Source organism: Rutilus rutilus, assembly GCF_951802725.1.
Source record: "Rutilus rutilus genome assembly, chromosome: 18".
Classification (NCBI taxonomy): domain Eukaryota; kingdom Metazoa; phylum Chordata; class Actinopteri; order Cypriniformes; family Leuciscidae; genus Rutilus; species Rutilus rutilus.
Window position 1 is genome coordinate 8,096,450 of NC_140231.1, and position 60,948 is coordinate 8,157,397.

The window sequence follows — 60,948 nt, forward strand, 5'->3', positions numbered from 1 at the left end:
GTCAAGTTTTTAATGTCAGGCTGTCTGTGTCTGTTGTGTCTAAGGTTTCGCCGGCGCATAATTGTGGCAAATGTCGACGTAGAATGACGTAAAAGTCGCATCAAATCCGCCTTGGTTGTTCACACTGCGGTCGCATTGAAAAAAATCAGATATGGTTCTGATTCAGTACCACATATGTATGTGGTCTAAATCTGATTTGAAAAAATCAGATCTGGGCTAGATTTGAGTGTTCACACTACCTATGAAGAAGTCTGACCTGGTCACTTGCCCAAAAAAATCAGATTTGGGCCACTTTTGCCTGCAGTGTGAACGGGGCCTTAGGCGCACAGAGCACTCAACTGGGTCTTTTGTTTCTTTTCTGTTTGTATGTTTCTATAGAGGCTACAGCAATTAGATTGTCGGCTGCTGTTCTCTTGAGTGTTTGAATGTGTATGTATGTGCAGGTGCTGCTTCTTAGACACTTTTTCGTTTTGATTTATTTATTTTTTTCTTTTTGTTTACCACTAGCCGGCGGGCTGTAAGAGATTTGTGTTAGTGAACTGATTGTGGCCACCGGCTAGCGGTTTCTTCTTTTTGTTTGTCTTTCCCCATTCCCTATTAATAGCCTCGGTGTGGATTGGGCCCATAGGATGGATTAGCCCACCTGGTTCTAGTTTGGTTTCCTTAGAGTGTTTCACCCATTTGGAACTGATGTGTGTAGTGTAATGCTGTGAAGTGTGCATCTGTTGTAATAGCTCAAAGAGCAATGTTGCCATGGTGTGTAAGCTGAGTTTGTAGTGTTTGTTCTACTCTAAAGTGGTGTGCCTTAGCTCACGTGTGGTATCGAAACCTAGGCCTGGTTAAGCTTATATTCTGGTGGCTCATCCAACTATGGCTTATCCCTATGTTAAATGATGGATGTGTGTGTTATTTATTGACAACCTAAAGCGACTCATTTTTAACTAAGATAAAATAAAGATTGTATCTTTTTACTTTGCTAAACCAAGCCTGTGCGTGTTTCTTTATAAAATAGAGTCCCCTTGCTCTCACTAGTCTTGTCCAAGGGGTGGCATAGTTAGCATTGCCATCGCCCCACCAGGGGGGCAACATAAAAGATAATTATGAAAGTCAAGAAAGTCGCAGTTTGTCATAAAACAGAAGAGTAACATTTAGTTTTATGTGAAAATCGCTCAATGAACTACATCTCTCGTCTCGCACTATGTACGTCACAAGATCCGTTGCTCGTATGTGTGCAGTCTGGTACAAAACACTCAGGCATGACAGCGTAACGTTACGATTATAACATAAGACTATAGAAAAAAATGACAGACAAAGTTAGCTTCATTCATTGAGAGAAAAGGTATGACGTCACACGTGCGCCTTTTGGGTTTGTAGTCTCTGTAATTACGTATTTTCACAGTCTTATACCTCAACAGTTTTACATCAAACTGCGACTTTCTTGACTTTAAAATGTATCTTTTAAATTGACAAAAATCATATGTGTAATTCAGGGCACAATTCAAACGAGATCAAAATATTTGTTGTCCTGCGCCATTGACTACCATACAATATTTTTCCGAAGTAAGGTCCCAAGGTACGTACTTACAAAAGTCCAAAAAGCGAATTTTACCAGCTAGACCACATTTTATTCAGCACAAAGTGGTGGACTTCTGTCAAAAACTGTCGTGCATACAATACCTGCAACGTCGGTTCTGACCATAAAATTGTGTGCGCCAAGTTCGAGCTCTCCTTACGAAAATCGAAAATTAAACCGGACAAGAGATGTGCTTTCAATGTAAAAAACTGAAAGACCCAGAATTGAAAAACGCATTCAATGTGGAGGTTCGGAATCGATTTGAAGTACTCTTCGATGAAATAGCATGCTTAGACCCACCGGAATCCATAAAACAGCGAACCAACGCATTAGACTCTGCTCTTATCGGAGCCTGTGAGAAAATTCTGGAGAAAAGGACGAAATCCAAACAACCAAGCTGGATTAGCCCCAACACCATCAAGCTAATCAACGAAGAAGGAGATCTCAAGGCAAGATACAAGCGCACACAAAATTTAAAAGACAAAGAAGAATGGCGTGAAAAGCAAAAAAAGGTTTCGAAAGCATTCGATATGGACAACGAGGCACATATCAACGCTAAACTCGATGCCCTAGAGCGAGCAGTCAACAAACACGAACATCACAAAGTTTGGAAATTTATCCATGACATCAGTGAAAAGTCCAAAGATGCCTCCTCTAGCAAAATCAGAATGCTCAATGGTGACATCCCAAGTTCAAGCGAAGATCTTTTAAAAGAATGGGCCAACTACTTCTCAACACTCCTGAACAACAAGAGTTCCAAAATCAATCCGAATAACCGCCCACTTCCAACACCGGACATCCCATGTATAAAATTGGGTAAAATAACAAGAGCAGAAATTGACGACGCCATCACTACACTCAACCGTAACAAAGCACCCGGTCCAGATTATGCCATGACAGCTGAAGTATTGAAAGACGGAGGTGAATTCGTGGTAAATCAACTTCACAACATCTGTCAGTTGGTCTACGAACATCTCACAGCACCAACACAATGGACATCAAGCTTGATAAAGCCAATACCGAAGAAAGGTAACCCACAGCTCATGACCAACTATCGAGGAATCAGCCTAATGTCCATAGCAGCCAAAGTCTACAACAGAGTAATTCTCAATCGCATAAGAGGCCCGGTCGACAAACTGCTCAGAAGCAACCAAGCAGGTTTCAGAACAGGCCGGGGATGTGCTCAACAGATTCACATCCTCCGTAGGATCATGGATGGAGCACGCGCACAAGACATCCCAATGTATACTACCTTTATCGACTTTAAGAAAGCGTTTGACTCAATTGACCGAGAGATGATGTTTGCCATCCTACGTCATTACGGAATTCCATCGGAAATTGTAAACGCAATCAGAATTATGTATGACAAGTCGACAAGCCAAGTATACGTTGGAGGAGAGCGTTCGAAGTCCTTTGCAATCACAACTGGAGTTCTACAGGGAGACGTCCTCGCACCGTACCTATTCATAATTGTCATTGACTATGTTTCAAAGCAATCAGTAGGCGATTTCGGCTACCTAACACACAAGGGTACCCCAGCATGATCGGAAAACGCACGGCCACAACGATCTTGTGCCAAAAAGAGAAAAGAGATAACAACCGAACGAAAACTCAACGACCTCGCATTTGCAGACGACATAGCGCTTCTCGAGAACGATCCAACCCAAGCACAACAGCAGCTAACAGTAATGCAGCAAAATGCCTCTACCTTCGGCCTTGAGATAAACATTGAAAAAACCATTCAAGTCCAATTAAATGATAAATCCCAAATAAAGACCAATCTGTCAATTGATGGAAAGCCGATTGCAATCGCGGACGAGTTTAAGTACTTGGGATCATACATAGTGTCGACAAAAAAAGATGTCAACAACCGTATAGCTTTAGCTTGGGTCGCATTTACGAAACTCAAGACCATCTTGAGATCACCCAAGCCGCATGGAATGTTCAAGATGCGCCTATTCAATGCATCGTGCATATCAGTGCTTCTTTACGGATGCGAATCATGGGCGCTCACTCAATCCCTTGAAGAAAAGCTAAACATCTTTGCTAGAAAGTGCTACCGAATCATGTTGGGAATCAACCAAGCAGAATCTCACATGACAAATGAACAACTATACAGTACAACAGGTCAACAGCCAATTAGTGATACCATCAGGAGAAGGCAGCACCAGTTCATCGGACACTGCCTTCGCATGGGAAACAATGAACCAGCGCAGATATATGTTCTTTACAAGTCGGAAGTCGCATCGAACCGGCGGGGTAGACCAAGAATATCATACAGGGACTACGTTTATCAGTACTACGAACATCTAGACCTAAATAAGGAACGACTGCACGAAGAGCTGACCAGCATGTCAAAAGAAAGAGGACTGTGGAGAAATATCGTCGTACCTAAAAAGCCCGCCCGATGATGATGATGATGATGAAGGTCCCATGGTGGTCAACCAGAAGGGGAGGGACTTAGGCTCTCTATACCCGTTTATATACTGTCAGGCGCTCTCTTACTGGATATTTCATTTTCCCCCTATTTTTTCGTTGTTTTGGATTAAAAAGTGGGATGCATTTTGAAGAGTGGACCCTTACATTGTAATGTATGCTGTTGTTTCTTGGATTCGTCCGAACTGATCTGAACCATACGAGATGAAAGATAAGTATAGCGGTTCATTTTTAAAAATTCATGTACCCTTATAATCTTTAATCAAATACATTACCCTTCCCTCCCCCCTCGAAACGACCTCTCTTCTCTTTCGGTCACGTGCCGTGGCGAAAGGGTGCGGCCAGAGTCGATGAGGGTGCGGCTATCGGTGTCTGTCTCTGGAGGGTAACGGTTGTTTGCAACGCCCAACCTCCAACGATCCAATCAATTCCCGAAGGAAGAAAGCAAGCCCCGCCCTACATTTTTTTTCTAATTTCAGAAGCCGTTTCACTCGGATATACGTCACAACAAGGAAAAAGTGACAATCTCAACTTCCGTTTCATGCCGACTTTAAAAAAAGTAATAAAAGTATAGCCACGCCCTCGACGGCCCGCCCACGGGCCGATGCTAGCTAACCGGTTTTAAAGTACTTTTTCCAACTATTAACAACATACGTTAAACATATCAAAATTAACATAAACATTTACAGTACATAAAATAAGAAAAAAATGATGTAGAGTTTTATTCAGCTGAGACCCTGGTGTGCTGCTGGACTGGGATGGGCTGCCACAATAGAGACCCTGGTAAGGCCTCCTGCTGGTGGGACATCATCTGGGATGGTCTCCAGAGTGTTTGAGTGCATATTTACACTATCCACTAAGTTGTCTACCAACAGGTTTGCAGGACTGACTCAATCGACGGCTCCCATGTCACTGAGGGTTTTTAATAAGTACTTTTAATAACTACTAATACTGCATTGGGGAAAAACTACTAAAACCTTAGTTAAGCAAAATGATCTTGCATACTCTAATGTACTTAAAGTATCAAGAGTAAAACTAGAGTTATGTATTCTGCAGGGGAAAAAAAGTCCTTGTCAGGGTTTTTATGATAGTTTTGTATTTATATTATGCTACTACTGCATTTTACTTCTGAATATTTTCAAGGTTGTTACATTATATACTTTTGTGTAGTTTAATGTAAAATCATATGTGAAGGAAAAAAAGTACTTCAGTAAGTTACTTCACATTTGTACGTGAATACTTAACGAAATATGCAGTTCCGAAAATTAAAGTAACAAAATGTAGGTCTATTGTCACAATATTAACAAATTGTTGCTAACTACAGCTGCGTCCCATATCAAAGGGCGCATCTGACGCGCTCGGACCGGTCTAGCCTACGGAGGATTGTTCTTGTCGCCTGGCAACTGTGACAGCTGCCGATGACGAGCGCGAGAAATACTGGACTTTTTTATATTCAATTGGGATTTATATTCAAACAGGGCTAAACCGAAAATACATGACCTGGCAGCGCGGGGGCTGAAACATCCTCACCATGTCCTCCAGTAAAATATAAAACATAAAAATGACAATAGCCAATTCTGGCTCCATAGCTGTTTACTTAATTATATCAAATGAATTATCAGGATGGCAGCATACTCTCGCACCGTTGCTTGGCGCCAGGAGCGGTGATCAAAAACACCTGGTTGCGCAATTAGGAAATCCTACGAAGGCTACATGGTGCGTCCTTCGAAGGACGCATAGGCTGCATCCTTGAAGTCTGCAGTCCTTCGAAGGATGCAGCCTTCACATTGGGACACAGCTATAGAGTGCACAGCTAAACATAATGAGTAACCAAGACAACAAACGACTAACTCAGGCAAAAGGTGGATAGACACAAAAAGTCCAAACTAACAGAACCGTGACAGCTGTGGCAAAAAGTATTGGCAGTGACATACATTTTGTGTTTCACAAAGTTTGTAGAAACTTTTGTTTGTCAGTATTTGTAGTGATGGGAAACCGAGGCTTTCTAATGCGTTTGAGGCTTCAAATTGTGCCGAAAAATGGTTCATTACTCGAAGCTTTTAACACAATGTGTATTGGCAACATCTGGTGGTCAGACATGTTTTCTCCACCATATCTGTCACGATCTCAGCCTGTGTTCATGTCTTGTGAGGACTTTTGTGTTTCCTGTCTTGTGCCATGTTTTGTAGTTTTTCTTGTTGATTAGTCTCTCCAGGTGTGTCTTGTTAGTTCCCTTGGTTACCCTCTTGTGTTCCCATGATAATCAACTACACCCCTTTTTACCTTGTTAGCCAGTGTATAAATTGCCCTCGTGTTTCTCTTGTGGGTTTTCAGTCGTTGTTTGCTGTATCATGTTCCTGTCCTGAGTTTCTTTGTTTGCCCTGGATTACCTGTAAAACGTCATCAATCACGTGGTATTGTCATTTCGATACAAGCATCGGTACAGTGCGTGATACAATAGTGCTTTGAAAACTGCGTCGGAGCATCGAAGCCCCAGTATCAACTGTCCCATCACTAAGTATTTGCAGATTATTTTTTCACATGTTTCTGTGGTATAATAGAAAACAATGATACGCATTTCACAAGTTTTAAAGGCTTTTACTAGCAAAAAAAACAAACATTTAATTTGCAAAAAGTCAATATTTACAGCATTGACCCTTCTTCATAACCTCTGCAGTTCACTCTGGCATGCTGTCTGTCAGCTTCTGGGCCAAATCCTGACTGATATGATCCATTCGTGTCTTCGTGCTCTTGATCACAATTTGTCGGCTTCTGTTTATCCACTCGCCTTTTGAGGATTGACCACAGGTTCACTATTGAATTCATATCTGGGGAGTTGCCCAGCCACGGATCCAAAATTTCAGTGTAATGATCTCTGAGCCACTTCATTATCACTCTTGCCTTGTGACATGGTGCTTCATCATGCTGGAAAATACATAGCTAAGCCTACTCCCTAAATGAACAGCAACCCTACAAATGGTTTGTCTCAGGATGCTTCACTGGACTCGTGGTAGCATTCAACTTCTCCAGGCAATAGATTTTCCAGATGTTCCAAACAGTCAGAAGGGGGCTTATCAGAGAAAATAACTTTGCACTAGTCTTCTGCTGTCCAATCCTTGCACTTCATGCAGAATGTCAGTATGTCCTAGCCTAGAAATCTAGACGCACCCTAGCGGCAGCAAAATGTATTTTGCAGCCAGGGCAGTCTAGCAACTCTCCATTGACTTTCGAGCTGCAAAAACCTAAATTGGGTCAGGCCAATCACGTCGTGTATAGAGTAGGCGGGGCGGGCTTAACATAATGACGACAGAGTTGCGACGGTTACCTGCCACTTGAAAACAAAGAATGACGGCTGCTGCTGGAGAACAGTCTTTCGAATCGGCTTTGGCCGCGACTCTGGACGACTTGGAGTTAAGTTTTTCTTTGAGAAAAGAGCATAGAACGGCACTTAAGTCATTCTTAAAAAAAGGAAGATGTGGTCGTAGTTTTGCCGGCCAGATATGGCAAAAGTTGAATCTATCAACTAGCTCCGCTGTTGGGAAAACGCTCTGGTTGGTTGAAGCGCTGCCCTATTGCATGCAGAGGGAATTTGAAGGACAGCCATTTATCCCGCCCCTCGGATTGAGCCATGTCTATGGTGAGTTGTCAGACCCAACATCTTGATGTAGGTCTAGCTTGCCAGGCTAAGTATGTCCTTGATTTTTGTTTTTCTTAGAGAGAAGTGGCTGCCCCCTTATGAAAAGAAAATATATTTCCCTATATATGAATGATCAATATATTAAATGATTTAACAGTATATTACAATATATACAATATATTACAATATATTTAATAATACATAAGGGAATCCTGCTTTTCGTATATTGAAAAATATGTGACAATATATTTACTAATAAAATGTAATGTGGGAAATGAATGCCTTAAATTGGATGTTTTACTCAAAGTTGTAAACTTCTACTATAAAAACATACTAAAGAGTGTCAGGACAATGATAGACGTTGAGCATTATATTGTATTTATTAAACAGAAACTTAACTGAACAAATAAAAAACACATCAACATAAAGTTAATAAATGACTGCAATAGACTGCATACGTTTAATTTATAAAGTCAAGAGTCAAACTGAATTTATATTATATTTTCAATAAATTATTTTATATAAAAATTTATATAATTTTCAATACATCATCAACATCTAAACCTCTGTTAATTTTCAATAAGAACCTCTGTAGACATATGACAGAACTAAATGTAGCGGTGATGTAAACACATGCTATCAATGCCACCGAAACAAAATGTAAATAATCAGCCGCGGTCAATTTCTTCTGGTTATATAAAAACGGCTACTCATACCTGTGAGGCGTGGGCAGCCAGCACACAGCAGACGAGGAAGCCAGCTTACAGTCCAAGCCTGCGGCAACCATGGATGACGTCACAAGGCCGATACCAAGACGCATGCCATGTGGCAAACACACATCCCTTATATCAACCAGGAAAGGGGCGGGGGCTTAAATTAAGCACAGGTGAATGAAATCCTCATTAGTGGATTCAGTCACTCTGCTACATTCCACCCCCACATTATGAATCGTCGACCCGACGATTAGTCCCCAGCCCCAAGAGACTCACCTCTGCTGTGGGACCTAGCAAACACTGAGGAAGACCCTTATTACAGGTCTTCTCTAAATATACATACCCACGTCTTCACCCAACACACCCAAAAAAAGGGAACTATCCTGCCGGCTACGCCAGTTTGTAGCGGTACGGCGGTGCAAGGGTAATAAAGTTGAGAAAGGTTTACCACACTTTTAACAGAAATGGCAATATATGATCGACTACGCCACCCCGGAAAACCAGGGAAATAGCCCTAAGGGCACACAGGTTCGTCTTGAGTGGATGGGTGAGAGGACACGAGTCATATACATAGAAAAATAGAAAAGTTTTATTTTCTTTGTCAATGTTGAATAAATAGTTGGAAATTCAAAGTTAAAACTCTTACACTGGCATTATAATATGATGAACACCATCAATTAGCATCTACTCATACACACACACACACTTTAAATAAACACAATTTAAAGAAACTCAGCAATCAAGAGCAGAGGTATCTGGAGGTCCGGGCCGGCTGCCAAATTGGAAAACAAACCCGCCCAAATAATCCACTACAAATGCCCGCACACACACACACACACGTGAAGGGTTAAATGCCAGAAGACACACAGCACTAAGTGTGAACACACCACACAAATGGCAGCTTCGCCTTCGCCCTCCAGAAACCCCCAGCTCCTGCAACAAAGACAACAATGAGAAACACACAACAAACATAAATACAACTCAGGAAGATAAGATGTCAAATACTTCAAGGATCTAAACCACTTGACATAATTAGGACTCAGTACCACATAAAAACAAGTTGACATTGAAAAACCAAATAATCAAACATACATTACCCACAGTTAAACACTGTTAGACTTTTCAAGGGGTTTTTACAGTAACTTACTGGCAACACTGTTGCAAAGAGTTACAGTACCAAACCGTATTTCAGTTTTGTGTAATACAGTGCATTACTGTAAAAACGAAGCTAATCAGTACAGTGCATTACTGTAAAAACTAAGCTAATCAGTACACTACTGTAATTATTTAGATTTGATCATTTTGATATATGATCAATTTTATTTTTATCCTACATAAGTACTACTTTCATACAAACCAATTAGACAAAGTTATCACAAAATACCATTTTTTTTTTATTTAAAACATTTCATATATATCACAAAATAAACATGCCAATGCTGGAAATGATGTGTGAAATTTTTACACATTAATGGGTGAGTTTAGAGACAACATTTTTTGTGTTAATTTTAACTCATTCATTGTGTTAATGATTTTAACAAAGTAAATATGTCAGAGAGGTTAGCACAAAGATGTGTAAACGTGTTAAATTAACACATTATGTGCTGTCCTTCACTGCAAACATTTTTGAGAACATACATAAAACCATAAACAAAACATTAGCATTTGACTAAATGAATGTAGAGTCATTGGTTGTTTAGCTTACAAGTATTATAATGAAATATCAACCATTACATTCATAAAACTGCAGAATATAAATACATTTTTAAGCATTCAAAAAGGAAATGTCCAAAACAGGACAAAACACAGTTCTTTTCACAATACAAGACACATAACCCCACCTTAAAAATAATTTCACTTATTTCCAAAAATGTGTTGGATTCATGTACACTGGAGGCCAAAAGAAGTATTTAAGTGTCGTAATGTTTTTGAAAGAAGTCTCTTTGATGCTCAAGAAACATTTCTTATTATTATCAATGTCTGACTGTCTACTCCATCTTTTCTACAGCATAGGAGTAAAAGTCATCATCAAAATAATCTTTAAAAAGCCAACACAATGTTTTTGTCCACCTTTGTGAATAAATGAACTTCTCCAAAGATTGGTTCCTGTTCAGAACTTGATTGACAACATCAGAGTGTTCCCTGGTCTGCATGCGTGCCCACAAACACAAATGTACTCAGTCCTTCAGAGGAGATCCCGGTTCCAAAACTATGAGAGAGAGAGAGAGTGAGAGAGAGTGAGAGTGAGAGTGAGAGTGAAAATATTAGTGTCACATTATTTTTAACCTCCTTTTTTGTTAATTTTTATTATTATTTTCACAAAAACTTAAGAATATATATTTGTAAACAGCTTTTGTCAATAAATAGCATACAAAAGAACTAAATTAAATTATGCCAGATTAAATTTTAATACTTACAAATCCTAAATTCTGTCCAAAAATGCTGAGATCCATAGAAAGAACGACTGAAATAGATGATTTTAGCCCATTTCAGCTTGTCTGCAGTGAAGGAGTACCTGTTTGAGACAAATACACAGTAAGACACATGCAAGAAATCACTGTGTGATGATCGTTCTCCTTCCTACAGTAGTTAACCCACCTGTGCGCTGATATTAGGACCTTCCTAGTCAGGTGGGACTGCAATGGTAGAGTCTTCTGGCTAATAAAATATAAAAATAATGCAAAAATATAAACTTAAGTTGTTTAGAATGCTAGATTTGGTCTGAATGAATTAGTGAGAGTTTTACTGCAGTGCTTACCTGGATACATTAAATCTGGTGAGACTGAACAAAGACAATGGTCCATCTTCTGATTGGTTCATTTGCTGTGTAATAAAGTTAGACATAATGCAAAGGTCACTTATTTGATATAAAGTTAGCCAATTTTATAGAGATTTTATAAGATATTGTAAGCTACCTAGTCTGCACCAGTGGCTCAAAAGCAATTTTCATATAGCGTATGCTAATCATTTCAGCAAACTTATCTCAAAATATATCACAAATGGGCTGGCCTACCTCTGGAATCTTGCTAAGTCACTGGCGCGAATTGGCGCTTTGTTGCAGTTGCCTTTAAACACAAAAATGGAAGTAAATATTAAATTCCATTAAAAAAAAACTATAATATGGTATAGTTTGCAAACTAATGCTAAAACTATAAAGGTTCTCATCAGTAGGCAAACATTAGGCTATAAACAGAATTTCACATTAGTTTATTCACATTTATTGTTAATGTAAACGCGTTGCTCGTTGGCATATTTTAACTCGACAATTCAATAATCTAACAAGGTGTGTAAAATGAAACGTTAGCTCAGTTTACCATGGTAAAGTTCGTTACCGCCGTGTTGACGACGAGTAACGTTTAGGCTAGCGTTAACGTTATAACATACGTTAAACTGGTCACAATCCTGTCAACAGCCAGTCTATGGTCAACATACACAGAATGTTTTTTTTTTACCTTGCTTGCTGATCCCTCTCTCGGTGAAGTGAATTCCGTCTCTTCCCCGGGCCAGACACGAACGTCGCGATCCAACAAAAGACAGACCCCATTACCTACACTGGATGTCTGTCTGACGCGACACGACAAATCCCAGACAGTGTAGTGATGCGCCGCGGCCGTTATATTTCAGACGTAGTCCGATACGAGTCCAAGCACTCGCGCTAGTTCTTACAAGGGATAAACAGGTTTGCATTTAAAGGTCCGGTCGCTTCAATGTGTCCAATATAGACAGCCTCTGGCTATTATAGCGTTGTAGACACGCGGTGTAAGGCAAAAATTAGGAAATAAAAAGCACGGTAGAATGGTGCCAGCCAGAGAGGCAGTTACGTCAAATACAGTAGTATACAGCAAATTTAAAAAATACAGTAAGTCTCTGTATGTGGTGTTAGACGTCACAGAAAATTCCCATGATGCAATTGGAATCACAGTTATTTACTGTAAAGAGAAATAGCAGTATAATACTGGGGGATTTAAAGTAAATAACTGTAGAAATTACAGAAAAGTCTAACAGTGAACATACATACATACATACAAGATGCTTCAAACCAATGGAATTCAATAGAAGGTGGCCAGAGGAGACAACCAACCAGCTCGCACAGTCAGAGGAATACACAGTACTCAATAGCAACGTGCGACAAAGTCACAGCAGTTAATAGTTGCTATTGTGATGAACGTCGAGGCAAAACAGCGACGCAGTCGCAATTATACGCGATCACAGTTCAGCATTGATACATGATTCTCACGAATAGCCCAAGAGACCCTCAGTTATGCAGGGGGGGCCTGCCGAGCAGAAAGATAATGTTAAAACCAAAAACAAATTATTAACACACAAAACTATAATCTTACATACTGCAGAATGATCCCGGCGCACAAACTGCTTTGCAGTCGCACACCATATTGCAGTACAGCAGCTCGGTCAGGAACACATGCTATCAATGACATGCTATCAATGCCACCGAAACAAAATGTAAATAATCAGCCACGGTCTATTTCTTCTGGTTATATAAAAACAGCTACTCATACCTGTGAGGCGTGGGCAGCCAGCACACAGCAGATGAGGAAGCCAGCTTACAGTCCAAGCCTGCGGCAACCATGGATGACGTCACAAGGCCGATACCAAGACGCATGCCATGTGGCAAACACACATCCCTTATATCAACCAGGAAAGGGGCGGGGGCTTAAATTAAGCACAGGTGAATGAAATCCCCATTAGTGGATTCAGTCACTCTGCTACATAAAGTCAAACTTGTTAGTAATAAGTGAAGCTGGTAATGCTGTTTTGTTGTTTAACCCTCCTCTGCTGAGATCTTGAGAGATCTGTTAGTGTTTAATGTTCTGTTGGGATTTAAAGGGTTTCTGTTGTCTGAGTTTTGTGGGTCACCATTGTGCTGAAGAGTAGAGCCTGTGCTTCAGTCCAGGAGAAGACCCAGAAACATTGAGAATATGCTGCATGTTGCTTTATTTAATAGGCAGTAATCGATTGCAATTTTTTTTTTTTATTCTTTTTTCAGTTAAGTTTCAGACATGCAGTATTTGCAGTTTAATAAATACAAATAAATGCACAGTCTATCATTGTCCTAACAATCTTATGTCTTTGTTTAGCAGCTTACAACTTTGAGTAAAACCTCCTTATTCCACATGTTTTTGAAGTATGCTCAACTAGTGACATGTCACAGTGTGAATATATTGTAAATGTATTTTTCAATATATGAAAAGCGGCAATTTCTTATGTATTATTAAATACAATGTAATATATAGCACAATATATTAATGCAATATATTTATTTCATACATTTTCATAAATATATGGAAATATATTTTAGTTCCATAAGAATATATCCATTGCTGCCCTTCTTGACAGTTGTCCATAGATCTTCACCCTCACTGTGCGTGCAGATGCATCACACCTACCGCGGCCAGTATTGAGCAAGTTCTGCACGGGTGGTAGGGCTGGGCGATATATCGAATATTAGCGATAATCTCGCAATAAATTTGACGACGATGTAAAATTAGAAAATATCGTGAATATTGAATATTTCAAATTCAGGCATACTTATCCAAAGAATGCGCCGAACTTCCAATATTACATCCCCTTTTCGTCTTGTCACGTATTACCGCCCAAGAGACGTGAAGTGGGGGAGGGTCTGCAAGAAGATAATAGCTACAAAGGGTGGGAACACCACTAAACTCTTTCATCACCTCAATCCTGTGCAGTACAAGTAATGCATGAAACTCCGTGAGGCGAGAAATAGTAAAAAGTGAGAAGAAATTACATCGACGGTCACATTACACATAGCCAAAGATATGATAGCCTACTGTCAGTAGGCTACCATGGAAAAACAATTGAAATTTGTCTTGCCGTAAATACTTTGCCCAGGATACGCTCCCTAAACTGTATTTTAAAGTTGGCGAACAGCTGTCACAGAAGCTTTCTCAGATAACGCACTTCGCGACCTCTTCCGATCTATGGACGAGCCGAACCTGTGAACCCTACATCAGTCTTACCATTCATTTTATTGATGTTGGGAGCTGAAATCCACATGTCCGCAAGCCAGTTACTTTCCAAATAAACACACCAGGGAGATCATCGCAGAATGCACTCTCTGTACTTGTTTTGCTCTACTTCAGTTACATTTACATGTGCTCATTTAACAAAAAGCAGGAAGTGATCACAGATTTTTTTTTTTTTTTTTACTGCTCAAATTTGCACAAAACATTTTCTATTTACTTTGTAACAGTATCTGTTCTATCTAAATTGTTTTTGTTGTTTTTTAATGGGGGCAAAAAAAATCATGTTTTTTTATTATTTAAGAGAAAATGCAAACATATCTGTAGAAACTCAATGTCCTCACTGTTTTGTGTGTTTGAACTTGAAGCTTTAATAAACTCTCAGTGATATCATCACAGGTAACTTTTTGCATTCACTCAGCTCCTGCAGTAGCAACTAACTCAGACCATACAAAACCACAACATGACTTCCTCAGTCCCTTAAAGGGATACTACCAAATTCTAACAACACTACATCCCTCCCTTTCTTTCAAATGAAATGTCCTCCCTTGGTTTTAGCTTTACTTAAGTCTGACAGGACTTGGATTAACAAACATAAAATGCTTTTCCCAAAATGGAAGTAGTTACGATTCAGTCCTTTGTCATTAATTCAAAATCAAATATATAACATTAAACAAATAACTGAGAATAATATCTCTAAGCAATTCTGAAACATGTTACAGTACAGTCGTTGAATCAGCAACATAAACATCACTGTGATGAGAGGCTGTAGTGGGAACTTATCAATACTTCATCACTCTTCATAGCCTTCGCTACAGTTCAGTCACAAGTCTTTGAGGAGGTCGTCTGTTTACCCTCACAGGGTATCTCCTCCTGGCTTCAGGGTTAACATGTTCAGGATTACCTGTGTGTTCGCTAACACTGTGTTGTCTTCTGTTGTGAATGGGACTTCCGGTTTGTGTTTCAGAAGTTTGAAGTGTGATCTGTGCCTTGTGATTTTGTGTTCATGTCTCTGTGCAGTGACCATTGTTCCTTTCACTGTGAGGACTTTGTATGGGTTAGGGTTGAATGGTGTTACAAGTTTTCCTGTTTTCCTCTGTTGTATTAGGACAACATCCCCCTCCTTGAGTTCAGAGTGTGATGCATTCCTCCTTTTGTCTGCATAATGTTTCATCCTGTCTTTTTTTTAATCTGTCTGTTAGACGGAGAGCTTCATCGTCGGGAGTATGAGAGATGGATGGTAGCTTTATTGCTATGGGTCGACCGTAAAACACTTCAGCTGGAGGCCGGTTGGTGGTGTGATGAGGTGTTGCACGGTAGTTCCTGAGGAACTTATACAGCTCCTGTTTCCACGGCTTGCCTTCCAGCGCAGCTGTGTGTATTGCTTTGGTCAGAGTCCTGTTGAATCTTCCAACTTCAGCGTTGGCCTGTGGCCAGTAGGGGGTGATCTTCCTGTGGTGGAAACCGAGATACCCTGCAAAATCTGAAAAGTCGTTGCTTGAAAATGGCGGGCCGTTATCACTTTTCACCACCTCTGGTATGCCCACAGTTGAAAAGATTTTGTCCATGATAGGGATGAGTTTGCATGCTGATGTGGATTTCATAATCTCGACAAAAGGAAATCTTGAGTATTCATCCAGAATGACCAACAGGTAGTCACCTGAAGGGAAGGGTCCACAGAAATCCACTGAAACAGTTTTCCAAGGTCCATGTGGGAGTTCTGACATTTGTAGTGGCTGATGCGCAGTTTTGGGTGTGGACGATTGACAAGGAAGGCAGCGGGATATCAATTCTTTGGCTTGTTTGTCTATTCCCGGAAACCAGACTTTCTCTCGGAGCAGCTGCTTAGTTTTGACGATGCCTTGATGCCCTTCATGAGCAAGTGCAAGTGCTCTGGGTTGCAGGGTCCGCGGCATAACAAGTCTGTTGCCCCTGAGAACGAGGCTGCCTCCTTCCAGAGTTGTAAGCTCTTCTCTGATGTTGTAAAATGTTCTCAGGATTGACAGATCAAATTGTGTGACATTGTCATGCAGGCTGTTCCAGTTATCTGAGTGAATCACTTTGACAAGATGTTGTATCTCCAGCAGTGGATCTCCTAAAGTCTCTCTCTTTACTTCTTCAAGAGTCATTGCTTTGGGTACTGCATGTGCTGCAATGAAGGAGACATGCATTTCTGTGTCAACATCGTCTGTGATGCTGGGTGTGTGAAGTGTTTGTGGATGGCGAGACATGTAGTCTGCCGGGTTCGATTTTCCAGCTTTGTGGACCACTTTGAACTTGTAAGGTTGCAGTCTGAGGGCCCACCTTTCTATCCGTGCAGGAGGCTTGGACTTTGGGTTGTTGAAGATGAGCTCTAGCGGTTTGTGGTCCGTGATCATGGTGAATTCAGCTCCATATAGATACAGATGAAAGTGCTCGCAGCTCCAAACGATAGCCAGCACCTCTCGTTCCGTTTGGGAGTATCGCTGTTCTACTGGGGTCAGAGCCCTGCTTGCGTAAGCTACAATGTATGTCTTGTTTTCCACTTTATCAGTCTGCGCCAGGATGGCACCAAGACCAACTGGACTCGCGTCCACGATGACATTTGTCTTTCTCTCAGGGTGAAAGTAGCTCATGACTGGATTACTGACCAGCCTGTCTTTCAGTTGGTTGAGGGCCTCTGTGTGTTCCACTTTCCATGACCACTCTGTATCTTTCTTTGTGAGCTCGCGTAGTGGCTGGGTAATTGAGGAGAAGTCCGGGATGAAACGAGCGCTGTAGTTGGCCATTCCCAGTAGGCTGCGGACTTCACTTGGATTCTGTGGGAGTGACATGGCTTGTATTTTCTTAGGGTCAGCTGAGACACCGTCCTTGGAGAAGACGTAGCCATAGAACTCCAGAGACGTTTTGTGGAACTCACATTTGTCCCTGTTGATTGTGAGATTGTGGTCGTGGAGTCGTTTGAAAACTTCTTCCAGGGAACGGTCATGCTCTGCAGGGGTGGTACCAAAAACAATGATGTCATCACTGAAGTTCCTGACTCCCTGTATTCCATGGAGCACATTTTGGATTGCGTGTTGGAAAACCTCTGCTGCGGAAGAAATTCCAAAGATGAGTCGTGTGTATCGTCTCAGTCCAATATGTGTTGAGAATGTAGTGATGTATCTGGATTCAGGTGCTAGTTCTAGTTGGTGATATCCTGCGTTGAGGTCCAGTTTTGAGAACATGGTCGCACCGTTGAGATCATGCACGATGTCATCCACAGTAGGTGATATGTGTCTCTCTCTTTGCACAGCTGTATTAGGCAGGCGCATGTCTATGCAGAGGCGTATTTTCTCTGGGTTTTTTGGTTTTGGTGATGCCACGATGGGTGACACCCATGGTGTTGGACCCTCTACTTTTTCAATAATGCCTTGGTCCTCCAACCGTTGTATCTCCTCCTCTACTTTCTTCCTCATGTGAAAAGGAATGCGACGGTGGGGCTGGACAATTGGACGCACACTTTGATCAATGTGCAGTTTGACTTGGAAGGTTTTCAGCTTCCCTATGCCTGAGGTGAGACTTGGATATTGCAGCAGCAGCTGGTCTGCTTTAGACAGGTTCTGTGGAATTGGCTGAGTGCAGTGCACCACATGTATGAGTCCCAGTGCAGTTGCAGTGGCATGGCCCAGCAGTGAGCCGTAGTTTCCTTCAACGATGTAGAATGCTGCCTGAGCTGCTCGTCCATTAGCAGAGACCGTTGTGGTGGCTTTGCCATGAAGGGAGAGGGTTTTTTTTGCACCATAAGGATAAATTATTTTGCTTGACTGTTCAAGTTTGAGTTTGGTTTTCAATACGCTGTAGGCTTTTCCATCCAGGAGGTTAGCTGAGGCTCCTGAATCAACAAGAACATCAATGCTTTCACCAGCTATCGTGACTGACCTTACTGGCGGTTCCCTGCCCTCTGCATCTTTTGTGACGAAGACGTACTCCTCATCTGTGCTTGAGTCAGTAGCAGCTAGATGACTGATGGGGGCGGTTTCAGCATCATTAGTAAGAATGGTTTTAACTTGTCTACGTCGGTTAGGCCATGTCGTCTTTTGTGTGCTCTGTGTTGGTTTCATTTTCTGTCCATGTTGATTTTGTTTTACCTGTTTGTCGGGATTAGAGAGACAGCAGCGGACGTAGTGGTTGGATTTCCCACATGCTCGACACTGGACACCTTTCGCTGGACATGCCGACTGACCACCCTGATGAGGAAACAGACCTCCACAATTCCTGCATTTCATCTTTGGCTGATTTTGCTGTTCCACGTTCGCCGTTTGGGGCCCAGAAGTGATCCATCTTTTGTTTCTTGTGTTGGGCATGGCTGCAATTTGTCCCGTTTCATGTTTGTTTTCCATGCCAGAGGCCTGAAGTTCTGAGGTTTCAAAAGCTCTGGCGAGATCCAAAAGTCCTTTAAGAGTCATGTCTGGGTCCCTCAGTGCCCTTCTCCTGAGACGTGATGATGTGCAGCTGAGTATTATCTGAGACTTTATTTCTTTGTCCACATTAGTGAATTCACAATTCTGAGCTAACTGTCTCAGTCTGGTATGAAATGTATCAGCAGTTTCACCTGGGTTTTGTTTTGATTGTCGAAATTTGTAGATTTCATATTCTACATTGTGACTTGGACTGAAGCATTCGGTGAGTAACTGTACTGCCTTACCAAAATCATCTGGTTGTCCTTTTTCAGGAAAAGTCTCAAAGATATCCTGCACTTGTTCTCCAGCATAATACAGAAGCATAGCCCTTTTTCTTGTTGTATCAGTTATGGCAGCTGCAGTGAGAAACGTTTCAAATCTCTTTATCCACTTTTTCCATTTCAGGGAAAGGGACACTGGTTCTGCGTTTACATCAAAGAGGGGGAATGAGGGTAATTCAGCCACGCCAGCCATTGTTGTTGTAGTTTTGTTTCTCAGTGTTTTTTTTTTGTTGTTGTTTTTTTAGCGTTACTGTCCAGTTATGTCCATGTGCGTCTTGTTGCTAGTCCTTTGTTTTGTTTCTAGCATTAGCACGTCTCTCTTGACTGTGGTGTTGAGTGATGCTAACTAGCGGAGCTGGCAAGATGGGAGTTTAGTCCGCAAGATATCTTTGCTCCGGAGGTCTTTCTGGATTTATTTATTTATTTTCCACTCGGCCGTTTACTCACGAGTCCGTTAGCGACACTGTGGCTCTCCTGTGCTTCAGCAGGCAAGGCGGTCGTGTGCTGGAAGTAACTCCGTTGGGTGGATTCCTTCGCAACAATTGCGCAGCATCCCCGTCGCCATTGTAGAAACTCAATGTCCTCACTGTTTCGGGTGTTTGAACTTGAAGCTTTAATAAACTCTAAGTGATATCATCACAGGTAACTTTTTGCATTCACTCAGCTCGTGCAGTAGCAACTAACTCAGACCGTACAAAACCACAACATGACTTCCTCAGTCCCTTAAAGGGATACTACCAAATTCTAACAACACTACAATATCGAGATATATATCAAATATCTTAAAAATTGTGACAATATTGAGATTTTTTTATATATATATATATCGCCCAGCCCTAACGGGTGGTGACGTGAAACTGTAGCTGACTTTTCAGGAGCAGAAAGTCCTGCTTGCTGGACACTCTGGGACATCCTGAAGCCTTCTTCGCTGAAATTGAACCTCTCATCTTGAAGTTCTTGATGATCAGGTAAATGGTTCTTTCGGTGCAATATTCTTTGCAGCAATTTCCTTGAATGTGAGGCTATTTTGATGCAAAAAGATGATGGCTGCACACCTATCTTTGGAGGTAACTATTGCTAATACAAGAACACACTGATTGGAAGCTTCCCTCCATTTATAGTAATCAGTCTCTTTTTATAATCCAATCAGAATGATAGAGTGATTTTACCTGACTAGTACTTGTTCACATTTTCCTATGTGCTGATGATATGAACATTTTGGTTTTTGTTCATTTTTTAGCAAATAAAGATTTTTGCAATTATTTAAAATGCATCTGATCACTCTAGAAACAATGTGAATCAACAACACAACAACTGAGGCAGTAAGCTTTGCAAAACACAAAATTGTAGTCAAGTCAAGTCACATTTATTTATATAGCGCTTTTTACAATAGGCTACAAATAGTTTCAAAGCAGCTTTACAGAGATAACAGAAAATAATGCAAAAAAAGTTTGTTTCCAGAAGAAAATAGTGTCACAGTCCAGCTTAAGTAAGTTCAGTGATGTTTAATTTTTGTTTGTAAAAAAAAGTTATTAATTTAGTTAATTTATATATATATATATATATATATATATATATATATATATATATATATATATATATATATATATAGCCGCTCTGGAGTAAACTGTGATGTCATCGTCCAGCTCAGTTCAGTTCTTATATAATAGTGTCAATGTAGGCAGATCTTTGTTGAATATTAAATGTTAAATTTAATGTCCCAAACTGAGCAAGCCAAGCCAATGCCAACAAAGGTGGAAAAAGGAACCAAAACTCCTTCAGGTGGCAGAATGGAGAAAAAAACCTTGCGAGAACCCAGGCTCAGTAACTGCCAATACTTTTGGCCATGGCTGTGGATGTTGACATGTCTACAGGGTTTGACTCAGAAACAAGCAGAACTGAGCTTTTCTTAGCACACTAGAGGCAAAGCAGTGGAGCTGAAAGTGCCATAACTGCCAAAGCCCCTGAGCAAGATGGCAAGACCTGCTGAAATATTTATCAGTGACAGCCACATTCACAGTTTAATGTGGCACATCATATATAGCAAACAGAAGCTCAGTCGTGAATGCTTGTCTTGAGAGAACAATCTTCCAGAAGCTCAAATGTGCTTGCTTGAAGAACACACAAGCACACACATTTGAGCTTCTGTTTACCATATTTGATGTGCTCTATGTATGTGTTGAACAGTTATAAGTGTAAATAAAAGTCTAAATTAAATATAAATTAAATTAATCTGTTGTGTTCAAATAAAGTGATTGTCTTTTCAGAACTCTTGAATTCAAATGGATTACTTTGACATGTTTTTATATGCTTTTTGAAGCTTGAAAATTTTGGTTGGGTGTATTTGTAATCAGTAGACAAAAATTATGAGAGAATGTTAAAGAGAATATTGTCATTGTGTCCCATAGATTCAATTCCATTTCAATTCGCAAATATTTGTATAACACTTTTACAATACATATTGTTTCAAAGCAGCTTTACAGAAAAAATGCCAAGTCAAGTCACCTTCATTTATGTAGCACTTTTAACAATATGGACTGTTTCAAAGCAGCTTTACAGTGATAATTGGAAATTAAAGTAACAGTTTTGGCTTTATAGCAGCTCTAGAATAAAGTTATTGTCCAGCTAAAGTTAGTTTTGGTTGATTCACTTCCGTCTCAACATGACCGTTTTAACAGAAAACTCTTAAGTTCTTTCTGCGCAAACTTTCGAAAACGCGAACCTGAGAGAACGCTGATGGCGTGCACATGCGTATTACGAGTTCAGTCTATAGGTATGTGTGTTTGAATATATGTGCGCAGACGTGTAGTCCTTCCCTACAAATCAACCCTCAACAAACTACTTGTCTGGCCTTAAAATTTATAATACAGAATTTTTATCACTTCCACGTAGCCACGCAAACCGGAATTATCCCGACAACGCTTTATCTGTAGAGAGGTAAAGGGAGGGGAGGGAGGCCTTCACAGGGGAGAGACTAGTTGACACTTCAGGACTGCGTTGTCGTTGCGTCCAGACAAGGCCTAACAGTGGCTTAATTAACGAAAACTAAAGCTTCAACCCCAGATGTTTCCAAACAGCACAGCAGTAATGACTTTATGAACTTCTTTACTTACAAAATTTATAATATCAGGAAGAAAATTATAACTATGCAACCGTCTACTACAGTATTGCATCAGACAGTGCATTGTAGTCTCCCTGTGGAAAAAAATGATTCATTCATTACTATAGGAGAGGAAGAATTTTCTAAACTTGTTAAATCATCTAAATCGACAACATGTATGTTAGACCCTATACCGACTAAGCTATTGAAAGAGATGCTTCCAGAGGTCATATATCCTCTTCTGAATATCATTCAGTCATCTTTGTCATTAGGATACGTACCAAAAACTTTTAAGCTGGCTATGATTAAACCGCTTGTTAAAAAAATGCAACTTGATCCTACAGAATTAGTCAATTACAGGCCGATCTCGAATCTGCCTTTTCTGTCAAAGATACTAGAAAGACAGTATCCTCACAACTATGTTCCTTTTTAGAAAGAAATGGTATATGCGATGCGTACCATAGTACTGATACAGCTCTCATTAGAGTCACAAATGATTTGCTCTTATCATCCAATCGTGGTTGTATCTCTCTGGTAGTTACTCGATCTTAGTGCTGCATTTGACACTATCGACCACAACATTCTTTTAAATAGACTCGAAAATTATGTTGGCATTAGTGGCATTGCATTACCATGGTTTAAATATACTTATCTGACCGTTATCAGTTTGTAGCAGTAAATGAAGAGATGTCTCATCGATCACAAGTTCAGTATGGCGTACCACAAGGCTCAGTACTAGGACCATTGCTTTTCACTCTGTACATGCTACCCTTGGGAGATATCATTAGGAAGCATGGCATTAGTTTTCACTGTTATGCTGATGATACTCAGCTCTATATTTCTTCATGCCCTGACGAAACGTACCAATTTACAAAATTAACGGAATGCATAGCTGATATAAAAAATTGGATGACTAGTAATTTCAGAGTTAAGTAGTAACTTAACTCTGAAAAAACAGAGATTCTAATTATTGGAAAAAAACGTCCTCATGTAAAAACCTAGAAAACTGTCTAACACTTGATGGCTGCTCTGTCAAACCTTTGTCGTCGGTTAGGAACCTGGGTGTGCTCTTTGATACCAATCTTTCATTTGAAAGTTAAATTTCTAGTATCTGTAAAACCGCATTCTACCATCTTAAAACTATATCTAAATGACGTCATATGCTCTCAATGACAAATGCTGAACAATTAGTTCATGCGTTCATGACATCATGGCTAGATTATTGTAATGCTCTACTGGGTGGTTTCCCTGCACGCGTGATAAATAAACTACAGCTGGTCCAAAATGCAGCAGCTAGAGTTCTTACCAGAACCAGGAGGTATGACCATATTAGCCCAGTTCTGTCAAAACTGCACTGGCTCCCTATTAAACATCGTATACATTTTTAAATATTGCTGATTACTTACAAAGCACTAAATGGTTTAGCTACCCAGTACTTGAGCGAGCTCTTAACGCATTATAGTCCTTCACGTCTATTGCAATCTCAAAATTCCGGCCAGTTGAGATAACCTAGAATATCAAAATCGACTGCTGGCAGTAGTTCCTTTTCCTATTTAGCAGCAAAACTTTGGAACAGTCTTCCTAACATTGTCCGGGAAGCAGACACACTCTGTCAGTTCAAATCTAGACTAAAAACACATATCTTTGGCCTAGTATACACATAACACATTATAGACTTCTATAATTCAATGTTAGGTTGCATAGATTAGGTCAGCCGGAACCGGGAACACTTCCCATAAATCCTGATGTACTTGTTACATCATAAGAAAGATGGCATCTACGCTATTATTAGCCTCTCTGTTTATCCCGAGGTTTACCACAGTTCGCCGGATCCAGGCCGTATCCAGGTCTGATGAAGGACCTGGACACGACGACAACGCAGTCCTGAAGTGTCAACTAGTCTCTCCCCTGTGAAGGCCTCCTTCCCTTCCCTTTACCTCTGTACAGATAAAACGTTGTCGTTTTATCTGTACAGAGTCACCACGTGGCAACGCGGACGTGATAAATAATTCTGTATTATACATTTTTAAGGTCAGACAAGTAGTTTGTTGAGGGTTGATTTGTAAAGAAGGACTACACACCAGCGCACATATATATTAAAATGCATACCTATGGACTGAACACGTGATGCGCAATAACTTTATCCTAGAGCTGCTGTAAAGTCAAAACAATCTCTGTTACTGTAATTTCCTATTATCACTGTAAAGCTGCTTTTAAACAATTCATATTGTTAATAGCGCTATATAAATGAAGGTGACTTGACTTGACATCCATCTTTGTAAATAACATTTGTTTTGAATTGTTTTCCTTGAATCATGTTTTGTTATTGCAGAAGGCAATGATAACAACAGCATGAAAAAAAAAAAAAAAACAATAGGACAAATACAAAAAGAAAGATGCAAATGAAATAAACTGCTTAAAATTTTCCAGGTATAATAGGTATACCTTAAAGCAGCATTCAAGTAAGAAATTGCATTATCAAATGAAAAAATAAAACTGCTTATTCTTCACTGTAGGAATAAAATGTATACTGTTTCTACTGATTGTTACATTAGGCTGCTGTTGTCACGATCACCGAGCATTAAGTCCACATAAGAAGGTCAGATGAAGAAGAGTTCAAAAAATGTAAGTATTAAATTAAAACATATTTAGATCATCCACAGGTAACGTAACTGTGTTCTTTTACAAACTCCAAACACAAGTAATAACCGAAAACTCAGGCAGAGAAATTAGGAACTTAAATATACACAGATAATGAACTAAAACAACTAGCAGGTGGGATGATTAAATGAATTACCATAGTAACAAATGAGAGAGGGAAACATAAACAAAGAACACAGGAAATAAAAAATGTCAAACTAAAAGTCCATGATGGTGAAACTTAATGAACAAAAGACTGAATGTCTCTGACAGCTGTCACTTGATGTTCAAAGCGTTCCTAAGGATGCTGATTTTAGACTTAGGTAGACTGAGATGGCAAACGGGAACATGGTTTGTGTAACATTAGCAACACATTATTAGCTGTTTGAGTAAGGTTGAGCGAGTGGATCTCTGAGTTGGTTTGAGTGAGCAGAGGCGGGGCTAATTTGCATACGCATGGCTCTGCTTATACTAATTGAAGCAAGGGTATAGATTTACAAATTTTAAATATGTAATTTTGGTGATCAAAGATGAGTTTTAAGGGATACAATTATTGACTACATGGGGACCCTACAAGGGGCCCTTGGCTGTTTTCAACAAACTGTCATTGATTCAAAGAGCTGATGAGAAAGGAAACTGAGAACTTATGCTTACTATCTGTACACAGTTTACAATGTGACTTTGTAAATGTATAAATTTGAGGAAATTAAAAACAAATTATAAATGCATGATATATTAGGTAGTTATAGCAATTATAAAACATTTTTACCTTTTTGAATTTTTATTGATGGGAGGGGAGAGGGTCAAATCCGAGACCAGAAGAAGGTCTGAACATTTCAGACATTGTAAATATGCTTTCCTCTGGGGTGAACAAAGCCTGGTTTCTGAGTTGAATCAGTTGTGTTAAATGAGGTAGACATCCAAAATGTTCAGTGGTAGGGGGTCTCCAGGATCATGTTAAAAAAGCTTACTGAGAAGACTTATTGGCTCAAGTCAAAAGAGCCCACTCCAATGCTGTGTCTGAAACCATTCACTATTCCCTATATAATGCATTGTTTTTCTTGCAACCAAATCCTTACTATCTTGTGAGTTGACCATGATGTCCGTGAATCAGTGAATTAGTGTGCGACATTAAAGGCACAGTATGTAAGTTTCGTTTCTAGAGATCGCTTATTCAAACAATAACGAAGGCATAACCTGATGACGCTGTGAATGAGCATGGAATTATGGGATTCCATCACAGTGATGGAAAGCAATCTGACGGGACTTTGGCAGAAATCGTGTTCATGGATGAACTAATGAATTAAAGTTTTATTAACGTTACTGTGAAGCAGGCGGGGCCGAGAGCCTGGGACATTTTACGTTGCTGTTTTTATTATGCTTATATGCTGCAGTCGGCCACTCCTTTCGTTTAGTTGTTTATTTATATTTTACGATTAAAGTTATGTTTAATGTCTGCCTCATTCTTCCCTGAACTTGAACTTTGTTACAGTAACATTTGATCACTTAAATTCACATAGTTTTAGTTCATTTTAATAAAACATACAGGTCACTTTATCTGATGAGTTGAAAATGTGGGGTAATGTTGCACTGTTTTACAATCATACTAAAAAATACATTTCAGTGTGTTGAAAGTTATGTTGTTACGTTGCACATTGCAGTAAACTATATTGATATTAGAATATCCTATAAATAAAATCTGGATGACTTGTGTTGCTAAATGGCATGCAATTCATTTAAAAATATATTTTCTTGGAGAAAATGGTGTATTACTGTTACTACAAATAAAGCTCTGTCTGATTATGCTATTACCCACTTGACAAAATAGCATTGTCTCTGAGACATGGTACAAACATGTTACTCGTGGTAAATCAAGAAAACAAGAGATTCACAGACTAATCGTGTTGAGCTATATAACAATGTTTAGTTTTCTGTCGAAAAAGGTAACATTTGCTCAGATGTCTAATAAAACACATAATACATTAAAGCGTCTTTGGTGTTTCCATTGTTTCTACAGAAGTAAACCTGGAAATCAAGGGTAGCAATATGACGTCATTGACAGGCCAATGACACAGGCCGTTATTCTGGTTAAAATTGTGTATTTCTCTGGATTTAAACATTGTTGGAAACATTTGGGATAATATAAGTACACAAGTCAACAAAATATATAACATTGTTTTAGTGTTTTTTGATATTTTAATCAAAAAATCTTACATATTGTGCCTTTGATGATTTTTTCCAAACATGTAAACACTCCTGTCCCATCTGCCATTGGTCTGTCAACAAACTTATGCCATTTGAGCTATTGTTGCTGTGTTGTGCTAGTCAGGATACTCTAACTCTGTGAAAACATTGTTCTGTTTGTTTGAGTTTGCACTTTACAGAAAGTCAACCTTATTACAGCTGTGTCTGCGTATTGAGCTGGGAAAAGAAAATGTAACAACATCCTATAATTAACGTACATCAGCTTTAAAAAAAGAGTGAGACAGATTTTATACTTCTAGATGAAACACAAGAGCCAAACCACCAGCATATTTGGTCGTGTGGTGACAGTATGAGCTCTGTCCTGCCTGTTTTGGAGGTGTTAATTAAACACTGTTTGCCTCTGGGACGTCATTGTCCACTACCCCATTGGCCCCTCTGCCATAAATATATCCAAGGGCCCAAGGTCCCCTAGGCATCTCATCAAACAGAATGCCCTCCAAACACTTATAAATTCTACCCCCTTCACTTCACCCCCACACCCCACACACACCATTTCAGATTTATAGAGGCTTCAGGTTTACAGGCAACTTGCCTTCACACTAAATAAATGGCAGTTTTCTGCCAGGAGTAATAACCACTATGCTGATGCACAAGGAGGGGGAAGTGTCTTCGCTCTCTTCATCAGTCTCAAAGCACAGCCTTAATATTACCTGCTTGCTTCCAGTCCCAGGATGAGTGCTTTTACACACATACAAGTCATTCTAGTGGAGTGTAAGGCCTTGCCATAATACAAAATGGTATGACTTTACGGTCCACTATACATAGCAATAAATATAGGACATTTATTCTAAATGAGCATTTGCACTTCCAGATGTTAGACAATATATAGCAGCCTGGTTCAATGCCTGAGATTTCATTTCTCAAGGACAAAAATGATGTAAAAGTATGGTGAAGGTGTCTGATAATGGCACTGCAGAAGAGCCATGTCTATAAACCACTGTAACTGTAAGAGCAATATGAGATTGCTTCAGACTGGCATTAATGTTGCATCAAAACACAGCTCGCTTTCAAAGAATAAATAGTATTAAAAAGTCATAAGCTTATAGATCGAAGATGCATTATTCTCAACCCCTTTTCCCCCCTCAATTTTTTATTTTGAATAAAGAAACTACACTCACGACTGCTTGGTAAATGAGCATGTATTCCAGCCTTGAGTGACTTACTGGTTTTATACGACATAAATATTTGACACAAAATTGTATCATCATTATTATAGATTTCTAGAATATTTCCACTAGAAGATATAGTGTCTGATCTATGAACTAAGGTTAACAGTTCTCTAGTTCGCTCTGTGTGCAGTGCAGTGATGTTTTCCTCATAGTAACTAAATAAAATGTATTTTACTGACCAGTCAACATCTAGAATCGTAAGTATCCATTTTGCAATATGGTATGGAACATAACACTTTATGATTCCCTCATAGCAAGAAGAATTGATAGATTGGTGTTTATTATAACTGCACACCTCAATATTGTTAATAGCATGCATGCCAAATAAATTGTATACACTGCTAGTACTCTGTCTGTCTGCTTGACCAGTTTCACAATCTAAAGAGATTAAAGACTGTTCAATAAAAACGGTCTGCAGTTCAACATGGACACAAGTGCCACCTAGTGACAAGAAATAAAACATGAATCCATTGGGGTTTTCAGTTAGATTCATATTTTATCATACAAAGTGTTTTTTATAGTACGCTACTGGTTTTATATTAAAACATTTAGGTAAGATTAGTCAGCACCAGTGTGTCTTATCTTGTTGATAAGGGAAAAAGATATGACAGATAAAGTGTAGGACAGGACTGCAGTTAAAAAATAAATAAATGAACTCTTAACCAGTTTCAGGTCTTTCAAACTGTCAGCTTAAATGTTAATTTTAGTATTTCATCTAGAAAAGCTCTTTATCACACCTTTTCTATTCATGGTCTAAGTGCCAGGCTGTTCGACCAGGGAGCTGCTTGACATTCACAGAAACATTCAGTCTAGACTGAAAATCTGCATGTAAATGATGAAAAATGTTTATAGCTGTTTGCGAGTGTGTCCCGTGCAAAGTATTTCAGAGTGTATGGTGTTATAGTTTTGATTTCCAAGCACACATTCCAAACTGAATTTAGTTAATGAAGAGAAAAGTGAGAAAAGAAACATACAACAGATAAGCCACTCTATATTCCATGCAGGTATTTACATTGTCATTTCAAAATGGCATGTTTATACATTCAGAGATTTACAGCTTAAGAAAAAGCATCAGTGAAAAAATATCCATCACTATCGCTCTTATAGAACAATTATGATTACCATTGAAATCAAATAGATCATAAAAAGCAAAAAATTAACAGCCAATAACCTTTTTAAGAACGTGCATTTTGTCATTGTTTGTTCAGTGCATACATACATCAACAAAAGATACCAGCTTGTAAAACATATGTGTCTGTGTGTGTTTATACACATGACAATAAGCAGAAGCTGATGGATGAGTTAAAACATTACAAAAGAGTGTAAAGAGTGGCAGACAGCACTAAGAGGGTTCATAATTCAAATATTTGGCTGGAAGCACTGAGACAGTACTAATTATGCACTGAGATCACATAATGTGGAAGTACAGATATCCTGTCTTTGCTCTCCCAGTGATTTCCGATCCAAGAGGGGCAGTAGGGCAGAAAAGCCAACGCTTTCAGTGGAAAAACAAAGGAATGAAAAAAAGAATGAGGCTTTTAAGGATTTTGCTAAAACTCTCATTGCTTCCTATCATTCGCTTTATAATGCAGCCAGTTCTTGTGTCAGTTGCTCCTTCTCTTTCTGGAGTTTGATGATACTTTGTTTATTCTGTTCCAGTCGATCTTCCAGCCACTGCAGCAGCGGGCCGCTTATGGCCGACATCTGACTGCACAGGTTTTTAGTGAACACTGAGAAGCACACATACATACAAATTACAAAAGCACAACTGTAAAAAAATAAAATAATTGGTTCTAAATTCTTCCAATTTATGAAAATAAATAAGGTTAGTCCCACACCATACCCAAAAATACTTTTATAATAATGATTTATAATTAATAAATTGACAAATTATCTTTTATTAAAAAAATATTTTGCATGAACAGATTTATACCAGTGGTTCCCAAACTTTTGACAGTGGCGTACCCCCTGAGGCATTTAACATCCTTCTGTGGACCTTTTCTCTTCCACTAATGCCGAGGTCACAATTAGCGATTTCAGCCCTGATTTTCACTCACCAACAGGTTTTGCGAAATCGTTAACAAATGCCCGAAACCGGAGGAAAATCGGTGCTCATTCACGCGAGTGACAAACACGCAGTGTGCATTATCAAAGACACGATCTGAGAGAATCGACAACGCGCCACCTATGCCCATGAGATATATAGAATCCTAAATATCTGTACCTGTCTGGGATTCAAAATTATGCTGTGTGAAATGTGTTCTGATTGAAAATTACATCAGTGATGACCTACAGCTCTCGGCGACCGGTAAAAAATGCAGCGCGCTCAGTGCTTCAGCGTGAAAAAGATGCTCAGCGCCTAGTTACACTCATGCCATTTTAAAAACACAACAGTCTAACTGTCAACCTAAAACTTTAACCCCCGGTTTCACAGACAAGGCTTAAGCCTAATTCCAGACTAAAATGCATGTTTGAGCTGTTTTAACTGAAAGAAATAATGTCAGTGCCATTAAAATATGTCAGTGCCATTGTTTTGTCTCAAGATGCACACCAGTAATGTTTTTTTCTAAGGCACGTTTATGTAAGACTGAAAATACTGGTTGAGGCCTGGTCTGAGACAAAAGGGCCCTGCTGGCTAATTAACATTCAACCTCCCCATACAACCTCACTTCCTCCCAGCAACAACTAAGAACACACACAAGAACATGGTTTAATGTGAATGTTTATCATTGACTTATGTTTTTGGTGTCATTTGAAATGTCTCAAAGTGAGTGGTACAGATATCTCATATCCAGATAGATCAAATAAAAGGAAATAAGGTTTATAGAAGTTTAGAGAAAACTGGTTCAGAGATAAGGCCAGATAAGGCAAACCCCTTTTGCTGGATAGAAGTCTATCTCAGGTACAAGCTGGGTAAGATTATTTGGTGTAACCAATGTATAACCATGTTCTAGATATTTTAATTGATTGTGGAATTGATCTCTGATATCTGAAATATTAAATTGTAACGTGATTATTCTAACTGATTTTGACATTGTTCATTTAATGGTTAAAAGGAATAGTCAAACATTCGCTCACTTTTAGTGAGGCACAGATATTATTAAAACCTTTCATTTATGGAGTCAGATGAAATAACAAGTAAATATACATGATTAATGTATTGCAAATTTAACCAACCAATACTTTGCATGAGTGAGGACAGAACACGTGATAATGGGGATATTGGACCAATATATCGGGCCTTACATTTATAAAAACTACTTTACTGTCCTAATTGAACTAAGGCCTAATCCTGGCTTTCTGTGAAACCAGGCCTAACAGTATTAAATCGCTGCCGTGAAAGCACTGCTAATTCCTTCATGAAATACAAACTAGATTTTATAATTGCATTACCTGATCCATTATGTATCTTTGTGATTGGATCCAGATGAGTTAAACTGAAAAAAAAGGAAATTGGGAGGGAAAAAATACATAGTAAATGGTTGCTTATGACCTCATGCAAAATGTAAAATAATCTAAAATATAGCTACAGGGAAATATATCCATGAAATTTATAAATGAATTAAAGTAACCTATAAACGAGCAAATGGATAACTCTGGTAATGGCCTATACCTATGAATCCTTCTGTACGTATCCTGTTCTTCTTGACAGAGGATTCTGGGCAGTTCCACGGCAGACTCCAGACATACTTTTCCAATGGCTTCATGTGGGACTACATGGATTGGGATCTCAATCCGCTCATACCTTGTCATAAGAGAGGAATGTCATTTCTATATTTATGATCAAAAACACTGCACAAAATACTTTTTCTTTCACACTACAAAAGGCAATAGCACTGACTTGGCTTTACCATGTTTGTGAACCTGTTAAACAATGAATCAAACATTTAGAGTTATATTAAAACAAACAACTAATCAGATGTGGACTGGTTTTGGTTTACAGAAAATTAAGCTAATAATTTAAAGGCTTATATTTAAATGCCTTAAACTAGTTTAAAATATGCATGATGCATAAATCGAAGTTGCAAAATAAACCTGTAAAACATATTATTATTAATTCATGAATGTGTTTTTTAAAATAAAAAGCAGTTTAATTACTCTGAGCCTTTCTGGGCCTGTACTGACTGGAAACAGGTGTACAGAACTCTACCGGTCTGCAAGAGAAACAGAAAGAGCAGCCAAGGTTTAAAAAAAATTAAATAGAAATCTGAATTTTATTATTTCCAGTCAAGATGGTTTGCGTAACATACCTTTGTGTTTTTATCTTCTATAAAGCATGAGAAGATGAGTCCAACAAATCCCTGATCCATCATCTGATACATTGCTTGAGTCCTAACATCTGTATAATCCAAAGATCAAGTCAAATGAAAAGAAATAAAGGGAATATAATAATGCATTAATAAAAATGAAGAAAAAAAAAACATTATAAATTAAAAACCACACAAAATAACAATACAAATATATAAAAGATGATACTAACCAACATGTGATGGCCACACAGTGATGTGTGGATGAGAGTGGTACCAACCCACAACCCTCATGGGACGTCCTGTCATCTCAGCCAACCTGTGCTTCATTTTAAGAAAATATGCTAAAACAGTATCTGGTCAGGAGGATTACACTTTATAATAAATTTCATTGAGAAGTCATGTTTTAAACACTGTACAGTATAGTGCTTAAAGGGATAGTTCACCCAAAAATGAAAATTCTGTCATCATTTACTGACCCTTAAATTGTTCCAAACCTGTATGATTTTTTCTTCTGCTGAACACAAAAGATATTTTGAAGAATGTTGGGAAACCAAACAGTTAATGGGACCCATTGACTTCCATAGTATGGAAAAAAATACTATGGAAGTCACTGGGGTACATCAACTGTTTGGTTACTAACATTCTTCAAAATATCTTCTTTTGTGTTCAGCAGAATAAAGAAATTCATATATTTCCAGCATATCAATTTGAGTGATAAGCTGTACATGAATTTCAGAAGATCTTGTAATGAATTTGGTATGTCCTCCTTTCGCCTCAGCAGCAGCACACAAGTTTATACAAAACCTCATGATCTGTGTTATTCAGGATGATCTGAGAATGACCCATAAATGTCACAAATTTGCTTGATTGTTGACACAACTTCATCATTGACGCACAACTGAGCGCTCAAAGGTACTTTCAAATATTAGCCCATTTATTCTAAGTTGGTGCAAGCAGTTCTTAAAAAGTATTAATGTAAATACACTCTCTTTTTTTCTCTCTGGTGATTTGTGTTATCATTGTACGCCCGAGTGCATCCAAAAACATGGCAGCGACTACCTAGAATGGAAAGTGCATTCAATGCTTTAAATGCTCAAGCTCTTTTTTTTTTTTTTTATCATTCATCATCCTTGAAAGAATCATTCTGAAAGTGATTCCAACTAGCCTATATCATTTCTCTGTGCCGTTATCTTTATAGTTGTGGTGGTAATGATTTTTAGAACTATATCTTTATCATTTATATTTATAGTTATTGTCATTTGTGTGAACGGACCTTTACCCAGTACAGTATACAGATATCTCCTTAAAAAAAAAATATATATATATATATATATATATATATATATATATATATATATATTATATACAGTGGTTAAATTGGGCCGGGGCTCTCCGGGGCTCAGCCCCGGCACATAAGCCTGCTCGTTTGCAGTCAGTTGCCTATAGGAAATTATGTCACATAAAATTTGATAAAAGTGATGCTTTTGAAAACATATTTCTGATTATAAATGAAAGATTTTGACATGGCATGTCTATTTTGTCTCGGCGGAGCTGAGATGAGAACAATCGGAACACGGCCGTACTCTTGTTCAGCTGCTTAATCTCGTTGTCAGTCGACCATGATCGCGCACCGCTCGCGCATGCCATGCGCATCTAGGTAGGCTCAGAACTCCGACATGGATAAATGTACGCAGCAATAATGAATGTTCCTGGGAGATCCGTAGTTGCGCGGGATGTGGAAGCGCGCAAAAGTTCCAGAACCTTCTACTGCCTTGAAAAAAAAAAAAAAAAAAAAAAAACCCGAGCTGCTGGCCGCCGCTGCAGCAACAGATCAGTTTTGTCAAGTTCAGCACAACGTTGGTTGTACAAAAAGTGCCCTGGCCTTGAATAACAAGGTAAGGAAAAAATGTTTGGCACATTGTATGGGTCACTATATCATAACAAGGTAATACAATGTGTAATCAAGCGTTTTATATTTAATATGAGGGAAATAGGCTACACATGCCGTGGACGTGACACAAAAAATCTTTAACTTTTAGGTGGCAAAATATTTTTTTGTAATTCTGTGAATTACACTGCAAACCAAAGTACTACCCACCGGATGAAGAAGGGTTGGCTCTCCACAGAACATAACATATTCATTTTATTTTATTTTTCGCATTTATGAGGAAAAAAACATGTTACGGACGGGACCGCTCTGAATGTGGCACTAAAAGACTGTTTAAAACTTTCACTGAGACCTCAAACAGAAAGCACAAAGCCTTTCTTTAAAATTAATTTCGTTTTGTATTAATTGTATCTTAATTTTAATCAATGTTTCATTTCAAAAATAAGAAGTAAATATAGTATATAGACAATAGATAGGCTAATCACGACACGGACGCGCCGGCGAGTGAACTGGACTCTCGTCTCATAAATGAACCGAAACTCAGCGTATAAGGGAGCCTACTTGCCTGACAGACCTGATAAATATATCTATAGAAAGCTTGGAAGGTCTTCTTTTCAAAACGAAAGAAAACAGACCGCTGCTTGTGTAGCCTAATCCGTATGAAATGTGCATTTCTCTCTGGCGAGTTTACTACTGCGAAGATTGCATCGTCAACTTCATCTATGCAGGGCACTGACACAGAAAACACTTGTTTATTAATAAACAATTAAAATGTCTCCTTGCTATATTTTACATATTCATAATCATTACTTTTGATGGTTCTTTGTGACAGCTTTTAGGTGCTTTATTGGCAGCGCCACCCTTACATGAACGCGTCACCACCGCATCAGCACCGAAAACAGGACATTTTTTTCAATCCCTGTTTTGGCAGGGGGAAAACTGATCAGAAAATGTAACGAAACGTTGTAGAAATGTAGTGGAGTAGAAAGTATAATAATTGCTGCAAAATGTAACGAAGTAAAAGTCAAACGTATGCACTATTGATTCTACTTAAGTAAAGCCTACAGAAACGAAGTATTTGTACTTCGTTACATTCCACCACTGCTGATTAACAGTAATGTAAATGCTAAATGTCCTAATACCTGTTGATACTACAACAATGCAAATATGCTCTTAACCTTGCAGTTTTTCACATATCATGTAAGACTCAATTTCTCCATTTCTTTGCACAAAACTCTCCAGAAAATGCCATTTAATAGTTTATTTTTCAAAAAAAATTTCAGGGGGGGCATACCCCCGGACCCCCCTAGGGAGAGCCCCCCCACATAATAAATCCCAATTTAACCCCTGATTATATATATATATATATATATATATATATATTCATGGCAGTGTTTAATGTATGCCACGGTATTGAATGTATTTACATTGTTCTCCAGACTGAGAAATACCATGGTACTTGCCAAAACAACACGTTGCCACCATAGCGCATTTGCAGACTTTTTTGTTAGTGCAATGTTTGTATTGCAGAATGGGGCAAAAAATAAATAAATAGACCTATATAACCCCCCAAAAAATCCCCTTACACAGATAAAATGCATATCTGATAAGTATATATCGTTTGTGAAAGGATATCTCCGCTTCAGTGGATGCTGCTGAAAGCTGCTCTGGGGAAATCTCCACTCTGTCTTTCCTCTTGTCTGATCGACGCAGAATGATGACAGAATGAATGTGCACAATGCGGTTTGTGTCCACCTGATGGAGATAAGTCGTTTACACAGTTAGCCTACAAAGTTTCATAAACACACCAGCTGCAGTTTGACACATTTATACAAAACAACACATGATAAACGCCAGATAATCAAACCTCGCCAATGCAGAGCCCCATTACTTCCTCCTTCTCCGTACTCAGAGCATGATTCATACATACTAGAAATGCGTCTGACTCTAAATGTACCGCGTTTACTGCCATGATAAGTATTACAATCTAATAGTTAATCTTTTGGTCTGATTTATTTGTTTGTTTATCACTGTTCAACACTTCCACATCAGTAAAGCGCATGCGCTACATTCAACTCCTCCTCCTCCTTCTTCTTCTTGGTTTTTAATGGCGGCTGGCTACCTGCGTAATAGGTGCATTTACCGCCATCTTCTGCTCCGGACTGTGGAACACAGTTGTAGACGTATCAGCCTTGTCTCCCTAATAAAATCAAAGAAAGCTTTACTATTTATTTTACTTGACCATTTTATTAAAACCTTAACATTTAATTCTTGAATTCCATTTTTCTTAATTTCTTCTATCATATTGTTCCTTTATTGTTCATATTCCATACAGTCAAGAATCGCATGAGGTATTGTTTCTTCAACATGGCATTATTCACATAACCCATTTGGATGTTTCCCTATCATTCAACTCCTTCCGACAGCAAACTGGATTGAAAATCACAAGGCAGTCAGTTTATTTACGGTGACTGGGAAAGGAAATGTTAGATTCACTTATTATTTTTGTTGTGTTTGACAAGCTGATTTTTTCATATCAGCAATTCAGTTTTTACCAGTTACAATGATAATTTTTTAAATCAGTAATGGAATTTCTACTAGTAACAATGGTAATTCTTGATATCAGGAATTTTCACGAGTAAAAACACAAATAGCCTAATCTCTCACAGAATTCTTGATAACAAAAACAGAATTTTTACTATTAGTAAAAGTGTCATTCTTTATAGGCCTATCTGTAACTAGGTAAATATCACAATAATATTCTATTCAAACACAATTACAGATATAATAATTTCTTAAACTGGAATTATTTGACATATCAGTAAATCACTCTTACTTGTAAAGATAAAACATAATTGTTCATATCAATAATTAGGCCTATGATGTTGATTTGACAAACATTTAATTGTGGAATAATAACAATTATCAATCTTCTATGACAATTGGGTTAAACAAAATAAAAAATGTATTGTTATCACAATTGATAAATATGATGAAGGCTATGTATTTACATATACGATAGCATTGTATTCAGCTTAATACCACCAAGATTTTTGAGACTATGCAAGGCAACAAAGCAGTAAACGGTTAAAAATATAACCCCAAACTTTTTGTAAAATGCAATAAAATCAAGAATTTTTTTTTTTATCAAAGATATGTTCATTCTCTTTAACCTTTATTTAACTGGCAAAAGTAAAAAGAAAAGATTTTCAAAGTTTTCACTGACCAACTTGTAATTTGTAAATATAAACAAATTTTGACTTTTTTGAAAAAAAGTTGTGGGACGGAGGCATGTTTACCATGTGTCCCATCACCTTTCCTTTTAATTACACTTTTTAAATGTTTGGGAATTATATTGGAAATATTAATTGTTGAAGATTTTCTCGCCTGATAAAAGACATCTGCTCAGCAGCCTGTGGTCGTCGTTGTCTGATTCTCCTTTTCGTGATGGGCCATACGTTTTCAATAGGAGACAAATCTGGACTGTAGACAGGCAGATAAGCACATGGTGTAGAGTGTATAGAAATCACGCTGTTTTAGCATGTGCAGAATGCGGCCAGGAATTGTCTTTCTTCCCAGGAAAGATGTCATGTTGATGCCATTAAATGTCTCTGTACAATCACAATATATGCCTCCACGTCAGTGATACCTTCACAAATTTGCAAGTCACCCATGCCGTTTGCACTGATGCACCCCAATACCAGGACAGATGTTTGCTTTTGCACCTGTCGCTGATGAAAGTCTGAATGGTCCTTTTCATCTTTGGGACTGAGAACTTGAGGTTAGTTTTTCCTAAAAAACACGCTGAAACATGGACTCATCTGACCACAGCACACATCTCCACTGTCTTTTAGACCATCTGAGATGAGCTCAGGCCAGAGAACTCGCCGGCATCTCCACATAGAACTGATGTGTAGCTTTCTCCCTACCTAACAGAGATTCGAGTGGCATTTCTTGATGCAGCGTCAGACTGTGTTAAGTGAGAATGGTTTTACTCCTGAGCACATGTGGCTGTTTTTAACAGAGTAGCATGATGGTTTATCATGCAGTGCCGCCTGAGGACTCAAAGGTCACGCACATTCAACAGAGTTCTCCTGCCTTGCCCTACACAGACTGAGAAATCTCTGGATTCTTTTGACAGTATAATGGTAGAAGGTGAAAGACTTGCAAAAACTATTTGCAATCTTGCATTTCGAAATAAAATTTTTGAATTGTTTGACAATTCTCTCATGACATTTGGCACAACGTGATGAGCCATGACCCATCTTTGCTTTTACACTCGATCACGATCCCCTCACCTATATTAATCAATTCACCTGCTTATTGTGGACTGTTTCAAAAGAGTTTAACTTGGATAGATCATCTTTTCACTTTTATTTTGCCTCTGTCTCAACTTTTTTGGAGTGTGTTGCAGCCATTAAAATCTAAATTTGCTTATATTTACAAAATACATTTAAGATGGTCAGTGAAAACTTTGAAAATCCTTGTACCGGTAGTTTTGTCAGTTAAATAAAGGTTAAAGAGAATAAACATATCACAGATTCATGATTTTATTGCATTTTACAAAATGTCCCAACTTTTCTGGATTTGGGGTTGTATGTTTTGTTAAATGGTGTTTAATATAAACAAATAATAATAGATATTTTTAGAGGTTTGACTCATTGTCCTTAAACTTTTTATAATAAACACCACTGAAATAACCATTTTGAGAATATTAATTGGGAACTGTGTTAACAACAACAACAAAGTTAGTGATCCTATAAGGATTGCTAATGTGACGTCATCATGACATATTCCCAGTGGTGAACGCAAAGCATTTTGGGAATCCGCGGCACAAACATAAGGCGCCAAACTTCATTGCATGGAGGGAAGAACGCAGTGTTCAAGATGCCTGCATTTTGTAGGATTATATTCTGTTTTTCACGCTAATTTTTCATTATTTTCATGCCAGAACACTTGCCTGCTATGCCAGCCTGGCCAAACATACCCATAATTCTTTGCGTTCTGAAGAGGTTGCCGCCCATTTGGTCACATGTCTTAGCGATCTCTATAAAACTGATCTTTCTGAACCCTGTGCATTCTGTAATATTTGTGTGGAAAAGAGACTGTCATTCCACGTCACATTAATACACCAAGCATTATTCTCCTGGTTAGACAAGGATGTCCAGTTTTCCCATACCCATTCCTAATTGCAACACAGTTCCTTAGCACAGTGGTTCCCAATTCCAGTCCTCGTGACCCACTGCTCTGCACATTTTGTATGTCTCCCTTATTTAACACACCTGAACCAGATCATCAGCTCATTAGGAGAGACTCCATGAACGGAACTGAGTGTGTCAGATAAGAGAGACCTACAAAATGTGCAGAGCAGTGGGTCACGAGGACTGGAATTGGGAACCACTGCCTTAGCACACATATCAATAGTAGTCCTTTAAAGGGTATCACAATTGGCAACACTAAAATAAAAATTAAACTATAATTGACTATAAAAAGTCAATTAGCGGACGATACAGCTTTATTCTTAAATGATTCATCACAAATTCCAGTGGCTTTTGGGTATTCTTCAGTCCTTTTCTGAAGCCTCTGGATTAAATATACATTTTAATAAATGTGAACTGCTACCAATAAAAAACTGCTCTCTTACTTACTTTGAGGATATGTTAAAAATAGGGTAACATATCTAGGTATACGAATTACTAAAGATGAATAGGTGTTCAGCAAACTTCAAACCTATTATTACCAAAACACACAAAAAATGCAATTGCTGGTTACAAAGGGATCTGTCCTTAAAAGGCAGGCATGTCTCATTTGGCCTATGCAGATCAGTCTCTTTTTGTGGATAAGCCCACTTCTAAGTTAATTAATTAATGAGGTTTTAATAAATAAATAAAAATTATGGAAAAATAAGTCTCATTATACGAGAAAATCAGTCATATTAAACTTTTATAGTAATGGTGAATTGATTTTGATTCCCTCAACAATACATTTAAAATTAATTGGCTGAATCAATACCTAGCCAAACCATCTTCTACTTGGAATGCTTTTCCTCAACTTGTTTTTTCACAACTTGGTGGCATTCATTTTCTCTTAATGTGTAATTATGATATATCCATGCTCCCTATCAAACTCTCCAACTTTCATCATCAGGTTCTCTTATAGCATGGGCTCTAATTTACACTTTTTTAACACAGAGATATTTGGAACAATAAGAACATCTTAATCAAGAATAAATCTCTGTTTTATGATAATTGGTTCAGTAATGGTTAATTTTTGGTGGAGCAGTTGTTTAATTGGAGCAGCAAGGTCTTTTGTTCAGATACTCAGAATTTCTTTCCAAATACCAAATACCAATAACCCCAAAATATTTTTTCCATTCCTTCTGGTTTATGTATGCTTGTTAAAAACTGTAAATACTCCTCAGTACTGCATCCTTTCCTAAACCTTGTGATACTCCTGTTGGTCAAATCTGTTTTTCTGAGTCGAAAGCTAAAAACGATCAAATAAGATCTTTATTTCTTAAGAATTTGATTTCTGTTCCAGCTGTAATTTCCTTTTGGAATAATTTGTTTGTTAACCTTAATTGGAAAAAAATCACAGCAGAAATTGAAATTAGTGAAAGAAAGAAATGACCTTTAAGCTCACTATCCTGTTAAGAAATGTATACAAAGATAAAGCTGACATTGAGCTAACATGCTCTTTTTGTTTAAATTCTGATTAAATAGTGGTTCACTTATTTTGGTCATGTCACTACACTCTTAGAAGCTTTGGAATGATATTGGTGTATTTGTCAAGTTTGAGATTTTGGCAGGCTTTTCAATACAAATGAGAAACATTATATTTGGGTATTTTGATTCAGACCCTACAAACGAACATATCTGTTTTGTTATTAATTTAAAAAAAATTCCTAAGCAAATTTTACATTCACAAATACAAATTTTCAAACTGTAAACCGGTCTTCTTAAAAGAAATGGAAAATTATTTCAATGTGATTTCAGTAGGCTACTAATAAGAAAGCTATAAGGACTGTTAGGATTTGCTTGCCTTTGACCTCTTCATGTGAACATTTGTATGTGATGTAGCCCAATGGATAGCTCTCTCTTTTGGATTTATTTATTTATTTTTATTTTATTTTTGCTGTTGTCTCCTTTATTATTGCTTTGGATGTATGCTTTATTCTTTTGTATGTTCTCAATCTCTGCAATAATAATAATAAAAAAGCATTATTCTCCTGACGTCTGAAGATGAGAACATGGACGTGAAGGAAATTTTACAGCTCATTCAGTCAAACTGACGGATAATGATTATTTGTAGCGCAACCTTATGATTTGAAATTAATTTGATCCTTTTTGAGTGGTATTTCCCCAAACCGGAAGTGCCACCCATAATCTAAAACGCAGTTGGCTCGTTAGAAAAAAAGTTCGATAGACTCAGGGCTTTGATAGGCTCTTGTTTTCCAACCGGAAGAAATACAGTTGCAAAGTCAGCGGTACGTCGGTGACGTCATTGTGTATGTGTTTACTAGTGTTTGACGGATTTAACTGGAATTATTCCTCAAAACTGGAGCTTGGTTGTTCATATCCTAAAATAAGATGTCACAGAAAGATCCTTGTCAAAAACAGGCTTGTGCCATACAGAAATGTTTACAAGGTAGCAATGTTAGTTAACCTTGCTATGCATGCATATCGCATGCTGTTGATTTGAAGCATTTAAGTTAACTATTTTGTGACTTGTATTTTTAACAGCCAACAAATACATTGAAAGGCGTTGTGAGGATGTGATTCGAGACATGAGGAAGTGTTGCGAAGTCCATGAAAACTCTGTCTGCTGCTCTGGATTTGCCAAGGAACACAAATCAAAAGACACAAAGACATTAATTCAATAGAAGGATATTAAGCACGTGTGTATATTTGCTGCAAGAGATCAATGTAGACTTTCAAGGACATGTGAAATACATAATTATCAGACTATGTAACTTTGTGGATCTAACAGTCATTCTTCTCCTGTCTCTAATGTATTACAAATTTAAACTTTCATTTAATCAGTGAGCTGCCTTTGGCTGTCACTATTTATTCAACCTAGTAGTACAGTTTAGTGGGAATATTGTTTATTAATTTAACATCTAGAGTCCATCAGAGTAAATTTCTTTTTTATATATGTTTATAGTTCATTTCATATTTTATTTAAGTGACACTGAACACCAGTTGGTCAAGTTAAGATTTCCTCAAGTTTGAAAATACAGCAGGGATTTCTATAATTAGTCACATGAAACTCAGACCACAAAATCAAAAAGAAACTGGAATATCATATCACGATGTGGTAAGCATTAGCTGTAATTTGGCAAAATAGAGATGGATTTCATAAATAACAGCAATACAAAGAAGAGAAAAAAAAAGGCAAACCAGCATTGTTTAAAACCTGATTGTCAATTTACATTTTAACGTTTCTGCCATTATCAGTTAAAATTGCAACTTTTATAGACCCTTGGTAATGTCCCGATTTATTACAAAAATAGCTCAAGTTTGTACAGTTAAATGCACTTAGCTCAGTAACCATATTTCTGCAAGTTTAGATATGGATTTTTAACTGGGGCAATTTCAAATGTTGCAGCTATTTGCATAAACTGACATTTAAGTCACTTTTCATAAATTGATTGTTCCAAACTAATAGCAAAATGTTCAAATAAATAAATTTAACAGGTGTTAAGTACAAACTAAAAAAACAGTGTACATTCAAAAACTGAAACCATACATTCTAGCCAGCTTAAATGTTTCTTATGAACACTATTAAATAGAGAACTAATAAGTGCTGAGTTAAATACAAGCTGCGATATCAGACAGAAGCTGTAATTTGCTGTATACATAGTTAGAAGACATCCTCAGAGTATAAGATATCAATGAGAGAGCTCCTATGAAGCCAGGCCAAGCAGAAATCCTCCAGCAAAGCCCCCTGTGAGAACAATGTTCTTCTTGACAAATACCTGCACCTATATGGAAAGAGAAAATTGGACGTAATTCAACTCAAGGGCTGTAAATCAATGACAAAAAGCATTAAGGGATGATCACACATTACACTTTTTGTTCCATTGACTTCCATTCTTTTTATGCATGTGAACATGGGACACAGAAAACACAAGCTCAAGTTTGGTAAACTCTGACCTGCGAATTCGTATTGCATGAAGACGTGTGACTAAAAGGAGATCGATACGTCATGGCGTGACTTCTTAGCTGAATAAAAAAATAAAAAATAAAAAACAGCAAACCTTAAAGCTGCCGGTTTGTAGGTTTCCAGTAAAATTGAATACAGTGGGCTACACAAATATTGACACCCTTGGTAAAAATGAGCAAAACTGACTGAAAATTTGTTTTTGCTATAGTCTTTCATTTTTTAGAATATTCACAAAAACATAACCTTTAATTGAATATACATTTTAAATGCTGAATAAATTAAAAGAAAATCTCTAAAATATGTGCCAAAATGATTGGCATCCCTACAAATTCTAATGAGTAGAAATCTAACTGAAGTATATTCCTATTCATGTGGTATGTTTTTAAGTTCACCTCAGTGATCAGCAACACTCAAGTGATAAGTCATGACTTCCTGTTTAACTGGGCTCTAAATATGAAGTGACAAGGGCCAAATTCCTAAAGTCATCCATCACTATGGGAAAGACCCGAGAATACAGTAATGATGTGTGACAAAAGATTGTTTAGCTGCACAAATCAAAAATGGCTATGAGATAATAGTTTAAATGTTGGAAGACTCATTGCCACTATCTGGGAAATAATTATGTAGTTTAAATCAACTGGAGATGGTAACAATCTACCTGGAAGTAGGGCTGCACGATATTAAATAAAAATGCAATATGCCATAACTCGTTAAATAATGCAATATGTGATATGATAATGCTTTAAGTGTGTAAAATAAATAAATAATATTTAAATATATTTAAAAACTGAAAATGATATAACCAACATAGCCTACATGTTTCACATTCTTTTTGTGAGAAGAAAGCATCCCTACAACATAAAGTGAACAGCAGTGTTTTACTGTAGCATTACATAAAACCGTCACAGTGAACCAGGGGGTTTAGGGTTTCAGGTAGGCCTACATTAGGTTTGTTTAACAACAGGGGCCCGTTCTTCGTACGTCGCTAACTCAGTTAGCTGGATTTGATTGTTGGGGATTTGGCATGATCTTGGATTGTTTGGTTCTTCGACGCTCATCCTGGACTTGCTGTCATAGCAACAGGTGCGCAATCTTAAACCTGCTCGGGAGCAGGCTTATTTCATGTTATCAGGATTAGACTGCGGCTTTATAAGCGGAGCTGATACGGGAAGTCCAGCGCAGCGCGATAGTGCACTTTCTGAGATATATATTTTTTTCTCGTGACTCGTGAGATTGTCGTTTACATTATTAATTTGTTGGAAACGCACATTTATTTTCGACTTGTCGGAGTCGGGCTTTAACTAGGCTACAGCACAAACTGTTTGCATTGCCCTAAGATTATTTGCGAGTGGCTCTTTCCTTTACACTATTGGAGATGCGGAGAACTTGATGGAAAGTGCTGTCTGTCGTGTCATTCGGAATTTACCTGGCGCTTTTAGGTTTAAAAAACAGTTTTAGGTTTTTTTTTTTTTGGGCATTTCCAAGCCACTTAAGACCCATTGTTGTAAAGCATTTTTTTTTTAAGCATTTTTTTTTTTTTTTTGGCTATCATAATTTTTTATGAAGATCATGCAATCATGACCATGCCGATTACAGTATATGTCACTCAGGCTTCACTAACGTGATTGGTAGACTATAGGCTATAGACTGCCATCAAGGCCTCAATGAAGGGGATTATGTGAACAGAAAGAGGGTTCACAATGTAAATGTGCAGCCCAGTTACTATTGTGATTCTTAATATTCCAGATTAGTAATATTATATCAAATTAAAAAAAAGGCAGTTGACTAAAATCTTCCATATCACAAATGTGAAAGCAAAATGTCCAGGATCTGTGCATGACTTAAGCATTTTCAGAGATTCACATTTATGCACATTATTTGAAAGTGGTAGGAAAGTTCCACAATTAAATATCAAGCTCACTGTATTACATACACTTATGCTGATCCTAACAGAACTGCATTTTTTCATAGGTGATTACATGTTCCTGTCTGCAGACAGGTGTTTTATGACCCCATTCCCTGACCCAAACCAGTTACAATGCAGCTCTAGCCAGGACAAGGGCACACAATGAAATTAACTTTGGCTAACTAAAGGGAAGATGTCAGTGTCTGAAAACTCTTGAGGGTTGCACACCTGACAGGGCCTGTGACATTGTTGCATTTGCCATATTACACAACATTGCCAAAAAAAACCACACTTTTCATTAAATGTTTAATAAAATACAAATATGCTTAGTTCCTTGAGTTTTATTTCAGTTGTTCTTTGTAAAGAAAAGCCAGTGGTCAAGTGCCTGCAACAAGAGATATTAGACACATGCCTCATGCAACAAATAAAAAGGAAAAGTTGGCTATACACTGGCCACCTGTAGGCCTATGTCTCCTCTGTCTGTGCAGACTCTTCTGTAGGCCTTTCTGTAGATGTGGAATCCTGCAACTTATATTGCAGCCATAAAGCATACAAGTATAAATTAAGTAAAGTTATTTATGCACTTGCAGGTAGGCTAGTTCCTCCATATGACAGTTATCTGAGAGGGTTTATTCACTGTCCAGTGCAATGGAAACAAATAATGGACATTACAAAGTCTTATACTTTATTTATTTTGGAAAGTTAGAAAATGTCCACTTACTGCACATATTTCAGCCACCACTTTCTTGGGAACAGATACAAGTGTTAATATTTTTACATTAACATAAGTTTATCAGTTTTCACTTTCACAAGTCAAAGCAATTCATCACTCAAGATTTAACAGTTGAAATGACTATACGGCCTTAATTTAATGCAGCAAAAATTATTTTACAGTGTAGGAGAGTAAGATCTTTTCTTTTCTTTTCTCAGCCTTTTTCTTGGTTGCTTTTATAATCAGACAACCATTTATTTAACAGTGCCTTTTATAAAAGAGACTATATAACAAAAAATTACCATTATGTAGAATATTTTTGTACTTCACTTTTATTTGTTCCCATGGTCTTGTGTGGTGACTCTGACATTACAATGAACAAAGTAATTATGCAATTATTAGAATACAAAAATATAGGCTAATAAGTGATAAAAACATCTAACATGGCCACTTCTAACGGATTTAAATTGTCTGCTACTTTTTGCCAGCCCTCTCTCCTGGCTTTTGCAGACTTTGAGGTGTTCCCTGGCGTTTTAATTAAACATTAAAATTCCGAATAAACTTTGACTATTAGTTCTTGCTCTGCTAAGGAGAAAAACTGTGCGCACTCTTTGGCCACGCCCACGCTGAGCAGCCAATAGCAGCGTTGCTGATCAATGTTTCTACTATCGATACATATCCCCTTTTAACCAGCGCATGAACGCGCAATTATCTCAGATGACTCAATCCAGCTATACTAATCATATCCAGCAAGTGTGTTCGAAGAACCGAGTTAGCCAGATCATGATTAGCACAATGATATCATCTTGGATGTCTCATTTGATCTCGGATGTTTTAAGCAACGTACGAAGAACGGGCCCCAGAAATTGATTAAATGTACAAATAAAACACTGCTTAGTCTTCACTGTATGAATTAAATATCTACAGATTCTTATTAAATCTACAAAAGTTATTTAGTCAAGAGCATTGAGTGATTTTCTCTTTGTCTAGGCTGCTATCACTTTAAGAGCTGCACAGAACCAATATATTGTTACAAGCATGCTTTCCTTCTCAACTGTTTACTCTACTTAAGACATAACCAACCGTGTTACGTGAATACTCACCAAGACGGGCATTTTGACTTAATTCTGTGTCTATTTGGCCATATAAGCTGCAGAAGAGAACTGAATTGTCCGAGAGCTGGCTTTCTGTGCACGAGTACATCCCCTTATTGCATTTAAAAACATTAAGCATGTCACATGTATGTAACAGTCATGTGTCCAGTCTACTCTCTGCTGTCTGTGTCGACCTAAAACTTGGGACTTTTTGTAATCTTTTGGAGTATTAAAATCATGCAGTTATCACAAGCCGCTGCGATCGCCGGCACGATCACTTGCATATTTTGCAGATAACAACGGAAAGAACTTATGTCCATCAACACTTACACTTATCTACTTACAAGTTACAAAGGTTATTGTAGTTATTTGGGCGCTCAGTTTTTACTGTTGTTTAAAGGGACACTTCACCCATTTGCATTAAGCTTTGTATTGTTAGAAACCCAGTCATATATTATAATAAACGTGGATTTTTCGTTCATTTTTCCCTGAGATGGGAGAAATAAGGATTTAAGTGTTTTACTTCCTGCTTATTATGACGTAAAAATCATCATTTTGCGTCATAATAAGCAGGAAGTCACATTTCATTGAAAAGTGTAGAGACTACAAACACTAGCTCCTCATTATTCCAGGGGGCGGGACCCGCTCACGCTACAGACCTATTACAGATCAGTGGGTGGGACTTCACTTTCTGAAACTGAAAGCAATATCCTCCATCTTGTTTGGAAGCTAAGCTAACAGGCACTGTGGAGCCAGCTGTGAAGATATGACAATAGCGGAGGGTAACGTTACTCAATATGATGTAGAAGAAGAGGATTTCGGAAGTCTGCTGCTCGAATCGGGTGTTTGTGGCTACCTTTACAAGCCACATTATAGCGAAGAGCAGCCGAGGCGGAAGACCTGCCTGTCGCGGACGAGAAGCCCAGACTGGCTCGAGTTAGGGCGGACTGGTGGCGCCGGTGATCTCACTATGCAACTACGAACCGCTACGAACACAGAGATAGAGTCCGTCTGCGGCAAAGAATTTCTCCTAGACGAAATCTCTGAATCAGACGAGGACACGGACGTTTGTGTTGTGAACCATCCTAGTTTCGCACGGTCGCACCGCATCTGACTGAACATCCCGGTAACGTTACCATGCAATAATTCACCATTTCGAAAGAAATACAAATGAGGAGTAATTCATTAATGAGTTCGCCAAATAACTAACGGTAGACATTTTGTGTGAAATGAATTTCAAGCTCCGGTTGTAGGTAGCTAGCCTTATGGACGGATGAGTAATTCATATGCTGTTCTGGATTAGTGGGAGTGGCTTGCGCAGCTGTGCAATGTGGTGCATTGTGGGAGTTGTTGTCTTTCATACAAATGCGTCCTGAAGTTACTTTCTTTCTTTCCTCGGTCAAGAAGGCACCAAATTCAAAATTTATTTTACATTTCGACTACATATATGACCCACTTTCAATGAAGATCAATGTTCCCATGGGTGAAATGCTCCTTTAATATATTTGGCAAAAAGCTTGTCTTACAAAAGGCGAATTGTTACGCACAAGCTGTATTGGCTATGACTAGACTGCAAATACCAGATTAAGACACTCTTCTCCACTCAGAAAATGCTGACTAATTTTATGTGGATTTTGCTAATGTTGTCATGCCAATTAAGCACATTACTGCCAAATTCTCATTGCTGCAGTTGTGGCAACTGAGAGAAAGAAAAGATTTTCTTTATCTTTAGGCTGATAAAATTGTATCCCCCCCCACATACTAAAATGTAGTATTTTCTTACCTCGTTAAATTTTGTTCTCATTTCTTTAGGGGGCTTGTCTGAATTTAGCTTCAGTTGCTTCTTGGCCATATTCACATCATGCTCAACTCTTTTCCAGTCTACTTTAATGTAGCCTGTGTGATGAGCAATCTGAAAGTACATTTGAAGATTATACAGTTATACGGTGCTTAAACAGTCAAAACAACAATTATGAAAAGCACTTGGTTGAATCTTTTTTTTTACGATTTACCTGGAGCAAAAAGAAGCCACCACCTACAGCTGATGCTGCAAGCTTCCCAACTTTCTGAAACAAGTACCCTGCACACCTGAAAGACACACAGGAGTCCGTGGTTTGTTTATACTGTACTCAGTGCTTTAATGCACATCACAGTCCATATAATGACTTACCAGCCAGTCACTCCTCCAATGGCCAACTGTGTTGCAACAGAGTATTTCTCAGCAGCTGGTCCAGATTGATTTTTGCCAAACATTTTGTTCCACCACCTTTGTTTCTTCACATGCTCTGCCAATTCCATGACATCAAAGGTTTCAGTGTCTGTCAGAAAACAGTAATGTGCATTCAGCATATTTAAATCTGCTTGCCAACCACGTTTAATATCCCAGAAAAAGCTCTTTCATCATAGTGGCCCCCACATTGAGACTGTTTAACAAATAGGTATTTTTCTAATGTCTTAAAGACATGAAATACACCACAATTCACTTTTCTAAGAAATAGCAGTAAAAGATTATTTAAAACTACGTAGTAAGGTTTTCCTTTCAAGAATAGTATTTCATTTTATGAGACTTTTTCTTCATATTATGATCAGTTGGATCATCCTGACATTTTTTTTTTTTTTTTTTTTTACTATATGCCCCAATAAAAATATCAAAATGTATTTTAAAATTGAAATGAAAAAATATTCAAGTCACTGCATGTACATCCTTGTTTCTAACATCTTGTGTCATACACAGAAGAGCACAGAAAGCAACTTTCAATAAACATAAAGGCTACTTTCATTTTCTATTCTGGGCAGAAACTGACTAATACAAAACAAGGTCGAGGAGAAAGGCAGCTAGAAATCCCTGAAAAACACAACCATATTAACTGCACTGCTTTTGTTCTCCATCCAGGTGGGATAATACACTTAGTGTAAAGGAGCTACCAGAGGGAACTGTGGGAAGTCAGCGCCTTTACGTGACTGTAGCCTTGGCCAAAGAAATGACCTTGCTGGACTTCAGACATAAGCCAGACACAAATAGCACACCACTGCAGCCAATACTGACAGACCACAGTATCACTTTCAGACAGATTTGAAGTAAAGAGACACGATTAAATCGAATCTGCAATGCAATGAAGTTGAACTATAAAACCAACAAGTTTGACTTGTCACATTCACACCAATACTAATTCAAAGCCTAAACTTTTCTTCTTTGACAGCATTAATCTTTAGAATCTGTTTTATACATTTTTGGAGCTTGTTTAATTCAATCTATCAAGCAAATGTTTCTCTGTCCTTGACTGGACGATTTCAAACAGACTTTATTTAGCTATGTTTGTAGACACATTCAGAGCTTCTCTTAAAACCTCATGTAAGTTAACGTTAAAGGGCTAGAGAGGCGTGTGGTTAATATGACTCATACCACAAGCATTAATTGGTTTTGCATGTGACTTTTAGGCCTTGGCTAGTGTTAAGATAACGAGCGTCTTGCTTTAAAGGTGATATAATTGTGATATAACTCTCTTCATCGTTTAAACTGTTTCTATACGCGTTTAAAATGGGTTTTAATGTAAGTACTATACTGAAGTAACGTTACATGTGTTCATATGAGTTACGTATGTTCTCGTAATGTAGTAGATCTGAAGATCGTTTCGTGAGGACTAGGTTTGCTATAATGTCAAACAGAAAAATTAAGTAATGTACAGACTTAAATTTGTATAAAGTGATAGAAAAAAAAAGAAAGACATAGTACATACCCTTTTCAGACATCCTGCGTTTACTTTTTCTTCTTCTTCTTGTTTATTGGTGGATCGCTCTTTTGGAACATTACGGCCACCTACTGCACTGTAGTAGTAACGTCACTCGAGCTTGGAGTGAGATAGGGCGCTGCTTAAAAGGATAGTTCACCCATGACCTTAAAAATGACAATTTGCTATTACTGTAACTCACCCTCAGGCCATCCAAGATGTAGGTGTCTTTTTACCTGTAGGTGGCTTTTTACATTATTACCTGTAATCCACAGCCTCGGCAAACGGTCCTAAGCGTGTTCACGGCAGTCTATCACGTGAGATTCCTGACTCATAATGATATAAAGCTGAGATCAAACCCCCTGCAATAAAACAATAAAACTCACTAATCTCTAGAGAAGATCTCTAATGAGCCGGCATTCTGGAGTAGAACCTTGAAGCGCTGCATTGTGTTCAGGGTTTGAAGTTAACTTTTTCACTCACCGGCTAATTTGGCTACTAAATTTAGTAGTTACCGGCCATTCAGAACTTTTACTAGCCAAAAAGAATGAAAGAAAGAAAGGTATAAACCAGATTAACTACGTACAGCTATATGTATAATTCTGGCTTCTAATTGTTTACTTCTGTAATTGGCATGATACATTTTTACCTGTGAAATCAAATGTTAGATTTGATTTAATCTATATTATTCTGAAATCAGTATTTCTAGTAGATTAGTGTGGAGTCTGGTATTACCACAAATCTGTGTTCAGGATAGATCATACCGAAGGCCCAATGAATGGAGAATGGAGCACATTATCTGGGACCTTCCAATTTATGACTATTTACTGACTTAGCAAGTTGATGTTTTGTGACTATAAAAAAATGACATAACACTTTTTGTTATGATCAAGCAGCCTGACTTAAAGGTAAATAGTTCACCCTGCATCCTCTGTCTAAAATTCAGAACTGACGAGTTTGTGTCGGTGAGCACATGACTGAATGATACCGGGTCCCTTAATGAACAAATGTTTGAAAGTATGGGATACCCAAAATAATCAATGATCTAAATTAATACATAACAAATGTTTATGATTAGTTCCTAAATGGAAATCTCTTCAATCTCTTCTCTTCCACATCATTCTCCTACGCTGTTGACATAGTAAACAGTGCAGTGCTTCCGGGTTCTACGTCAGAACGCCGGATCATTATTGAGCACCACAACACATGCGTGTGATGTTGACGCAGGAGCTAGCCACTAATGAGCCGGCGTTCTGACATAGAACCTGGAAGCGCTGCACTGTTTACTACGTCAACAGCGTAGGAGAATGACGTGCAAGAGGAGAGATTGTTGAATATTTTATGTTATTTTTGTTCGTTTTTTTGCGCACAAAAAGTGTTCTTGTCGCTTCATAACATTACGTTTGAACCACTGTAGTCACATGGACTATTTTAACGATTTCTTTACTACCTTTCTGGGCCTTAAAAGTTGCACTGACGTTGCTGCCTCATACCTTCTGTTTTAATAATGTTAATCAAACAACAAAAGAAAAAGAGAGATAATCCCTCTGTCACACAAGGTTGAAGGAAGAACAAGAAGATGATGATCAAGTTTGAAAAGTCTTTAATAATCCACTTTGAAGGCAATCCAAACAGGCAGACAAACAAAACAACCTCATGATGACGGTAATTGGAAGTAAGAGCTCACACAGAGCTCATAACTAGGTTTTCACTGTTGCTCAGCCGTTTCCTGTCAGCCTGAGTGAATTGCATTTGCAGCTCCGTATAGCTTTGTTTTTGAATTCTATTTTCTATCTTTCCTGCCCTTTACATTGCTTACTATAATTTAATCATTATAATATATTTGATATTATCTAATATTGTCTGTCACATTGATCTGACATCGCTAGCTCTAATCTAAATCGGTTAGAACATCAAACTCAGTGATGCACTCATTGAGAATCCTGTTGAAAGTGCCCCAGTGATTGGCAATTCTATTACACGTAATGTGAAAATAGAGACACCAGCCACCATAGTCACATGTTTGACGGGAGCCAGAGCACCTGACATCAAAGCCAATTTAAAAGTGCTAGCTAATGCTCATTGTAAATTCTCTAAGATTATTATTCACGTCGGCACTAATTATGTTTGACTTCGTTAGTCGGAGATCACTAAAATTAACATTAAAGAGGTGTGTGAACTCGCAAGTACGATGTCAGGCACTGTAATTTGCTCTGGCCCCCTTCCTGTTCGCCGGAGTGATGAGATACTTAGTAGACTGTGCTCACTCAATGGCTGGCTGTCTAAGTGGTGTCTGCAAAATAATATAGGGTTCATAGACAATTGGAAAAGTTTTTGGGGCAGACCTGGGGCCTCATTTATAACCGTTGCGTACGCATAAAACAGGCCCTGAAAGAGGCGTACGCCACTTCCGACGCATAAGTTGTGATTTATAAAAACAAACTTGACGGCCTGCACGCAAACTCTGACCCATGCACACAAACGTTATGGAGATGGAGCAGTTTGGCGACACCGATGGTGAGCTGGAGTTAAATGTCTTTTTGGTCACTTTTAGACAGAAAATCTAAAGACATGTACAGAAAGATAATACAAAATATAATTTCAATCACTTGAAGCAAATATCCATCCCTTCTTAAATGTCCGCGCCAACGAGCGCGTTGGGCCGTTTAGTGAAACTGACGCAAATAACAGTTTAAATAAATAAAATAATGATTTAAACTATGTTTTACTTCCGATATAAACATTTAGATTAAATATGGCATTCAAATTAATGGAGTTTAACACTTAAACATGAAATCATTACTGAGAAGTTACAAAAAAAAATTATATTCAATCAATAGAAATATTTGTTGTGGATGCGATGTTTTTGAACACTTTTCCTGTGGCGTGCTGTGTTTTAATGTTTAACCACAGAGATAATTGCTTATCATGATAATACCAGATTGTCTGAGAAAATATTTTTGTGCAAATAATGCCCAAGGCCTATCTGTTTCCATTAAAAATATAAATCAAATAAAAATACAATTCGGCCAGTGGAAAAGATTAAGAAAAACTTTCTCTGTAAAATGTTTTTTACACTATTTGATTTATGTATTCAAAAACAAGGCAAGATATAGGCAACTACTTGATTTTTATTAATGTAATGTGTCTTGTACCGTTAATAAACGTTATCACGTGGATGAATAATCATATGCAAATGATATGCAGATGAGGATCTGCATAGTAAAACTAGGCGTTGTAATAATAATAATAAACTTTATTTTATAAAGCGCCTTTAAAAGCAACTTCTCAAAGCGCTGTACACAAACTAAGCAATACAAAGCTCAAGCAATAAAAGTAACATCAACAATCAAATGCTAATTTAAAAAAATAAGTCTTAAGTCTACCTTTAAAAATATCGTAGCTCTGGGCTTCCCTAAGATCAAGAGGCAGAGAATTCCAAAGGACAGGAGCATATGAAGAAAAGGCCCTGTCACCCATAGATCGTAAGCGTGTATGAGGAACAACCAACAAGTTGGATTGTGAAGAACGCAGTCTCCGAGTTGGGGTATAGGAAGTTAACAATTCAGATAAATAATAAGGAGCCAAGCCATGCAATGCTTTATATGTCAGCATCATAATTTTAAAATCTACTCTGAATCGGACTGGGAGCCAGTGTAAGGACTCCAAAACTGGAGTGATGTGATTGCATACCCTGGATCCAGTCAATATCCTGGCGGCCGAGTTTTGTACATATTGTACTTTATTTAGTGTGGATTTAGAGACTCCGGCTAGAAGGGCGTTACAGTAATCTATCCTAGAGATGACAAAGGAATTCATCAGCTTTTCAGCTACTGAGAAATTTAGCATAGGACGTAATCTTGCTATATTTGAAAAAAGTGAAAATAGGTGAAAAAAGGATGATTTAACTGTACTCTGAACAAAAGAATCAAATGAAAGCCTAGTATCAAAAATAACTCCAAGATTCCTCACTTTAGCTTGAGTAGCCAAGACAGAGCCATCAATAGTCAAAGATAAGGAACCAGCTTTGGAAATTTGATGACGGGAACCAATAAGCATAACTTCAGTTTTACCACTATTCAGACACAAAAAATTTGTACTCATCCATTCCTTTATCTCAGAAACACAGCCGGAAAGAAAATCAACATCAAGATGTTCACCAGATTTTGAGTATATATAAATCTGCGTATCATCAGCATAAAAGTGATAATGGAGGCCTAGTGATCGCAACAACTGTCCAAGTGGTGACAGAAGCTCCATATATGGTTCATATGGTTATTTCGGGGTGGAGACGCATGTGCGCACAATCTTCTGCTGACTGGGATTTATAAAGTGAATTCTGCGCAGGTTCTGGCGTACGAACGGTTTTATAAGTCGGAATATTTTTTTGCATACGCCATTTTTGGCTTTCGGGCGCACGTACACTTTTAGTAAGGTTCCTACGCACAGTTTTATAAATTAGACCCCTGACCTGTTGAAAAGAGATGGTATTCATCCCTCCTGGGATGGTGCCGCTCTTCTCTCTAGTAATATGGCACATAGTCTTAGAGCTCAAGCATAAATTGGGGCTCAGGTCAGGAAGCAGACAGACTGTAATTTATAGAAATAACTTCAGAATTACTGAGAAGTCTTATTTCAAATATAATTCCTTTGAAGTGCTTAATGTAACTAGTGTAAATGATAAATGCCGTTTGACATTTGTGCTGGCTACTGTATACAGGTCACCAGGGCACCATACAGACTTTATCAAAGAATTTGCTGATTTTCTGTCAGAGTTAGTACTGGCTGCAGATAAAGTCCTAACTGTAGGCGATTTTAATATACATGTAGATAACGAAAAAGATATATTGGGATTGGCATTTAGAGACATTCTGAACTCTATTGGAATTAGACAACACGTGTCAGGACCTACTCATTGTCGTAATCATACTTTAGATCTAATATTATCACATGGAATCAATGTTGATGCCGTTGAAATTCTGCAGCAGAGCGATGACATCTCAGATCATTATCTAGTCTTGTGTATACTTAATTTAGCCAAGGCTGCAAAGCCGACTCCGTGTTACAAATATGTTAGACCTATCACTTCTACTACTAAAGATTGCTTTATTAATAATATTCCTTATCAGTTTCATCTCCTCAGCAACCCAGATAGCTTAGAAGAACTCGATATTGCGACAGAAACTTTTGACTCTCTCTTTTCCAGCACTTTAGACACAGTTGATTCTTTGCGCTTAAAGAAGCTTGAAGAAAATAGTCCAACACCGTGGTACAATGAGCACACTCCAGAAAAATGGAGCGCATTTTCGCATTTCATGGAAAGAGAGCACGATTGCGTACAGAAAGGCCTTAAAAACGGCTAGATCTGCTTAGTTTTCAACCCTCTTAGAAGAAAACAAACAAAACCCTAGGTATTTATTTGAAACAGTGGCTACATTAACGAGAAAAAAAGCTTCAACCCCAGACGTTTCCAAGCAGCACAGCAGTAATGAATTTATGAACTTCTTTACTTACAAGATTGATAATATTAGGGAGAAAATTATAACTATGCAACCGTCTACTACAGTATCGCATCAGGCAGTGCATTGTAGAAAAATTTGATTCATTCAGTACTATAGGAGAGGAAGAAAACTTGTTAAATCATCTAAATCGACAACATGTATGTTAGACCCTATACCGACTAAGCTATTGAAAGAGATGCTTCCAGGGGCCATAGATCCTCTTCTTAATATCATTAATTCATCTTTGTCTTTAGGATACATACTAAAAACTTTTAAGCTGGCTATTATTAAATCGCTTGTTAAAACAACGCAACTTGATCCCACAGAATTAGTCAATTACAGGCCGATCTCGAATCTACCTTTTTTGTCAAAGATACTAGAAAAGGCAGTATCCTCACAACTATGTTCCTTTTTAGAAAGAAATGGTATCTGCGAGGATTTCCAGTCAGGATTTAGACCGTAGACTGTACCATAGTACTGAGACAGCTCTCATTAGAGTCACAAATGATTTGCTCTTATTATCCGATCGTGGTTGTATTAGTGTTACTGAATCTTAGTGCTGCATTTGATACCATTGACCACAATATTCTTTTAAAGAGACACGAAAATTATGTTGGCATGAGTGGAATTGCATTAGCATTGTTTAGATCATACTTATCTGACCATTGTCAGTTTGTAGCAGTAAATGAAGAGATGTCTTATCGATCACAAGTTCAGTATGGCGTACCACAAGGCTCAGTACTAGGACCGTTGCTGTTCACTCTGTACATGCTACCCTTAGGAGATATCATTAGGAAGCATGGCTTTAGTTTTCACTGTTATGCTGATGATACTCAGCTCTATATTTCTTCACACCCTGACGAAACTTACCAATTCACAAAATGAATGGAATGCATTGCTGATATAAAAAAACTGGATGACTAGTAATTTCCTACTACTTAATTCTGAAAAAACAGAGATTCTAATTATTGGACAAAAAACGTCCTCACGTAATAATATAGAATACTGTCTAACACTTGATGGCTGCTCTGTCAAGTCTTCATCATCGGTTAGGAACCTGGGTGTGCTCTTTGATTCCAATCTTTCATTTGAAAGTCACGTTTCTAGTATCTGTAAAACCGCACTCTTTACATCTTAAAAATATATCTAAATTACGACATATGCTTTCAATGACAAATGCGGAACAATTAGTTAATGCGTTCATGAAATCAAGGCTAGATTATTGTAATGCTCTTATGGGTGGTTGCCCTGCATGCTTAATAAACAAACTAGTCAAGTCAAGTCAAGTCAAGTCATGTCACCTTCATTTATATAGCGCTTTTAACAATATAGATTGTTTCAAAGCAGCTTTACAGTGATAATAGGAAATTAAAGTAACAGAGATTGTTTTGGCTTTACAGCAGCTCTAGAAAAGTTAGTAAATAGTTATTGTCCAGCTAAAGTTAGTTTTTATTGATTTACTTCCTTTGCAAAGATCATTAGTTAGGGGCTTAGGGGCCGCTAACACAACACCATTCTAACAGAAAACCCTTAACATTTACATTTGGCAGACGCTTTTATCCAAAGCGACTTAAATTGCATTGCAAGGTACACATTTACATTCTTATCAGTTCTTGCTTTTCTTGGGAATCAAACCCATGACCTGCTGTTTGAGCTACAGGAAAGCTGTAACACACTCTGGCCCGAAATAGGTTCGATGGTGCAAGCCTTGAAATAAATAAAAAAATAAAATAAAATAAAGTTCTCTGCACAAACTTCAAAAACACGAACCTGTGAGAACGCTGACGGCGTACACATGTGTATTGTGTGTTTAGTCTATAGGTATGTGCGTTTGAATATATATGTGTGCAGGCATGTAGTCTTTCTTTACAAATTGACCTCAACAAATTAATAGTTTGGCCTTAAAAATGTATAATACTGAATTATTTATCGCTTCCGGGTAGCCATGTGAACTGGAATTATTTTGACAACGTTTTATCTGTACAGAGATCTGTTCTCAATGTAACAATTTCTTCATTGTTCATGACTGATTTAACTTCTTGACTTTTTTCTTCCAGGGATTAAATGTCTTATTAAATGTAGCTTTCAAAAGAAAAAAGAGGACTTGACTTGACGTTACCTCCCCTGTGGGCAGGGAGTGGTTTCTGTAGCGTCCCTCTCCATTGGACTGGGCATGCTTCCCCAGCGTTAACAACACTGGTCATGGCTGAAAACAATGGGAATTGAGATCCAAAGCACTCTTCCCAGTGAAATGTCACGTTTAAGGAAAACTTGCTACGACCAACCCTAGAGTAAGTCCTCTTCCTTCCATCCCATTGGCTATGGAGGACTACCCCTCTGGCTTACTTGAGGTGCTGGGTAGGTTACGACATTGTGAGAGCAGTTGCCAAAAGGGCACACCAACACAGTTCAGTGGCTGTGGCTCTTTCCATAGTGTCCCTAATACGTCAGTATCGACGTAACGTCCAATGTGACTGATTGAATGAATGGGAACATCTAGGTTACTAATGTAACCCCCGTTTCCTGAAGGAGGGAACGGAGACGTTACATCCCCCCTGCCACAGCCCTGAACCACTGCTGAATGGCCAGGATTCTGTCTTGGCTCCTCAGCAAAACATGAATGAAGTGAGTAACGCCGGTCATATTTTTACCTGTGTGTCCGGTTAGGTGTGAGATTTTCACTGGCCAATGTTCATTGGCACATTCTGTTACCACTTGGAGGTGATTGGGCTCCCAGGCGAGACCCCAATACGTCAGTTTCGACGTAACATAGTAACCTGGACGTTTGTTGGGGATTCCCTGTTCTAGATTGATTTCCATAATTTCACTCAATCTTTCCTACATTAACCGTTACTATTATAATCTAATATTGTTTGGATTAAAAAAAATAATCAGCTGTTTCTAAAAGAAAAAAATATAAGAATATACAGTATAATCAGTCTTCAGAGATGCTTATCAGTCCCCTGTAACTGCTAACTCATCAGGCTTGTCCATTTTTTCAGCAATGTTTTTAAACTTTAACAACTATTACTTTAACAAAACAGTCTAGAGCCGTTTTAATGTGTTCTCAATTTATTAATTTCTTCATTGTTCATTACAGTTTTTCTCAATCGATTTGGTACATTTCTCCAAACTCAGGTAACAGCTCTCAAAACAGTTAACACAGCAAACTAAATGCACTCTTATGTTGACGAAACAGTTAAGTATTCACTGCACAATGAAACACAGCATTTTATTCTAGTAATACATTTATTCAAATTCAATATTAACTTCAAAACTAAAAGTGTGTTCTCTGTTGATTTGATAACAAATTCAGCAAAAGATACACAAAGAAATAATTGAAAATACATGTTTTTCATTAAGTTATTTAATGAGGAGTTCAGGTGTATAACAATGAGTTGTCACCGCACAATTTCTTTTTTAATGCAAATAAGTACATAGGTAAAAAAAAAAAAAAAAAAAAAAAAACCCTGCATTAATTGAATCAATTAATTTATTGATCATGCCTCTCAATTACATCTGGCCAGAGAATTTCATCAACATCACAAAAAATATTTTCACGAGTCATGCATCGTGGGAAAAAACGCCTTGAATGCTGTATCCATCCTTGACATGCTTGTGCCCCAATATCTCCACAGGCCTCTTCCATCGCTTGAAGAAGACTTACTTGGTTGTAAGGGTTGCGATCATGTACTTTCCATCTCCAAGAGGAGAAGAATTCCTCAATTGGATTCAGGAAAGGAGAATATGGTGGAAGGAACACCATCCTGAAATGTGGGTGATTCTCAAACCACTCTCGCACCAGTGCTGAATGGTGGAATTGGGCATTGTCCCAAACAACTACAAAATTCCGCACCATTTGCTCCTGATCACCCTGCGGAAATAGGATTTCATTGAGGAGGTTTAAAAAAAATGTAGGAGCCTTGCTGTGTTGTATGGTCCCAAGACAGCATTGTGTGCCACAACACCAGTTGTAGAAATCGCGGCACAGAGAGTGATGTTGCCTCCTCGTTGTCCAGGGACATTGACTGTAGCACGATGGCCAATCACATTTCTCCCTCTTCTCCTTTTTTTGTGAAGATTGAAGCCTGCTTCATCAATATACAGGTACTCATAATGAGTTGCACTGCTATCCAACTCCAAGATTCTCTAGAGTAAAAAGAACACAAGGTACAATACAGTAAGTTAGTGTTTTACAGTAATGGAGGCATATCTATGTATACTGCTGCTTCAAAGTGTGAACTCAAACTTCAGCAACAGTTTCACAGTAGTATTGACTGCAATCAATGTTCTTTTCAATGTGCAATCAAATCTTTTCACTTACAGTAGCATGGAATAGTTTATGGACACTTAAAATTCAGGAAAAATATATCTTTGTGTTGACAGTAAAAGTGCAGTAATTGGGTTGCACATACTTGAACAAACTGGAATCGCAACTCCTTCACTCTAACAGAGTTCCTCTCAAAG

The 60,948-nt window shown here is 38.0% G+C and overlaps 2 protein-coding genes and 1 long non-coding RNA gene across 5 annotated transcripts; all 3 read right to left on the reverse strand.

Moving 5' to 3' along the window:
* Nucleotides 1-10,069: 10,069 nt before the first annotated feature.
* Nucleotides 10,070-12,316, reverse strand: LOC311277448. The gene is made up of 6 exons (XR_014625261.1): nucleotides 11,812-12,316; nucleotides 11,373-11,424; nucleotides 11,118-11,182; nucleotides 10,958-11,017; nucleotides 10,777-10,874; nucleotides 10,070-10,568 (listed from the first exon to the last, which is right to left on the reverse strand). It is a non-coding gene; the product is annotated as an uncharacterized lncRNA (long non-coding RNA).
* A 16,892-nt stretch (nucleotides 12,317-29,208) lies between these two features.
* On the reverse strand, nucleotides 29,209-36,460 carry brcc3 (BRCA1/BRCA2-containing complex, subunit 3). 2 transcript variants are annotated; one of them, XR_014625128.1, is made up of 9 exons: nucleotides 36,243-36,460; nucleotides 36,010-36,130; nucleotides 32,718-32,804; nucleotides 32,488-32,576; nucleotides 32,336-32,391; nucleotides 31,851-31,982; nucleotides 31,631-31,674; nucleotides 29,360-29,967; nucleotides 29,209-29,329 (listed from the first exon to the last, which is right to left on the reverse strand). XR_014625128.1 is itself a non-coding variant. In XM_084386700.1 (8 exons), exons 1-8 carry the CDS (start codon nucleotides 36,345-36,347, stop codon nucleotides 29,819-29,821), a joined length of 783 nt encoding a protein of 260 aa, XP_084242826.1. In that variant the 5' UTR covers nucleotides 36,348-36,460; the 3' UTR covers nucleotides 29,209-29,818. The 2 variants fall into 2 exon arrangements, 1 of the variants encoding a protein (XP_084242826.1); XM_084386700.1 differs by having other exon boundaries at nucleotides 29,209-29,967.
* Nucleotides 36,461-42,681: 6,221 nt separating this feature from the next.
* On the reverse strand, nucleotides 42,682-51,142 carry fundc2 (fun14 domain containing 2). Of its 2 annotated transcripts, none has more exons than XM_084387108.1 (5): nucleotides 50,990-51,142; nucleotides 49,423-49,570; nucleotides 49,265-49,340; nucleotides 49,036-49,164; nucleotides 42,682-43,358 (listed from the first exon to the last, which is right to left on the reverse strand). In XM_084387108.1, the coding sequence occupies exons 1-5, from the start codon at nucleotides 51,000-51,002 to the stop codon at nucleotides 43,281-43,283; spliced, it is 444 nt and encodes a 147-aa protein (XP_084243234.1). In that variant the 5' UTR covers nucleotides 51,003-51,142; the 3' UTR covers nucleotides 42,682-43,280. The 2 variants fall into 2 exon arrangements, with proteins under 2 accessions (XP_084243234.1, XP_084243233.1); XM_084387107.1 differs by having other exon boundaries at nucleotides 42,682-43,599; nucleotides 50,990-51,103.
* Nucleotides 51,143-60,948: the final 9,806 nt, after the last annotated feature.

Coding starts and splice junctions, on each gene's coding strand:
- brcc3 (XM_084386700.1), bottom strand. CDS start 36,347: ATGGCAGTAAACGCGGTACATTTAGAGTCAGACGCATTTCTAGTATGT. Junction 32,805..36,009: donor AGCATCCACTGAAGCGGAGA/TATCCTTTCACA, acceptor AAATGAAGCACA/GGTTGGCTGAGATGACAGGA. Junction 32,392..32,487: donor TAGAAGATAAAAACACAAAG/GTATGTTACGCA, acceptor TTTCTCTTGCAG/ACCGGTAGAGTTCTGTACAC.
- fundc2 (XM_084387107.1), bottom strand. Junction 49,341..49,422: donor ATTGGAGGAGTGACTGGCTG/GTAAGTCATTAT, acceptor TGTGTCTTTCAG/GTGTGCAGGGTACTTGTTTC. Junction 49,165..49,264: donor GTGGCTTCTTTTTGCTCCAG/GTAAATCGTAAA, acceptor ATGTACTTTCAG/ATTGCTCATCACACAGGCTA.